This window comes from Aquarana catesbeiana, linkage group LG03, assembly GCF_042186555.1.
Source record: "Aquarana catesbeiana isolate 2022-GZ linkage group LG03, ASM4218655v1, whole genome shotgun sequence".
NCBI classification, from domain to species: Eukaryota; Metazoa; Chordata; class Amphibia; order Anura; family Ranidae; genus Aquarana; species Aquarana catesbeiana.
The window spans coordinates 687,106,359-687,177,893 of NC_133326.1; the positions used below are offsets into that span (position 1 = coordinate 687,106,359).

Consider the following 71,535-nt stretch of genomic DNA (forward strand, 5'->3'; position numbering starts at 1 on the left):
AGAAGGATAAGTTTCTTTGAGGAGAAGAGTTTTCAGGGATCGCCTAAAGATGGATAGATTAGGGAACAGTCGGACAGATTGGGGTAGGGAGTTCCAAAGGATGGGAGAAGCTCTAGAGAAATCCTGGAGGCGAGCATGGGAGGAGGTGACAAGGAAGCTAGAGAGCAGGTGGTCTTGGGATGACCGAAGAGAGCGGCTTGGTTGGTATTTTGCTATTAGGTTAGTGATGTAGCTGGGGGCAGAGTTATGGATGGCTTTGTAAATTATTGTTAGTACTTTGAATTTTATTTGTTGGGTGAGTGGAAGACAGTGGAGGGATTGGCAGAGAGGGGTGGGGGACACTGAATGGTTGGTAAGGTGGATGAGTCTTGCAGCGGCATTCATTATGGACTGAAGGGGGGATAGTCTATGTAAAGGTAATCCAGTGAGGAGGGAGTTGCAGTAGTCGAGGCGAGAGATAACCAGAGACTGAATTAGAAGCTTGCTGGTGTCATTAGTTAAAAAGGGGTGTATTCTGGAAATGTTGCGGAGGCATGTGGGGACGGACTGATAGATGTGTCATTGATCTTGACAGAGAAGTCAGGGGAGGGGGCACGTGGGGGAGGAAATATTAAGAGCTACGTTTTAGATTCAGATTTAGATTCAGTTTGAGGAAGTGGTTTGACATCCAGGCTGATATGTCTGTTAGTAAATCAGTGATGCGTGAGGAGATTGATGGGGTGAGCTGAGTGTTTGAGTGTCATCAGCATATAAATGGCAGCTGGCCCAGGGAGGATGTGTAGATTGAGAATGGTAGAGGTCCAAGGACAGAACCTTGGGGGACCCCAACGATAAGAGGAGTTGGAGAAGAGGAAGTGGAGTTGTAAGTGACACTGAAGGTGCGATGAGATAGGTAAGATTGGAACCAACAGAGAGTGCAGCAATGGAGACCAAGCAAATTGCGTATTTTGGAGAGGAGGGGGTGGTCAACTGTATCAAAGGCAGCGGAAAGGTCCAAGAGTAAGAGTACGGAATAGTGACCGTTGGTTTTGGCTGTTAGTAGGTCGCTTGTGAGTTTTAGGAGGGCAGTTTCTGTGGAGTGCTGTGGGCAAAATCCAGACTGAAGGGGATCAAGAAGGTTATTTTCAATTAGGTGGTCGCTCAATCGGGTGTAGACTAAACGTTCAAGGAAAAGGAATATTGGAGAGGTTGTGTGGAGTGCATAGGTAGGAGAATATGAGGTCAAGGCAGTTGCCAACAGAGTGAGTAGAAGCACTTGTCCATTGTTTTAGGTCAAAGCAGCAGGTTAGGCTCAGCAGCTTAGAAGTAACGGAAGTGTTAAGATTAACAGGGATGTTGAAGTCACCAAGAATGATTGTTGGGATTTCAGAAGAGAGAAAGTAGGGTAGAAAGGTAGAGAAGTCATCAAGGAAGTTTGATACCGGTCCAGGGGGCCGATAGATCACAGCAATACTCAATGAAACTGGAGAAAATAGACGAATACAGTAAGTTTCAAATGAGGAGAGGGACAGAGAGGGGGGTGGATGAAGAACCTGAAAAGTGCTTTGAGGGGACAGGAGGATTCCAACACCACCTCCTTTCTGTCCACTAGGCCTGGGAGAGTGAGTCCACAGGAGGCCACCATAGGAGAGAGAAGCAGGAGAAGGAAGGTCAAATTCTTGAATCCAGGTCTAATATATATTGAATATATATAAGCTGTGGGGTGGAGAAGATGGGTGAAGAAGTGAGAATTTAAGGAGAGAGGATGCAACTGTGAGAAGGAAAAGTAAGGAGTTTATGATACAGAGTGGTGAAATTGAGAGGAAGCCTGAATGAGAGATGAAAAAGTTTGATGGAGAATCAGGTCACCTGTAGACTGTTTAGTGTTCTGCAGAAGTCTGTTGTGTATTTTCGCTTTGTGCATTCGCTGAAGTGCTGAGCGGAATACTTAATTCAATATAAATACTTCATCCAAGATGATAGTTGCCAATGCAATCCCAGCCTGTGCATCCCCTAGGTAAGGCCTAAATTTATACTGAGTTTGGGTGGGGGTATTGCCAATTACTTAGTCAGTATTGGATAGGAGGAACACATGGCTAACAGAATGAACTTCTCACACCAAGGCTCACTACAAGACACAGCAAGAGAGCAGAAAGGTCACAGCCTTAAAGATAGCTCATAATTTAGGTATAGACAATAAGAAAGTAAAATAAACATCACTGTGATATGGACAGAGGTAAAGAATTTGAAGGCAGCATAGATCACCAAAAGTACATACACAGAATTTATCAAGCAGATCCCAGTTTCAATTAAAGGTGGAAGATGTGATTGAGCTGACACATACCTGTAGGAGGGGTAGAGAAGAGTTGTGTTAGATAGTGCTGAGTGGAAGTGTAATACTTAATCCAATATGAATACTTTATTCAAGCTGATAGTTGCCAATGCAATCCCAGCCTGTGCAAACTCCTGCCTGTGCATCCCCTATATAAGGCCTAAATTTATACTGAGTTTGGGTGGGGGTATTGCCAATTAATTAGTCAGGATTGCATAGGAGGAACACATGGCTAACAGAATGAACTTCTCACACCAAGGCTCACTACAAGACACAGCAAGAGAACAGAAAGGTCACAGCCATAAAGATAGGAACAACTCATAATTTAGGTATAGACAATAAGAAAGTAAAATAAACATCACAGTGATATGGACAGAGGTAAAGAATTTGAAGGCAGCATAGATCACCAAAGGCACATACACAGAATTTAGCAAGCAGATCCCAGTTTCAAATAAAGGTCGAAGATGTGGTTGAGCTGACACATACCTGTAGGAGGGGTAGAGAAGAGTTGTGTTAGATAGTGCTGTGCGGAAGTGTAATACTTGATCCAATATGAATACTTTATCCAAGATGATAGTTGCCAATGCAATCCCAGCCTGTTCAAACCCCTGCCTAAACAGTCCTTTTTAAGTGACCAGTCCTTTTACAGCAAAAACAGGCTCCGTTTTCTTTGTTGTGCTTTGTGCCTTTGTACATCTGGTGTCTCTACCACAGACTTTGGATTATTACTTCTGTAACGGGTTCGGGAAAATAGTTCTTTGGGTGTCGGTGGCACCTTCACACCGTAACCCTATAGAGGTACCCTTGATGAAAGCAAGAATTGGCCTTGCTGTTAAAAATTGTAATGATATGCACCTGTCAAACAGGTGAGGAAAAATTGTTCTTTGGGTGTCCGTTGTGCCTTCACACCATAACCCAATAGAGGTACTCTTGATGAAAGCAAGAATTGGCCTTGCTGTCAAAAATTGTAATGATATGCACCCGTCAAACAGGTTGCAGAAAAAAATTTATTTAGGCGTTGGTGGCACCTTCATACCGTTACCCTATAGAGCAAGGATATGCAATTAGCGAACCTCCAGCTGTTGCAAAACTACAAAAAGGCCCACCATGCCTCTGCCTCTGGGGTCATGCTTGTGGCTGTCAGAGTCTTGCTATGCCTCATGGGACTTGTAGTTCTGCAACAGCTGGAGGTCTGCTAATTGCATATCCCTGCTATAGAGGTACTCTTGATGAAAGCAAGAATTGGCCTTGCTGTCAAAAATTGTAATGATATGCACCTGTCAAACAGGTGCAGAAAAATTGTTCTTTGGGTGTCGGTGGTGCCTTCACAACATAACCCTATAGAGGTACTCTTGATGAAAGCAAGAATTGGCCTTGCTGTCAAAATTGTAATGATATGCACCTGTCAAACAGGTGTGGAAAAGTAGTTATTTGGGTGTCAGTGGCGCCTTCACACCGTAACCCTATAGAGGTACTCTTGATGAAAGCAAGAATTGGCCTTGCTGTCAAACATTGTAATGATATGCACCTGTCAAACAGGTGCAGAAAAATTGGTCTTTGGGTGTGCCCATGAAACATTCTTCCAGATGAAGTCAACACTAGGCAGCCTAGAAGTCCTGCAGAGATTCCACATCCAAAAAATACTTAATCTGCAACATTGGCATCAGGGGCTTCATAGCTGCTGGTAATCGAGGACTGATTAATTTTGATAAAAGTCAGACGGTCCACGGGGTCTGTGGACAGACGCGTTCTATGATCAGTAACAAAACCTCCAGCAGCACTGAATGCCGATTCGCAAAACACGCTGGATGCAGGCAGCCCAGCAGCTCAATAGCATACTGGGCAAGTTCTGGCCAGTGGTCTATTCTCATGACCCAGTAAGCCAGTGGATCGTCGACTGGAAAGCTCTCCATCCCTGTTTTCGCCCCTAGATAATCGTCCACCATGTGATGCAGACGCTACCGATGGGATGTGGAAGCTCACAGCCCTGGGCGGCGAGGACTAAAAAAATTGAGAAATGCATCACTTATGCAGCCGCCTTTTCCACCGCTCCTCTCTTGACCTACAGAAGCCACAAAACGATGTTTTCCACGACACTGTAACTTACCAGAGTCGGGAAGAGCGTTCAATAAACTTCCCTTTAAGGTGTCCTCAAGAGATTTCATCTTCTGCACACTCTGTGTGGACGGGATGAGTTCTGAGACTTTCCCCTTATAACGATGGTCAAGGAGGGTTGCCAACCAACAGTGATCCTTCTCCTTTACAACGCGTATTCTTCAGTCCTTTCGCAGGCTTTGAAGCATGAGGGAGCCCATGCACTGCAAATTTGCGAAGGCATGAGAAGCAGACTCCCAGGGGTCACTGAGGATTAGAGTATCTGGAACTGCCTCCTCCTCCCAGCCCCGTACTAATCCAAAGGGTTCTGCGGATAGAAAACCATCTCTTACTGTTTGACGTATGTCTTCCTCTGCTCCAATGCCTCAGAAACTGCCAGAATCCTCCTCCTCTCTCTTCTCTTGTGTGTTCTGTGGCATAGGAATAATGGTGTCTGCATAAAGTGGGCCTTGAGAGGAAAGGAAGTCCCCCTCTTCCACCCGCTGTACTGCCTCGAGTGCCCTGTCCATAATGTCATGCAGAGTCTGCTCCAGCAGGAACACAACAAGGATTGTGTCACTGATGCATGCATTGTCACGGTCCACCATCCTTGTGGCCTCCTCAAATGGTGACAGTACAGTTCATGCATCCTTTATGAGCAGCCATCGCGTGGGGAATAAAAGTCGAGCTGGCCTGAGCCTGTTGTTGTGCCATACTCACACAGGTACTCGTTGACGGCCCTCTGCTGCATGTGCAGCTGCTGCAGCATTGCCAAAGTCGAGTTCCAACTGGTGGGCATGTCACAAATCAGGCAGTTTATGGGCAGGTGAAATTCCCGCTGAATTTCAACCAACAGAGCACTGGCTGTGTATGACTGCCTAAAATGGCTACACACTCTTCTGGCCTGTTTTAGTAGATCTTCCAACCCTGGGTACCTATTTAGGAAATGCTGCACCACCAAACTGAGGACATGTGCCAAGCAAGGCACATGTGTCAATTTTCCCTGTCTAAGGGCGGACAGGAGGTTTGTGCCATTATCACACACCACCATTCCTTGCTCCTGCTGGCATAGCGTGAACCACCTCTGGGCCTGTCCCTGCAGAGCTGCAAGAATCTTTGCTCCATTGTGGTTCCTGTCCCCTAGACACATCAGCTTAATCCCTGCATGACATCTTTTAGCCTGACTCATTGAATAGCCCTTTGAACGCTTGGGGGTACTTGAGGTTCATAGAACAATTCAGCAGAGGAGGACATGGAGGAGGAGGAGGAGGAGGAGGAGGAGGGGGGTAAAGCTGAAGAATCTGCCATCATCACCAGCTGTATGAAGATGTGGAGGCACAACAAGCTGCAGCACTGAGCGCTGTGCTGCATCCTTCTGAGTTGCAAGCAGAGTTACCCAGTGTGCTGTGAACACAATATATCGTCCCTGCCCATGCTTGCTGGATCACGTGTCAGCAGTAACGTGGACTTTGCAGCTGATTGCATTGCCCATCGATGCCACAACATTGCCTTCCACGAGATGATGGAGAGATGGAATGGTCTTACGTAAAGAAATAGCGACTGGGAACCTGCCATTGTGGTACAGCACATTCTGCAAATTAACAGAAGGGGTCAGAATCCACCAGGCGGAAAGGCAGAAGTTGTAGAGCCAACAGCTTTGACAAGCTTGCATTTAGGTGCTGGGCATGTGGGTGGCAGGGACTGTATTTTTTTTCCCACTGCAGCAGATGGGGCAGAGAAATTTGCTGACTATAGTCTACAGCTGGTGGTGTGCTGCTGGCAGATGTGCTGCAAGGACCTGGGACAACCTGTGCTATACCATCATCCCTGTCAGTGGAGGCTGCTGAGAGGTCATGAGGTATAACAGGGACGGACTGAGGTGAGTAAGGAGGATGGACAGATTTGTGCCCCTTTTGTGTGGCTTTTAGGTGCTCTTGCCAAGGAGCAGAGTGGTGGGAGGTTAAATGCCTTGGCAAGCATGTGGTACCCAAATGGTTGGTGTTTTTGCCACGCTTCATGCGATTGAGACAAAGTTTGCAAATAGCAACAGCGTGATAGGCTGAACATATGCTAAAAAAGTCCCAGACAGCTGAGCTGTGGGAAGTGGGCTGGGAGATACCGGCTCTACAATGTGATGGAATAGGGTGGCTGCTCCCTACTCTTTCATGATGGCTGCCTCGTTGGGGTTGTGCCTCACCCTCACTTTCCTCTTCCGCTCTATCTGGCACCCAAGTCGAGTCAGTGACCTCATCATCATCTCCTCTATCCTCATTACCACTGGAGACAACTTGGCAATATTCTGCGGCTGGGGGAACCTGACTGCCAATTTGTGTACCAGTGTTCTCCCCTCTCTGTAGTCTCATGTTCCTGCCTTCCTTAACCTCAGACTCAGAACCAACATCTGAATTGAGTAATGGCTGTGCATCATCAAGGAGCAAGTGGCTGATGCTGTGTTCAAATAACTCCACTGACTCCTCCATGCCTGATGCTGGCAGGAATAGTTGTGGACAAGGAGGCAGGTTTTGCCACTCTGGCAGCTGCAGGGGACTGCGCACTAGTCTCTGCTTGGGTAACGATGGATGAGGAGGAAGAGGACGGTTTAATAAGCTAGTCCACCACCTCCTCTGCATGCTATGGCTGGATAGCACAGACAACATCACTAAACAGAGGGAATGATGCCCTGCCTGAGGACTGGTAACGTCCACCTTTGCCTGTGGACACATACACTGCTGGCCCCCTTACTGTGCTATGGGAACGTCTGCCTCTCCTTGCTGTCCTCCCAGACATGATGGGGGGAGTGGGGGGTGCTTATTAACAAAATGTAATAAAGATGTGTAAATGTGTATGTGGATGCACTTTAATCAATGGAAAGTGGTGTTTGATGCACTTTAACTTGAGTATTCATGACACAGACGCACTCCATGGATACACTATAAACTAGCAGTAACGCACAGAACTATATGGCGTTAAACTTGCAGTAACACACAGAACTATATGGCATTAAACATGGAGTAATGCAATGAAATACAGTGGGGGCGGAAAGTATTCAGACCCCCTTAAATTTTTCACTCTTTGTTATATTGCAGTCATTTGCTAAAACCATTTAAGTTAATTTTTTTCCTAATTTATGTACACACAGCACCCCATATTGACAGAAAAACACAGAATTGTTGACATTTTTGCAGTTTTATTAAAAAAGAAAAACTGAAATATCACATGGTCCTAAGTATTCAGACCCTTTGCTCAGTATTTAGTAGAAGCACCCTTTTGATTTAATACAGCCATGAGTCTTTTTGGGAAAGATGCAACAAGTTTTTCACATCTGGATTTGGGGATCCTCTGCCATTCCTCCTTGCAGATCCTCTCCAGTTCTGTCAGGTTGGATGGTAAACGTTGGTGGACAGCCATTTTTAGGTCTCTCCAGAGATGCTCAATTGGGTTTAAGTCAGGGCTCTGGCTGGGCCATTCAAGAACAGTCACGGATTTGTTGTGAAGCAACTCCTTCGTTATTTTAGCTGTGTGCTTAGGGTCATTGTCTTGTTGGAAGGTAAACCTTCGGCCCAGTCTGAGGTCCTGAGCATTCTGGAGAAGGTTTTTGTCCAGGATATGCCTGCACTTGGCCGCATTCATCTTTCCCTCGATTGCAACCAGTCGTCCTGTCCCTGTAGCTGAAAAACACCCCAACAGCATGATGCTGCCACCACCATGCTTCACTGTTGGGACTGTATTGGACAGGTGATGAGCAGTGCCTGGTTTTCTCCACACATACCGCTTAGAATTAAGGCCAAAAAGTTCTATCTTGGTCTCATCAGACCAAAGAATCTTATTTCTCACCATCTTGCAGAGAGGGCCACTCTGCCATAAAGCCCCGACTGGTGGAGGGCTGCAGTGATGGTTGACTTTCTACAACTTTCTCCCATCTCTCGACTGCATCTCTGGAGCTCAGTCACAGTGATCTTTGGGTTCTTCTTTACTTCTCTCACCAAGGCTCTTCTCCCCCGATAGCTCAGTTTGGCCAGACGGCCAGCTCTAGGAAGGATTCTGGTTGTCCCAAACGTCTTCCATTTAAGGATTATGGAGGCCACTGTGCTCTTAGGAACCTTAAGTGCTGCAGAACTTTTTTGTAACCTTGGCCAGATCTGTGCCTTGCCACAATTCTGTCTCGGAGCTCTTCGGGCAGTTCCTTTGACCTCATGATTCTCCTTTGCTCTGACATGCACTGTGAGCTGTAAGGTCTTATATAGACAGGTGTGTGGCTTTCCTAATCAAGTCCAATCGGTATAATCAAACACAGCTGGACCCAAATGAAGGTGTAGAACCATCTCGGTATGATCAGAAGAAATGGACAGCATCTGAGTTAAATATATAAGTGTCACAGCAAAGGGTCTGAATACTTAGGACCATGTGATATTTCAGTTTTTCTTTTTTAATAAATCTGCAAAAAATGTCAACAATTCTGTGTTTTTCTGTTAATATGGGGTGCTGAGGAAAAAAAATTACTTTCTGTCCCCTTACTTACAGTAACGCAATGAAATATATGGAGTTAAACTTGCAGTAACGTAATGAAATATATGGTGTTAAACTTGCAGTAACGCACAGAACTATATTGCGTTAAACTTGCAGTAACAAAATTAAATATATGGCTTTAATTTTGCAGTAACACAATTAAATATATGGCGTCAAACTTTCAGTAACGCACAGAACTATACAGCGTTAAACTTGCTGTAATGCACAGAACTATATGGCGTTAAACTTGTAGTAATGCACAGAACTATTGGTGTTAAACTTGCAGTAACGTAATGAAATATATGGCGTTAAACTTGCAGTAACGCACAGAACTATATGGCATTAAACTTGCAGTAACGCACAGAAAAAAACTGTGTTAAACTACACTCACACTGACTGAGCTATCCCTACATTCACATTAATGTAAAGATGAATGGTCACACTACACTCACAATCACTGAACTATCCCTACATTAACACTAATGTAAAGATGAATGGTCGCACTACACTCATACTGAACTATCCCTAGATGCACACTAAACTAATATTCTACTGACAGTAGAATCAGAATAGCACACTATAGCACACTAATGCCCTGTACACACGATAGGACCTTGTTGTAGGGAATTCCGACCGTGTGTAGGCTCCATCACACATTTTCCATAGGAATTTCCGACACACAAAGTTTGAGAGCTTGCTATAAAATTTTCCGACAACAAAATCCGTTGTCGGAAATTCCGATCGTGTGTACACAAATCCGCCGCACAAAGTGCCATGCATGCTCAGAATAAATTAAGAAACGAAAGCTATTGGCTACTGCCCCATTTATAGTCCCAACATATGTGTTTTACGTCACAGCGTTCAGAACGATCGGACTTTCCGACAACTTTGTGTGACCGTGTGTATGCAAGACAAGTTTGAGCCAACATCCGTTGGAAAAAATCAATGGATTTTGTTGTCGGAATATCCGACCGTGTGTACAGGGCATTACTGTCTGTAGCACCCTGGAGTTTAGGCAGGTTTACTTCTCACAAATTTACTTGCCAGGAACTAACTATCCTGATTGATTGTTAGAGATCTATTAATTTCTCCCTAAGTTTGGCCTTGTTGCACTCTTCTCTTTTACCACTAGGTGGCCGGGTACTTGGTGGTACTAGATACGAGAAGGGCAATGTAAGGTCAGCTTATGGGTATATAGGGTATCTCAGACAATGGGCAGGGGTTTTCTTGAATCCCTTGGCCTGCTGGTAGAGCCTACAGGCAGTCCCCGAGTTACGAACGGGTTAGGGACTGCCGGTTTGTTCTTAAGTCGAATATATTCGTAAGTTGGAATCGCATGTGCAGAACGGCAGAGACGTTGTTTTCCGATGTTTTCCAATGTTTTCCGATGTTCTGTCAAGTAGCTGCACATGCGCAGACGTTGTTTTCCAATGTTTTCTGATGTTTTCCGATGTGCCTGCCATCGAAAAGTGCCCGCGCATGCGCATAACGACAGAGACGTCACGCCGCCTCCCGTTCGTAAGTAGGAGTCGTTCGCAAGTCGGATGTTCGTAACTCGGGGACTGCCTGTATATGTTCATGTGAAGTCAGGTGATCTATGTTCTGTGCCACCTGGATGGCTGTCTGGGTGGACGTGTGTTGTAATGCCCAGGCTGCTAGGCCAGATATTGGGCCTATCCCGGGCACATCTGGCTGCTAGGCTGTCTGAGGGCCTATCCAGAAGCAAGAGAGCAGCGCAGGGTTGGGACTACGGCTTGCAGTGCAACTAGAAGTGACGGTTCTGCCGGCCGGAGAACCTGTCGCGGTCGGAGGTAGAGGGGAAGTGGTCGCCAGTAAGGGACTATTCGCCTAATTACCAGGGACCACTGTGAGTAACTGAAGCAAGTACCGAAGCAGTATTCTCACCAACCGGGGACAGTGAAGAATCGGGAAACTTCAGTGAGTAATAAGCCAGGGACCCAGCCAGCGGAAGTGACGCTTGCAGAGCCAAGCCAGGGACCGAGCAGGCCAGCGGGGGTGAAGCTTAAGAGGTATCTAGAGTGCCAAGCTAGGGACCCAGCAGAGAATCAGGGGGTGATGCTTAAGGAAGATACCACCGTGAAGATTGAAGGAACTCAAGGGATTCAGTGGCAGTGAATTAGTGGGTTTAGTGAGAGACTAGGAGCTCAGTGTGCTGACGAACTACAAGGAGCAATTGTAGTGAAAGTGAAGGAATTGTTAAGCTTTGTGTTAGGAACTGTTAAAAACTGTTGCCATAGGAGACAGCATTCCTGCACAGGCAGATGTGGCGTCTTGCTGGATGCCTTTCCCTGCATGACTGTCCTCATATGGAAGTCTTGGAGTCTGCCAATTAATCTTGCAACTACCTAAGGGTGTCCTGGCCCTAACCATCTCTCCCCCAAAAAGTTTAGAGAAAAACTTTCTTTTGCATTCAAGAAGTGTCTGGCGCCCAATAACTTTAACTACTCTACACCCACCATGCCCCACAACCCACTTCATGCTGAAGCATATCAGCTATACCTGGCCTTGGAGGTTCTTATTAGATCAAAGGAGGCCTGGGACCTTGCTACATGTCTAATAGCACTGAACAGAGCCCTGTTCTATCTCTCTCCATGCAACTATCACACTACAAATGACTGCTATAGAAAGAATACTTTTATTGTGTGGGGCGGGATTAAGAGCAATGAACCATGATGGCTCTGACAGTGCTCTGTGCCCTGATTGGGCAAAGCTTTCATTGCTTCAGCCAATCAGGGATTTCAATGCACTGTGCAGCGGCACAGTGCACCGTGGTAGTTCCGCGGGCTGAACAAATGGTTGAACGACCCTATAATTCGGTTGTTTGGAGAACTTACGGACAGCCGATGTTCGGCCCGAGCAACTCATGCTCAGGCCGTACCATTCACCCATCCTTAATCTCTAGCATAGCATTCACGTGGTCACACATTTGCTGGCCTTCTTCTAGTCTCATGTTGTACAACTTTCTTAGTAAAAACAGCTTACTGTTGTGGCTTGAAAGCTCATGCAGTTTTTGTAATGAAGTCCACATACCTTTGGTCGTTTTCTCTGTTCTTATGTGGATAAGCTGGTCATCTTCCACTAATAAGCATATAATCGCTTTTGTTTCTCTATCCTTCTTATCCCTTTCCTCCATCTCTCCGTTTGTGGGTCTGTCTGTATTCAGCACTTGCCACAAGTCATTCTTGCTAAGAAACATTTGTAGTTTAAACTTCCATAGCTGGTATATGGCATTGTTCTGCTTCGCAATAGCAAACTTCACATCTGAACCACTTGCCATGTTTCAGTAGCTTGTATACAGTATTCACTGACTTGCTGTACTCACTGAGTATTATTTCTAGTGCCACTGGGTGCTGCTGGGTGCATGGGATATCCTCTCCAATGCCTTGGTACCTGAGATCCATAACCTATTATGCAGAGTATTGATATAAGCGCTGGAAGCTTCTTGGATGCATTAATACATCTTTACTTTCATGGAGAAATATAAACATGAACAGGAAAAAGGAGGATACAAGTACACTGAGCATAGACAGATCGTAGATCCTGTGACTACATTACCATAGAATAACACACTTTGACACGGCAGTACCTGCTGGATAGAAAGGTATAATGCATATATATAATTCACGTTATAGAAAGCTCCTTGTTGTTGCTTCTTTCAACAATTGGCACCTGATCTGGAACACTAAATTCTAATTTCATAGATTTGAAGTTATGGTAAATGGAGAGGTTGAGTTACTTTTTCCATATGACAAATCTGCAATTTGGTGAAATCAGTGTTCCAGGCAAAAAGACAGCTCGGTCTCAAACAATTGACCACCCCTTTTGTTTTTTGGATATTTTTTTTATTGTCTTTTTGGTACCTTTTCTGCAATTTTTCATTGGGACTTCCATCCTATGTCCTGGTGGTGAGGTACGTCACTTCTGTGATTGCATCCGGCCCTCCTCCTTCCCCCTGCTACCTGTGTGTCGCAGAAGACGACGGGACCATTCAGAAAGCGGCATGTGACTCACGCATGCGCAGTAAGAAACCTGCTGTGAAGCCTGAAGGCTTCAGTGCTGGTTTTCCTTACTTGCAATGCCGGCCTCTGCACCCGAAGCTAATGGAAGGATTGGCTTGGGGTGCCGACATGGTGGGTTGCCTGGACAGGTAAGTGCCCTTATATTACATGTCAGCAGCTACAAGTACTTGTAGCTGCTGACTTTAATTTTTTTTTCCCCAGGCTGGACCTCCGCTTTAATTTAGAAAGACAAAGAAGGTCTAAGGCAGTGATGGCGAACCTTGGCACCCCAGATGTTTTGGAACTACATTTTCCATGATGCTCTACTACACTGCAGAGTGTATGAGCATCATGGGAAATGTAGTTCCAAAGCATTTGGGGTGCCAAGGTTCGCCATCACTGGTCTAAGGGAATGCTGTATACAAAAACAGTTAATTTATTATAAATTCAGAAATATATCAGGTGTAGAATAGAAATTGCCATATAATGGGCGCTCTCCTGGTCTCTGTGCCCCCGCTCCATATGTACAAGGTGAATGACATTCAAATCAATGACTACTGGTTGTTATCTTTTTGTGTCCTGTCTGGAACAGTTCTGATTCTGCTGTAAAAAGGTGAAAAGAGAAAAAGAACAAAATATAAACCTTGTTACCAATACAAGGATGATTGTTGCTTGATCTGGATGATTTGGGGCAGATTACGCTACCACTATGTCTGTGGGCACCTGTGCACAAATTTGGATAAGAGATCTCAGGAAAGAAAGACAGAAAACCCGGTCACTGTACCCATATCTGTATGTCCAATTTACCTGTCCCTGTCTACCAGTTTTGGGTGCTCCTGCCCTCCCCCCCCCACCTTCCTAGAAGACGACGGGACCATTCAGAAAGCGCCATGTGACTCGCGCATGCGCAGTAGGAAACCTACTGTGAAGCCTGAAGGCTTCATTGCCGGTTTCCCTTTCTGCACCCGAAGCCGATGGAAGGATTGGCTTGGGGTGCCGACATGGTGGGTTGCCTGGACAGGTAAGTGCCCTTATAATAAAAGTCAGCAGCTACAAGTATTTGTAGCTGCTTTCTTTAATTTTTTTTTTCCCAGGCTGGACCTCCGCTTTAATTTAGAACAGAGGTCTACAAACCTTTCAGTACAAGGGCCACATTGTGAATTTTACAGATAATTAAAAAAAAATCAGTGTAATCAATTAATACAATTTAAATGAAGGAATAAACACACTTAGAAGTCCCCCATTTCACATCAGTGTCCCCTCCATGTACATCAAAGGTCTTCCTTGCACATCAAAGTGCCTCTTCACATTAGAGTCCATCTTTGCACTTCACAGCACCCCCCATGTACATTGAAGCCCCTCCTTGCACATCAGAGTCAACCTATGTACATTCAAGCCCCTCCTTGAACACCAGAGCTCCTCCATGCACATCAGAGACCTCCTTGCTTACCACCCCTCAAACACACACATACACACAGTCCTCGGTCCCCTTCTTTACCACATTAGCAGCATAGCGCAAGGCTGGAGGCAGAGAAAGTCTGGACAGAGGGCAGGAGGTGGAGCAGGTCCTCTACTGATGGCTAGGGCTGCCTTGGATCAGAACCAGAACCATAGCAATGAATGATGCTGTGTGCCCTGTCTGTTCAGCATTATTGGTTGTGGAAACACATGATGCTGTTTACCTGTTCAAGTTTCCATGGGGCACACTTACTTTTTCCCATTACTTATATACCAGAAGACAAAGAAGGTCTAAGGCAGTGATGTTGAACCTTGGCACCCCAGATGTTTTGGAACTACATTTTTCATGATGCTCAACTACACTGCAGAGTGCATGAGCATCATGGGAAATGTAGTTCCAAAACATTTGGGGTGCCAAGGTTCGCCATCACTGGTCTAAGGGAATGCTGTATACAAAAACAGTTAATTTATTAGAAATTCAGAAATATATCAGGTGTAGAATAGAAATTGCCATATAATGGGCGCTCTCCTGGTCTCTGTGTTCCCGCTCCATATGTACAAGGTGAATGACATTCAGATCAATGACTACTGGTTGTTATCTAAGATTTTGTGTCCTGCCTGGAACAGTTCTGATTCTGCTGTAAAAAGGTGAAAAGAAAAAAAGAAAAAATATAAACCTTGTTACCAATACAAGGATTATTGTTGCTTGATCTGGATGATTTGGGGCGGATTACGCTACCACTATGTCTGTGGGCACCTGTGCACAAATTTGGATAAGAGATCTCAGGAAAGAAAGACAGAAAAGCCAGCCACTTTACCCATATCTGTCTGTCCAAATTACCTGTCCTTGTCTACCAGTTTTAGGTGCTCCTGCCCTGTGAGGGGGGGCGGGGAGGCAACATGGGGGAAAGCCCGGGCAGTAGGGGGAGTCAGCACCACACAGAGTGATTAGGGTGTGCCCAGGCACACCTGACACTCTGCCTGCGCACACCTATGTCTCTATGGATGGAGAGCAAGAGCTGAAGTTATCTTTCACCCATTTAATTCACATTTATGTGACAGACACCATCTGAAATGCAGTCTTTTACATTCATACATTCCCAGCTCCCTTACTAGCTAGCCTGTAATAAAACAGAACGAACCCTGTCTAAGGGGTTTAGTTTGCACACATTTGAAAATATATGTGTAAGGCACAGTGGCCATGCCAAGGCACCCAAGTGTACTGCAGTTAGGGTTGCCACCTCATCACTTTAAACCCGAACACATATTAATTACACAGGTTCTGTGGCTGATTAAGATGGTTATTAAACTCAGTGCGTTATCTGCATTAAATCAGCCTCAGATTTAATTGGCTTTGGCCAATTTTGGTCAGGGGATTTAGTACACGCCCCACACTATATAAGGCAGCCTGCACGGCGGCCCTGTGTAGTGTGTGTTCCGGCGTTAGATAGATAAGGCAGAACAGTCAGTCAGTTAGCTGCACTTACAGTGTATTGTGTATATATATGCATCCCAGGTGTTGCATATATATATATATATATATATATACATTGTATTCAGTTTAGCTAGATCCGTTCCTGTTATCTTCCTACTGACAGGCAGTCTTGTCTTGTTACAGTATATACAGCTACCTGAAGAAAATTGCTGGTGTTCTTTTGATCCTATTAGTACCACAGTCAGGCAGCTAGACTATTTACAGTTAGTGCAGTGCGTCCTGCTCACAGTGTTCAGCTAAACCTACAAGTTAGTGTGGTGCGTCCTGCTCACAGTGTTCAGCTAGATCCTTTCCTGTTATCTTCTTACTGACAGGCAGGCTTGTCTTGTTACAGTATATACAGCTACCTGAAGAAAATTACTGGTGTTCTTTTGATCCTATTAGTCCTGCTCACAGTGTTCAGCTAAACCTACAAGTTAGTGGGGGTGCGTCCTGCTCACAGTGTTCAGCTAAACCTACAAGTTAGTGGGGTGCGTCCTGCTCACAGTGTTCAGCTAAACCTACAAGTTAGTAGGGTGCGTCCTGCTCACAGTGTTCAGCTAGATCCGTTCCTGTTATCTTCTTACTGACAGGCAGGCTTGTCTTGTTACAGTATTTACAGCTACCTGAAGAAAATTACTGGTGTTCTTTTGATCCTATTAGTACCACAGTCAGGCAGCTAGACTATTTACAGTTAGTGCAGTGCGTCCTGCTCACAGTGTTCAGCTAAACCTACAAGTTAGTGGGGTGTGTCCTGCTCACAGTGTTCAGCTAAACCTACAAGTTAGTGTGGTGCGTCCACCTCACAGTGTTCAGCTAAACCTACAAGTTAGTGGGGTGTGTCCTGCTCACAGTGTTCAGCTAAACCTACAAGTTAGTGGGGTGTGTCCTGCTCACAGTGTTCAGCTAAACCTACAAGTTAGTGGGGTGTGTCCTGCTCACAGTGTTCAGCTAAACCTACAAGCTAGTGGGGTGCGTCCACCTCACAGTGTTCAGCTAAACCTACAAGTTAGTGGGGTGCGTCCTGCTCACAGTGTTCAGCTAGATCGGTTCCTGTTATCTTCTTACTGACAGGCAGGCTTGTCTTGTTACAGTATTTACAGCTACCTGAAGAAAATTACTGGTGTTCTTTTGATCCTATTAGTACCACAGTCAGGCAGATAGACTATTTACAGTTAGTGCAGTGCGTCCTGCTCACAGTGTTCAGCTAAACCTACAAGTTAGTGGGGTGCGTCCTGCTCACAGTGTTCAGCTAAACCTACAGGTTAGTGGGGTGCGTCCTGCTCACAGTGTTCAGCTAAACCTACAAGTTAGTGTGGTGCGTCCACCTCACAGTGTTCAGCTAAACCTACAAGTTAGTGGGGTGCGTCCTGCTCACAGTGTTCAGCTAAACCTACAAGTTAGTGGGGTGCGTCCACCTCACAGTGTTCAGCTAAACCTACAAGTTAGTGGGGTGCGTCCTGCTCACAGTGTTCAGCTAGATCCGTTCCTGTTATCTTCTTACTGACAGGCAGGCTGGTCTTGTTACAGTATTTACAGCTACCTGAAGAAAATTGCTGGTGTTCTTTTGATCCTATTAGTACCACAGTCAGGCAGCTAGACTATTTACAGTTAGTGCAGTGCGTCCTGCTCTCAGTGTTCAGCAAAACCTACAAGTTAGTGGGGTGCGTCCACCTCACAGTGTTCAGCTAAAGCTACCTGTAGAAGGTTGGTGGTGTTCTCATACTACAGGCATTAAACAAGTAAAAAAGGCGCAATGCCGGTATACCTCAGATAACTGTTCCTAAATAGTCCAATGGCAAGATGGGTATATATATAAAAATATATATAAGGAGAAGTCAGTCAGAGCTGCCACCAAAAAAGACCAGAAGCAAGGTCCAATAAGCTAGGAGAGATAAAACAAGAAAAAGGGGCGCCTCTGAGTATATATCAACAATCATTTATTCAACAAACAATATCCACTCACATGGAAGACTGTAATGTTGCGTTCCAATACATCTCTGGGTAGGGGAGAAGATGGAGGACTACAAGTCACAGCAAGTCCATACAGTGCTGACCCCACATCGGATCCTGGCGAGGATGGGGTGGGATAACTGGGCACAGCAGGGTCTCCCTCAGATGTCCAGATGGCGCTTCAAGATTAGAATAAGTTCGGGATGACACAGTCCATCTGTCTGCGGGTTCCAGGGATAAGGCTGTAAGGACGCCACAGCTGGTCACCGGGCGTGCTGCGGTGTGTAGTAAGGCTCGTACGGCTCCATGAGATGGGATAGCTACGGCCGTGCAGGGAGCCAAAACGAGGCCTGGAGGAGCGGCACTCCTTTCTCAAGCATACTACAGGCAGGCAGTTGATTTTGCTAGCTGCAGTATCAGTATATGTATATGTATATATATATATATATATATATATATATATATATATATATATATATCCCAGCTTAGTGCAGCTACAGGCCATTAGTATGTCTGGAAGGCCAAGAAGGAGAGGCAGACAGTCACAAGCCAATAAGAGAGGGCAAGCAGGCTCTGTGTCTAGTGCTGGTCGTGGAAAAGGTGCATCCTCATCAGCACGTGGCCGTGGGACACGCTTGGCCTTTTTTTCGGCAGCTGGCCGTGTTGAGCCGCAACATGCGGAAGATTTGGTCGAGTGGATGACCAAGCCGTCCTCATCCTCCTCATCCTCTCTCACCCATGCCCAGGGTACTTTGGCAAAGCAGCGGCCTCTTCCCTCGGCTCAATGTCATCAGTGACTCCTTCCCTAGCCCCACCATGTCCTCCTGAGGAGTCCCTCAAACTGTTTGACCACAGTGTTGGGTACATGCTCCAGGAGGATGCCCAGCGTTTGGAAGGCTCTGATGATGATACTGAGCTCGATGAAGGCAGTAACATGAGCACGGACAGAGGGGGTGCCCAAGAAGGACAGCAATCTGGCAGTCATGCTCCCCCTGCTGCAGCATACTGCCAGGTTTGCTCCAGTGATGAGGAGGGAGGGGATGATGAGGTCACTGACTCAACCTGGGTGCCTGATAGGAGAGAGGAGGAGGAGGAGGAGGCGGCACATCACCAATGAGGCAGGATGCCCTCCAGGGGCCAGCCTAAGGGCAGCACACTGACTGCATCACACCCCAAAGCTCCACATGTGCAGGGCGCTGCAGTCTCTGCGCGTTATTCAAAAAGTTCTTTGGTGTGGGCCTTTTTTGAGATGAGTGCATCAGATCACACCACTGCTATTTGCAACATATGTCTCAAGCGTATCTCGTGTGGCCAAAACATCTCCCGCTTGGGTACCACATGCTTGACCAGACATATGTTGGCCTGCCATGCAGTTCATTGGCAAGCCTATCTAAAAGACCCATACCAAAGAACAAAGAGGACCTCTCCTTGCTCCTCATCAGCTGAGATTTCCAACCCCACTATACCTTCAGTCCTCTCTGAGACCTGCACTGAGGAATGAAGGTGTAGAATTAGGTGTGTCACAGCCAAGTACTTGTGGGCAATCTGCTTTTGGTACACCGACGTCAGATTGTACCAGGCAAATTTCCCTGCCCCAGCTGCTGCACCGCCGAAAGAAGTTTGCTCCCAGCCATCCACATGCCCAGCGGTTGAATGCTAGCTTGGCAAAATTGCTAGCACTTCAACTGCTGCCTTTTCAGTTGGTAGACTCTGCCCCCTTCCGTGAGTTTGTGGAATGTGCGGTTCCTCAGTGGCAGGTACCCAAACGCCACTTTTTCTCACGGAAGGCGATTCCTGCTCTCTACCCGCATGTGGAAGGCAATGTCCATGCCTCGCTGGACAGGGCAGTCAGCGGTAAGGTGCATATTACCGCTGACTCATGGTCCAGCAGGCATGGACAGGGACGTTACCTAAGTTTCACGGTGCATTGGGTGACTCTGCTGGCAGCTGGGAAGGATGCAGGACAAGGTGCAGTAGTGTTGGAGGTTGTTCTGCCACCACGCCTCCAAAATGCTAATGATTGTGACACACCTCTCTCCTCCACCCCCTCCTCTTCTTCTTCCTCCATGGCCTCTTCCTGTGCTTTGTCCTCGGAACCAGCGGTGCTCCGTAGCCGTTCAAGGGGCTACGCAAGTACGCAGGCCAAAAAATGCCATGCGGTGCTTGAGCTGGTGTGCTTGGGGGACAGGAGCCACACTGGGGCAGAGGTTCTGTCAGCTCTGCAGGGGCAGGTTCAGAGGTGGTTGATGCCATGCCAACTTAAGGTAGGAATGGTGGTTTGCGACAATGGCACCAACCTCCTCTCTGCCCTCCGACAGGGACAAATGACCCATGTGCCCTGTTTGGCTCACGTCCTTAACTTGGTGGTGCAGCGGTTCTTAGGCAGGTACCCGGGCTTACAGCATGTCCTGAGGCAGGCCAGGAAAGTCTGTGTGCATTTCCGCCCGTCATATAATGCCAGTGCTCGGCTGATGGACCTCCAAAAGGAGTTTAACCTGCACAAGAACCGCCTAATCTGTGACATGCCCACCAGGTGGAACTCAACGTTGGCCATGCTGCAGCGGCTGCACATGCAGCAGAGGGCCATCAATGAGTACCTGTGCGACTATGGCACCAGGACAGGGTCAGGGGAGCTTGTTTTTTTTTCCCCACACCAGTGGGCCATGATCAGGGATGCATGCACTGTCCTGTCACCATTTGAGGAAGCAACGAGGATGGTTAGCAGTGACAGTGCATGCATCAGTGACACTGCCCCCCTTGTCCACCTGTTGGAGCACACGCTGCGTGGAATAATGGACAGGGCACTTGAGGCAGAACAGAGGCAGGAAGAGGAGGACTTCCTTAGCTCTCAAGGCCCCCTTTATCCAGACAGTGTTCCTGCGTGCCCGCCGATCACACAGGAAGAGGAGGAGGAGGAAGATTGTGTCAGTATGGAGGTGGAGCCTGGCACTCAGCATCAGCAGCAGTCTTTAAGGGATCAGTCCCAAGAAACACATGGACTTGTACGTGGCTGGGAGGAGGTGGCTGCGGACCATGTCGTCCTTAGTGACCCAGAGGACTCCGGACCGAATGCCTCAGCAAACCTACGCTGCATGGCCTCCCTGATCCTGCAAAGCCTGCGTAAGGATCCTCGTATTCGTGGTATCAAGGAGAAGGACCAATACTGGCTGGCAACCCTCCTTAATCCACGTTACAAGGGTAAGGTTGCGGACCTTATCTTGCCATCGCAGAGGGAGCAGAGGATGAAACATCTTCGGGAGGCCTTGCAGAAAGGTCTGTGCAACGCGTTCCCAGAGACTGGGAGGTTACAAACTCCTGTTTCTGGACAACGTGTTGCTGAGGCTTCGGTCAGTCAAAGAAGGAGCGGTGGAGAAGGTGGCCGTCTGACAGATGCGTTCAGACAATTTTTTGGTCCGCAGCCCCAAGGTATGATCGGTTCCATCAACCATCGCCAGTGTCTGTTTTACATGGTGCAGGAATACCTAGGGGCAAGATCAGACTTGGACACCTTTCCCACCGAAAATCCTCTGGGTTACTGGGTCTTGAGGATGGATCACTGGCCAGAGCTTGCACAGTATGCAATTGAGCTACTGGCCTGTCCTGCATCCAGCGTTCTTTCGGAACGCACATTCAGTGCTGCTGGAGGCGTGGTAACCGATCACAGGGTGCGTCTGTCCACCGACTCGGTCGATCGACTGACCTTCATTAAAATGAATCAGTCTTGGATCACCTCCAGCTACCAAGCACCTGATGCTGATGTAACGAATAATTTTTTTTGAAATCTCAGATCCCTTCAAAGACTGCCTATGCTGATGCTGAGTGACTATCCCTGAGTAATTATCCTCTTCCTCCTCAATGATCATGCTGATAGCTTGTAAGAACATTTTTGGTTCTGGGCGCCACCACCAGTGCCTAAGGCACAATTTTTCAGCCCCTGTTTAACAGGGGTGTATAATTACAATTTTTGATGCAATACTTTGCAGCAGGGCTCATTTCAGCATTCCAACTAGAGTATCTGTGAGGGGTTGCAGTGTTGTGGCACCAGCACCAGTGCCTAAGGCCCAATTTTTCTGCCCCTGTTTAACAGGTGCATGTAATTACAATTTTTGATGCAATACTTTGCAGCACGGCTCGTTCCTGCGTTCCAACTAGAGTGTCTGTGAGGGGTTGCAGTGTTGTGGCACCAGCACCAGTGCCTAAGGCCTAATTTTTCAGCCCCTGTTCAACAGGGGCATGTAATTACAATTCTTGATCTAATATTTCACAGCAGGGCCCATTTCTGCACCCACCAAGAGCGAGTGAGGACTTACAGTGTTGTGGCACCAGCACCACCACCACCACCACCAAAGGCCCAGTTTTTCTGCCCCTGTTCAACAGGGGCATGTAATTACAATTCTTGATCTAATATTTCACAGCAGGGCCCTGTGAGGGCTTACAGTGTTGTGGCCACAACAACACCTTAGGCCCAAATTTCTGCTGAGTATATAGGGCAGGCCCCTACTTTCAAACATCTAACTTACAAACGACTCTCTCCTGTAAGAGTTAATATGGGAAAAACATTTCTCCTTTCCACTGATGCTTTCCAATCCTTGTTCCACAAAAAACCCCAAATTTTCAAAAAACATTTCTCATTGGGACAAAAAGTGAGGTGAAATCTTCTGAAGAGGAGGAAAGACAGCAAAACAAATGTCACAGGGGTGATAACCCTTCCCTATGTTTTCCAAAAAGCTTAAAAAAGATTTTTTGGCTGGAGCTAAACACGTTAAAAATGTACCCGTTCAAAATTACAAACAGATTCTACTTAACAACAAACCTACAGTCCCTGTCTTGTTTGCACCGCCTGTATACTGCTGTTCAGAGTATATAGGGCCTGGTGGCCCCACACCTTTCCTTATTTTAATTTGGGTGCGGGGTTCCCCTTAATATCCATACAAGACCCAAAGGGCCTGGTAAGGGACTGGAGGGTACCCATGCTGTTTGTCTCACTGATTTTCATCCATATTGCCAGGACCCGACATTACATTAAACCCGCAAGCAGTTTTAAATGAGATTTTTTCCTTTAAAAATGACATTTGGTGCAGGGACTGTTCTAAACACGGGAAACACGCGCCACTACTACATACTATAGACACCCCCCAGGTACTATATTTAAAGGAATATTTCACTTTTTTTTTTTACTTTAAGCATCATTAAAATCACTGCTCCCGAAAAAACGGACGTTTTTAAAAGTTTTTTTTGCATTGATACTTGTCCCCTGGGGTAGGAACCCGGGTCCCCAAACCCTTTTTAGGACAATACCATGCAAATTAGCCTTTAAAATGAGCACCTTTGATTTCGAACGTTCGAGTCCCATAGACGTCAATGGGGTTCTAACGTTCGTGTGAATTTTTGGTCCGTTCGCAGGTTCTGGTGCGAACCGAACCGGGGGGTGTTCGGCTCATCCCTAGTCATCAGCTGTCCCCTCTGACAGCTGAAAGAAAAAAAATGCTGGTAAAATAAAAAGAACAAAGCGGCATGGGGTCCCTCCCCTTCTATATCAGACCCTTTGGGTCTGGTATGGATTTTAAGGGGAACCATACACCTAAATTAAAAAAAAAAACGATGTAGGGTCCCCCCAAAATCCAAACCAGACACTTATCCGAGCATGCAGGAAAGGGGGGGGATAAACAAGCACCTCCCCCCCCTGAATCAGACCAGGCTACATGTCCTGAACATGGGGGGTAGATGCTTTGGGGCGGGGGAGCTCTGCCCACCCCAAAGCACCTTGTCCCCATGTTGATGAGGACAAATGCTCTTCCCGACAACCCTGGGCAGTGATTGTGGCAGTGACGGCTCGTCCATACGGGGGCAAGAGGCACCGCCTTCCTAACCCATGTGCCCGAGCCTCTAATCTACATGCAGGGCGCCCTGGATGCATGGATTCCAATGGGTTTTTTTTTTTTTTAGAAGCACATGCCTGAGGCTCTAATAGGCTTCAAAAAAGAGTGGGCTCGGGGCTGTGGGTGCATTGTTTGCCGCCACTGGGTTCTCTATTAAAAAAATGTAAGATAATAAAAAACAATGTCCCCCAATGTAGATCCATCATCAATCACGATGCTCACCACACCGCCGGACCCGCAAAATAAAAAAAAAATAAAGCTCTGCTGACAACAAAGGCTGACTGCCGAATGCCTCCTCTGCCAGATGACAGCTCTTAAATAGGTAAGGGGGAGGCCCACCTGGTGATGTCACCTGGTGGCCCCGTCCCCTTGTGATATCACAAACTGGTGCATGCTGGGTCGGTGACGCCACAAGGGGCGGGGGCACCTCTTTACCTATTTAAGAACTGTCCCCTGGTGGAGGAGGCATTTGGTGGTCAGATGTCAACGAGTGCAGAGCATTTTTTTTTCGGGTCTGGTGGTGGATCTACATCGGGGGACATTGTTTTTGTTTTTTTTGTTTTTTAATAAAAGACTTTTAAAAACTTGTCTAGTTTTTTAATTTATTTTTGACAGTTTTTTTGGTGAATAATTAGGGGTACAATGCACCCCATACTCTTTCACATAGTGGGGTGGGATCTAGGGGTCCCCTTGTTAAAAGGGGCTTCCAGATTCCGATAAGCCCCCTTGCCCACAGACCCTCACAACCACCAGCCAGGGTTGTGGGGAAGAGGCCTTCGTCCCCATCAACATGGGGACAAGATGCTTTGGGGTGAGGGGGCAGAGTCCTCCCTGCCCCAAAGCACTCACCCCATGTTGTGGGCATGTGGCCTGGTATGGTTCAGGAGGGAGGGGACCACTCGCCCGCCCCCCCTTACCTGCATGCTCAGATAAGGGTCTGGTATGGATTTTAGGGGGGACACCATGCCGCTTTTGCAGCTGGTGGCAATTGCAACCACGAGTCAATTCAAATGTGATTTTACTCATTTTTTTCCCTTCTTTAGAAATGCCAGTTTTTCTACAGCAGGTTCTATGCATGCTACAGATGCGCCACTTTACAGGCAGACTAAGGGGGCCCCCAGGCACTATGTTTAAAGGAATTTTCCATTTTTATTGTTTCACTTTACGCATCACGCAATCACTGCTACTTTAAAAATGATCGTTTTTTTTTTTGCTACTTGTCCCTCAGGGCAGTACACGGACCCCCATACCCTTTTTATGGCCAACAACTTGCATATAAGCCTTCAAAATGGGGACTTTTCATTTGTCATGTTCAGCTTCTATAGACTTCAATGGAGTTTGCGGTTCAGGGCCAAACTGTTTTCCGGTCCGGGAGCTCTGGTGCAAACCGAACATGGGGGTGTACTACTTGTGTATATAGACTGTATATAGGAAGATGTCCCTGAAGTTATTGTTTAAGTTTTACTAAAGTCAAGTGGGCAACCCATAACTTCCCTATCCAAGTTATTAACCCTGTAGTAAATAACAAAAAAACAAAGTCACAGACTGTTCTCTGACTCTGGGGGCTTGTGAAAATTCTGTGTGCCTGGCTGTGCAGGAGTGGGAGAGCCAAGTTCATCTGCGACTCCTGCGGGGGGGCACTACACTAGTTAGAGAACTCCTCAGCCCCAAAAGGCCACCAGAAGGGGCTCCCCACCTTCTTGGTGCATTTAGTAACTTAAGATGTGGGACTGCGCCTAGGAGAAGGTGGACCCAGACGGACTCGGACTCAGCAGGCAGGCACTTATCGCAGCATCATGGTCTTGCGGGTGTAGATCTTGAGGACAAAAAGGAGAACGTGGGAGGTTGCTCTTGCTTTCCTTTTATAGATTTAAACAGGACCTGTGGGTGGATACAGGGGCAGAGCTATATCACATGTATGCTGCCATGTTGGCATCAGGAAAAACCTTTTCCTGGTACTAACATGACAGCATATATGTTGTAGTATTTTACCATGGATCAGCGCCAAGAAAGAAAAATTATGGTAAGTATTTGATACAATTTGTCATTTCCCTGGCACCAACAAGGCAGCATAATACCACATGTATGGAGCCATGTATTGGCCCCAAATTTTACGTTTCTTGATACCATTTTCATTTTTTTTTTCTTTTATATACTTCAGTATTTGGTAGTTTTCAGTATTTGTAGTTCATTGTTTTTAGTTTGCATTAATTTAAATTGTCTTTTTCGGGAACTAATACTTTGGACTATCGAGAGTTTAAGTCATATAAAATCATACAGTCTCGTCAAGACTTTTCTGCATAATTTCAAATGATATGCTGATGATTGAGATGCTTTATATTTGTATACATTATATAATTGTGGACCATGCATTTATCCTTTTATTTTTATTTTAACGCCCTTATATTTGTATATCATATTGTAGCCTCAATGGAGGGGTCAAAGTGTGACCCCCCCAAAAAACACATTGGTCTTTTAAGTTTGGAATAAAACCACTTTTTGAATTTCAACATTTTGGTGTGGCATTCTCGAGGTTTCCATGTACGGTGTATGGAAGCAAACCACATATCATCTAAATTGCTCCATTGGGATATTATCAGTTTAGTTTTGATAAGATCAATTGCATATACCAAGCACAATTTACCTAAGGTTCCAGCACCATCATATTCACTAGCTCAATCCCTCTCCACTCTATCCAAAATTAAAATAAATAAATAAATAAAAAGTTTTACCTTTAGTTATACCTAATTATACCTTAAATGGATATGACTTGGGGAAAGGTCCATGTATTTTTTTTTTATTTTGCCTATATATATAATCTCAGACAGTAAATCTTTAGCTAACAGTCCCCAGCTTTTCTTTACATTTACAGTTATACTGTACCTGTGTTTCTATTTGCTCTTGGCCATGAAACATTTTAGTAAACCTTTAACAATTTCAGTAAGTACCCACCCAATGTCCTTTGGCTGACATTGTATTGGTGCTATAAATATGGGAATTCAGTAGAATAGACCCAGAATATCTGGTCTACTCTGAGGAACCATGGTGAGGAAGATGCTGCTGAGCTGGACTGTCACCTTGATCCTCCTCCACACCACGCTGACCCATGGCAAAGACATTTATGTAAACAACGGTGGTTATTGGGGTGACTGGGGATGGATGGATATGTGCCCACCTGGAACAGTAGCAACAGGCTTTGATTTGAAGGTAAGCGATCCCAAAATTTTGCATTTGACTGAAAGAGAATCCTGCCCCAAAATCTGAAAGTCCAACTTTAAAAGAGATGTTTGTTTGTTTTTTTTGTTTTTTTTCTGGAATCATACTGTGTATAATTTCTATATAATTTTTTTGGTTTACACTTTGTTTGGTGTTGTGCTGGCTGCTATTTGATTATCTTGTTAGCGCAAAATATACTGAATTCTCCATGCACACTGAAGCAATGGCTCTTTCATGCAGTTGCTTCAGCTAGTGTGCAGTTACTGCGTGCATGCGCGGGAGTGATGTCAATCACAGCGCCAGAGCCCGCGATAACCGGAAGTCGCCGGCTGGAGCTGTGTACTGGGATCACTGCGCGGGCGTCGATCTAAGGTAAGTAATACATACTGAGCTAGTATGCTATGCATACTAGCTCATTATGCCTTTGTCTTGCAGGTGTTTTTTTTTTCTTTTGTGGGTTTTCAACCACTTTAACCACTACCATCTTTTAGCTGTAGAGGCAGCAGCTGGGCATGTTCACATGCTGCGGCTGCAATTATACCCCTGTTGCTTTCAGGACTGGGCTCAGCCCTTTCATCTTAAAGCTGGCCGCTCAGCTGTCGGCTAATTGCCAACTCCTATCTCTCCACAGTGACCCACCTGTTGATAATATCCTGCTCGTCAGTCCTGCCTACTTAATCCGTCCACCCCAGATGATCTCTGCCTTCACCTTGGTCACATCTCTAGACACGCTCTCTTGTGTTCCTGTTAAAGACTTGCTTGGCTGACATTCCTTCTGGCTCCAGATCCTGCTTGCTGTTCTACTATGCTTATCTCTGGTTCTCTGACGTTTTGGCTTATCTCTGACTATCCGTTCTGGTTCCTGAACTCTGGCTATGTTTTGACTATGTTTACTCTGTTTACCTTTTTATTATTATTATTATTATTATTATTAAACAAATGAGATTTAACTGTACTTCTGTCTGAGTCTGATTCATGGTTTCTGACAGTAGGCGAAGGCCATGAATTCAGAAGATACAGTCAATCCACTTGTTGGTAATATTTTTTCCAGATTGGATGACCAGGATCACCCTATGGATCAGTTTGCCCTGGCATTACAAATGCTCAGGTTGCAGGCTGTCCCTGCTGCTGCGCAGGCACCCGCCTTGAGTATTACCTCTATAAGAGGTATGTCTGGTTCCGCTCCGCTTCCCCAGCGATTTGGGAATGATCCAGTCCAGAAGGTTTCTCAACCAGGTTGAGATATACTTTGAGATGCTTCCCCAGGCGATTCCCACGGACAGAAGCAAAGTAGGTTTCATGATATCTTTGATTTCTGAGAGAGCCTTGGCCTGGGCAAACCCTCTATGGGAGATGCAAAAAGCTGTTGTCTTGAGTTACCCTGAATTTGTGGCTTCTTTTAAAAGGGTATTTGACGTTCCCGAATGCTCCGCTTCTGCTGCCAAGTGCCTCATGTCCATCAAACAGAGTACGAGAACTGTTGCCGACTATGCCATTGAATTACATACTCTGGCAGCAGAGGTTGCTTGGAACAATTATGCCCTCGTGGCTGCTTTTTCTAAATAACTTTTTATTATAACTTGTTTGTGTTTTAAGCTAAAGTCCGTTGAATCTTATAATTTGATTGTGGAATATAAATTTATGACACCCCATTCTGGTCTTCATTTTTTGGGGGGGTGGCAAACAACCCCCGCCTCCACCAGCCCCTCTGCCAGCCCCGCTCACCAGCCCCGCTCGCAAGACCGCCAGCCCCGCACTTACCCCACCCAGGTCCCGGGCGACTTTGGTGGCTTCCCCAGCTTCTCCTACCGGCCAATCCTGTCTCAGGACTCGCTTCCGGTCCTGATTGGCCGGAAGGAGAAGCAGGAAGACGATAGCGAATGTTGATTCGCTATCGTCATAAGTAGATGGGCTTGAGCCCAACCTTTTTGAAGCCAATTAGAGCCTCCAGCTCTAATCATGTGCTTCACAAAAAAAAAATAAAACCGTAGAACTCTATGCGTTCTGAAACCCTGTATGGAGATTAGGGGCCAGGCGCATAGAGATTAGAGGGGTGGCGCCCCTGCGCCCCTTATGTACGGGCTGCCGCTGCTCAGACCTTATTATCTTCACACATTAATGTCTAATCCAGTAGCAAAAACATGGAAGAGTAGGCACATAAGGGAAATGTCCCCTTATCTTTCTAAATAAACTCACGCTCTAAACACGCCATATTTTCATGTTCATTGCAAAGTCTATATCATTAAAAATAATTCTCCAAGAAGTAAACAAAAAGATATTTTCCTAAAACTTTTGTGTCTGTTTAAGGTGGAGCCACCTCAAGGAGATGGAGATGACACGGCGCTAAATGCAATCAAACTGTTTTGTACAAAATCTGGGGAGAGTTATGCAGAAATAACATCGACCACTGGAAGGTATGTCCATACACTTAACCCATTAATAAAACAAGTCCATCTAAAACTGACATTTCCTCAGTCAGGCAATCTGAGACTCACAAATTCCCTGCAGTTCTCAGATTGATATACAGTACTAGATCCAAATATACAAAGAAGAAAGGGCTTGCATCCTTCACTGATTAACCACTTCAATACCGGGCATTTTCACCCCCTTCCTGCCCAAGCCAATTTTCAGTTTTTAGCTCTGTCGCATTTTGAATAACAATTGCGCGGTCATACAACACTGGACCCAAATGAAATTGTTATAATTTTTTCCCCACAAATAGAGCTTTCTTTTGGTGGTATTTGATCACCTCTGCGGTTTTTATTTTTTACGCTATAAACAAAAGAAGAGCGACAAGTTTGAAAAAAAACACAATATTTTTTACTTTTTGCCTTAATAAATATCCCAATTTAAAAAAAAAAAAAAAATTCCTCAGTTTAGGCCGATATGTATTCTTCTACATATTTTTGGTAAAAAAAAAATCGCAATAAGCGTATATTTATTGTTTTTCGCAAAAGTTATAGTGTCTACAAAATAGGGGATAGTTTTATGGCATCTTTATTATTTTTTTTTTTTTTTCTTACTAGTAATGGTGGCGATCTGTGATTTTTATCGTGACTGTGACATTGCGGTGGACAGATCGAACACTTTCGACACCATTGGCATTTATACAGTGATCAGTGCTATACAAATGCATTGATTACTGTATAAATGTCACTGGCAGGGAAGGGGTTAACACTAGGGGGCGATCAAAGGGTTAACTGTGTGTCCTAGGGAGTGAATCTAACTGTAGGGGGAGGGGACTCACAAGGGGAGGAGACCGATCGGTGTTCCTCTGTACTGGGAACACATGGTCAGTCTCCTCTCACCTGACAGGATGTGGATCTGTGTGTTTACGTTAGACCCACAGTCCTGGTCGGTTAACGGGCAATCACGGGTGCCCGGCGGACATCGCGGCCGCCGGGCACGCACATCAGGTCCGGAGGGACACAGAGGGGGCGCGCGCACGCCCCCCACATGGCTGGGAAGCCCAGGACGTCATATGACGCCCGCCCTGTGGACGTCATATGACTATATGCGGGATGTGAAGTGGTTAAGATATGTTTTTAATATCCTAAAAATACTTAAAAAAGTGCAGAAAGGATCACAACATATTCCAACAGCTGGTTCACATACATGTGTGATTTTCTGAGATAGTAAAGCTGATTACACGTTACACAATCTGATTGTACAATTTCCTTTAACTCTGGAGTACAAAGGCCTGTCTGGTTGGAAATAAATTGAATAGATTATACAGTAAAACCTTGGATTGCAAGCATATTTGGTTCCAGAAACATGCTTGTAATCCAAAGCACTTGTATATCAAAGCAAATTTCCACATAAGAAATAATGGAAACTCAAATGGTTCGTTCCACAACCATTTATTCATAGCTCCTTCAGTTTATAGTCCATATAAAAAGATTATAGCAATGTGACCAGGTTGTGTAACCACAAAATGTCCATCCACAAATGGAAGCCTCCACAAGGGGATTAGAAGCTAAATCCAGCAGGAGATACAGAGTATAAAAGAGAAGAGAGGTGCCTCTAAGTGCAGCAATATGTGGCTAAATGTTGTACCTTCAATAAATGTAACCACATTGCTAAACATAGAGGAGCCTCTCTTCTCTTTTATACTCACTTGTGATATGACACAACCTGTAAATCAAGTCGAAATTTATTTAAAAGTTTTCCTTGTCTTGAAAAACGCTCTCAAACCAAGTTGCTCTCAAATCAAGATTTTACTGTATAGGTAAACCCTCAGATTTTTGTTAACTCTAAAAGAGATTGTACGGAGGTTGTACAACCATATTGAAAAGTATACGGCTAGCCTAACTACTTGCAGCCTGCCCACAGTAGATTCACTGCGGACAGGTGGCACAGGCAGGCCGGACAATGTACCTATATGAGCACGCCGCCTGCCAAACCGTGCTGTGATTGGACACAGCATGAGCTTGACAACAGAATTTAGCCAATGATTTTGGCTGAAATCAGCTGATCGGCTGTGTCCAATCACACCCAGAGTTCTGAAGAAAATGTGAAGGAGTTTACAATCCCCTCCCGCCTGCGCACCCTGGAAATATATATACAGTGCACATATAATTTGAAATAAATATATTAAATATATATATATTATCAGCAGGTAGTAAAGCTCAAAGCCTCAAATGTGTAAAGAAAACAATAGTGATTCCATACCGCGCTAACACATAACTATGATGAATGTGAAATTATACAATATTATTTCAGTATTAAAAGTCCAATATCCACCACCAAATTGTTCCCACAAAGTGCTAGTGCAGTCTGCTGATCATCAAACAAATTTGATTGTGATATCTTCAAATGTGCAAATCCTTCCACCGACGTTTAGGTAAGTATCCTACTCACCAGATGGGATTGACACCCATTACAGGTAGTCAACAACAGCAAACAGATTCTCTCCAGATAACAGCAGCTCAGGAATAACACGACCGCCAGATGAGTGGTATGTATATATCAGGAAGAAAGAATAAAACTCCTCATGGTGTAGTATCGTTAAAAGATTTATTATTAAACTACAGAATTACTCTTGCAAGACAGAAGATAAGATCGCGCTCATAAACAAAGCAGGGACGCCACCTGAGTTCCAAACAGTGGCGGAAGTGACGTGGCACGTATCACAGGATCCTACACGTTTCGTCAGCAGCGTCTGATGTTTTCAGGGATCATGTGATAGAGCCCTCCTCCTTATATACATATACATAAAAATGAATAACCAATCTGTTGTAATCCTCACAGCCGGTAAGCATTCCGGACTCAGAGTAATTTACATTTATAAGAAGACTCCCTAAACTAACGGATATGTTTATTATCAGTTGGAAAAAGTTTATCAAAAAATATATGAATAAATAAAATTCAAAATAAAATAGTAATTTCAATGGGTGTTAAGAAATAACTCCCCCTGGAGGCCAATAATTATATTGCCATTAGGAAACTGGCCTCCACAATGCCATCTAGTGCAGTGGTCATCAACCCTGTCCTCAGGGCCCACTAACAGGCCAGGTTTGCAAGATAACTGAAATACATCACAGGTGATATCATTTTCTGCTCAGTGATTGCAGTATTCTAGTCTCCATCTCCCCAAAGTAAAACATAAAACCTGGCCTGTTAGTGGGCCCTGAGGACATGTTGATGACCACTGATCTAGTGGAATAAATTTATATTGCAAACCATTATTGATAAAAAATATATACTGTTTTTATTGGCATATAACATGCACTTTTTCACCCTGAAAATCGGGTGCAAAAAGCATGTACGTGTTGTACGCCAATACTTCAATTTTAGCTGCCTCAGAGGGGACAGGGAGGGGGACGGGACAAGTGACATCAGATTACATACAGTGAAAATCTCCTGTTTACTTGGCGGCCTCTGTAATAGGAAGTCCCGTCTCCTGGGCCGCCATTGGACCACTGTTCTGTCTATCATAGGAGATTCTCACTGTATGTAATCTGTCTGCACTCGTCCCGCCCCCCCCCCGTCCCCTCTAGGCTGCAGATGGGCATCGATCAGGCTGCACTGATGGCAATGGTGAGGCTGCTGCATTGATGGCACCTGTGAGGCTGCATTGATGGCACTTATGAGGCTGCAGATGGGCATTGATCAGGCTGCATTGATGGCAATGGTGAGGCTGCAGATGGGCACTGACCCATATTTTGTTTCAAAGTTCCTTATTTAAAATTTAAGTTTTTTTCCCGAAACTTCCCTCTTAAAATGAATGTGTGTGTTATACACCTGTGCGTGTTATACCCCGATAAATACAGTAATTGATCTAAAATCAAAATATATACTAACAATAAGACCACTAAAATAATAGGATAAAAAATAATAGAATACAAAAGGATTGTAACACCATCACAATCAACATTTAATAGTTAGAAATTAAACAATTTAACTCAATATCAATGTTCATACCTAGAACATTGATTCATATATTTTTTCAAATAAACGTTTTCTAGCTAATAACACAGAGTTCTGTGTTTACAAACACACATACTGTAACTCTGTGTGCATAGGAACGGCAATCCGGCTGTTTCTTCACCCTGAAAAGCAGGGAAATAAAATAGATCAGAAAGTAAAAGCAGCACACATTACACATTGTTAGGCACACAGTTAACTCCTTCATGATTATCCCTAGATGTTAACTTCTTCCCAGCCAGTGTCATTAGTACAGTATCAGTGTACAGTATTATCACTAATCACTGTTATTAGTGTCACTATCAATGCCAGTGTCAGTTAGTGACCCTTCCAAATAGTGTCTGTTAGAGCCAGATTGCCCGCCACCCTATCATAATCCCACTATAAGTAGCTGATTACCACCATTAGTGTATAGCGTCTATAGCTGTGTAAATTCCAATATAAATCCCATAGTTTGTAGAGACTATAACTTTTGCATAAACCAAATAACGTACACTTATTGGGAAGACATGTAGCAGAATACATTTTGGCCTAAATTTCTATTCCGTTCTCTTCTATCAGTTACCAGTAGCAACTGCTGCAATTTTCGTACAGGAAAACCTCAGATGAGCCCCCAAATGTAGCACTAACCCCGTAGGTGCCACTAAGTAGATGCCAGGATCCCTTTTATCAGAAGTTTCCTTGCAGCCAAGAACACAATTCTGATCACTCTTCAAACTCATTAACCATTCTAGGGATAGGCTTTTTCTGAGGCTTTAATGAGAACTTGGATAGGCAGCGGGTAATGGTAGGATACTCCAGTAACCACTAGTAACTATTTGAGGATACTAACATTTCTTTGTAGAACTGTGAGCTAAGTCCTTGCACAAGTAGATGATGGCAACTTGCTCTTCCTCTTTGGGCATCCAATCAAATTTCTTTCAATGAGTATTATATAGACTGAGCTCTTCAGGACTCCAGACACAATGTCCCCTTTTAAACACGCTGACTCTAGCATAAGAGGGATGGCAAGAGCACACGGTCTCTAGGACCTCTCTCACCAGTCTGTGCCCACTAATGTTTTGGAAAATTAGTTGCTTCCTTCCAATAATCTCCAGAAACTCTCAACCTATTGTACCAGACTGGATCCTCAGCTTCAGCAAACTCTCAGCAAAGCTAGCTCCACTGAGGCCTCGATCAGAGGTGGCTCTAGGCTTTGTGAGGCCTTAGGCGAAACTTGCACATGAGGCCCCACTCATGCCCATAATGGGAAAAAAAAATTCAAGTAATAAAAATTGCTGTAGAAAGATGCACGGATCTAGCACACAGTTCATCAGCACCACTTCCAGGGCACCCTACCCACCCATCAGACATATGCAGCCAATAAAACATCTGGGAACCAGCAAGGTGGCAACCCACCCCTCTAAGAATTTCCCATGCCTTGGGAGGAAGGAGAGTGGGGGGATCCCAGCACAGTGCAGAGAGAGAGGGAGGAGGGAGGGAGGGGGGAGAGAGGGAGTGAGCGGTGCACAAGGAGGGGCCGGAGAACAGTGGCAGAGTATTGGAGCGCAAGGAGGGGCGGAGAGCATGGAGGGAAGCCAGGGAGCACAAGGAGAGGCCGAAGAACAGGGGGCAGAGCATAGGAGCACAAGAAGGGGGCTGAGAACAGGGGGCAGAGCATGGGAGCACAAGGAGGGGCCAGAGAGCATGGGGGAAGCCAGGGAGCACAAGGAGGGGGCTGAGAACAGGGGGCAGAGCATGGGAGCACAAGGAGGGGGTGGAGAGCACGGGGAAGCCAGGGAGCACAAGGAGGGGCCAGAGAACCGGGGAGCGGAGCATGGGAGTACAAGGAGGGGCCATAGAACAGGGGGCGGAGCATGGGAGCACAAGGAGGGGCCAGAGAGCATTGGGGGAAGCCAGGGAGCACAAGGACGGCCCGGAGTACAGGAGACAGAGCATGGGAGCACAAGGAGGGGGCCGAGAGCATGGGGGGCAGAGAAAAAGTTAGATAGGAGGAGCGGTGGGCGCTTGCATATAGAGGAAGTGATTTTTCCATATTCCTCCTGCAGCCACTGAATGCTGCAGGAGGAATATGGAAAAATCACTTCTCCTCCTCTCCCTCATGCAGACAATCAGCGGTTGCAGGAGGAATATAATTCAATTCAAGTTACAGTGGGGACGGAAAGTATTCGGAAAATAGAGGGGTGTACTCACTTTTGTGAGATACTGCATATATCAAATACACCGCCTGAAGTAGATTAGAAATAGTACACCACGGAATGCACTGTAGAATGTAGATCTCTAGGCTACACTGACTGGATGCAGAGTATATATATATATTTCACTCTTTGTTATATTGTAGCCATTTGCTAAAATCATTTAAGTTCATTTTCTTTCCTCATTAATGTACACACAGCACCCCATATTGACAGAAAAACACAGAATTGTTGACAATTTTGCAGATTTATTAAAAAAGAAAAACTGAAATATCACATGGTCCTCAGTATTCAGACCCTTTGCTGACTCTTTGCTGTCCAAAAAGTTCTATCTTGGTCTCATCAGACCAGAGAATCTTATTTCTCACCATCTTGGAGTCCTTCAGATGTTTTTTTTAGCAAACTCCATGTGGGCTTTCATGTGTCTTGCACTGAGGAGAGGCTTCCGTCTGGTCACTCTGCCATAAAGCCCCGACTGGTGGAGGGCTGCAGTGATGGTTGACTTTCTACAACTTTCTCCCATCTCCCGACTGCATCTCTGGAGCTCAGCCACAGTGATCTTTGGGTTCTTCTTTACCTCTCTCACCAAGGCTCTTCTCCCCCGATAGCTCAGTTTGGCCGGGCGCCAGCTCTAGGAAGGGTTCTGGTCGTCCCAAACGTCTTCCATTTAAGGATTATGGAGGCCACTGTGCTCTTAGGAACCTTAAGTGCAGCAGAAATTTTTTTGTAACCTTGGCCAGATCTGTGCCTTGCCACAATTTTGTCTCTGAGCTCTTCAGGCAGTTCCTTTGACCTCATGATTCTCATTTGCTCTGACATGCACTGTGAGCTGTAAGGTCTTATATAGACAGGTGTGTGGCTTTCCTAATCAAGTCCAATCAGTATAATCAAACACAGCTGTACTCAAATGAAGGTGTAGAACCATCTCAAGGATGATCAGAAGAAATGGACAGCACCTGAGTTAAATATATGAGTGTCACAGCAAAGGGTCTGAATACTTAGGACCATGTGATATTTTAGTTTTTCTTTTTTAATAAATCTGCAAAAATGTCAACAATTCTGTGTTTTTCGGTCAATATGGGGTGCTGTGTGTACATCAATGAGGAAAAAAAATTAACTTAAATGATTTTAGCAAATGGCTGCAATATAACAAAGAGTGAAAAATTTAAGGGGGTCTAAATACTTTCATCCCCACTGTATATGTATTTTTATATATATATATATATATATATATATATACTCTGCATCCAGTCAGTGTAGCCTAGAGATCTACATTCTACAGTGCATTTTGTGGTGTACTATTTCTAATCTACTTCAGACGGTGTATTTGATATACAGTATCTCACAAAAGTGAGCACACCCCTCACATTTTTGTGAATATTTTATTATATCTTTTCATGTGACAACACTGAAGAAATGACACTTTGCTACAATGTAAAGTAGTGAGTGTACAGCTTGTATAACAGTGTAAATTTTCTGTCCCCTCAAAATAACTGAACACACAGCCATTAATGTCTAAACTGCTGGCAACAAAAGTGAGTACACCCCTAAGTGAAAATGTCCAAATTGGGCCCAATTAGCCATTTTCCCTCCCCGGTGTCATGTGACTCATTACTGTTACAATGTCTCAGGTGTGAATGAGGAGCAGGTGTGTTAAATTTGGTGTTATCGCTCTCACGCTCTTATACTGGTCACTAGAAGTTCAACATGGCACCTCATGGCAAAGAACTCTCTGAGGATCTGAAAAAAATAATCGTTGCTCTATATAAAGATGGCCTACGCTATAAAAAGATTGCCAAGACCCTGAAACTGAGCTGCAGCATGGTGGCCAAGATCATACAGCCTTTTAATAGGACAGGTTCCACTCAGAAGAGGCCTCACCATGGTCAACAAAAAAAGTTGAGTGCACATGCTCAGCATCATATCCAGAGGGAGGCTTTGGGAAATAGACATATGAGTGATGCCGACATTGCTGCAGAGGTTGAAGGGGTGGGGGGTCAGCCAGTCAGTGCTCGGACCATACGCCACATACTGCATCAAATTGGTCTGCATGTCTGTCGTCCCAGAAGGAAGCCTCTTCTAAAGATGATGCACAAGAAAGCCTGCAAACAGTTGGCTAAAGACAAGCAGGCTAAGAACATGGATTACTGGAACCATGTCCTGTGGTCTGATGAGGCCAAGATGAACGTATTTGGTTCAGATGGTGTCAAGCGTGTGTGGCGGCAACCAGGTGAGGAGTACAAAGACAAGTGTGTCTTGTCTACAGTCAAGCATGGTGGTGGGAGTGTCATGGTCTGGGGCTGCATGAATGCTGCTGGTACTAGGGAGTAGGGATGAGCTTCGAGTTTGAGTCGAACTCATGTTCGACTCGAACATCGGCTGTTCGCCAGTTCACCGAACAGCGAACAATTTTGGGTGTTCACGGCAAATTCAAAAGTTGCGGAACACCCTTTTAAAAGTCTATGGGAGAAATCAAAAGTGCTAATTTTAAAGGCTTATATGCAAGGTATTGTCATAAAAAGTGTTTGGGGACCCGGGTCCTGCCCCAGGGGACATGGATCAATGCAAAAAAAAGTTTTAAAAACGTCCGTTTTTTCAAGAGCACTGATTTTAATAATGCTTAAAGTGAAACAATAAAAGTGTAATATTCCTTTAAATTTCATACCTGGGGGGTGTCTATAGTATGCCTGTAAAGGGACGCATGTTTCCCGTGTTTAGAACAGTCTGACAGCAAAATTACATTTCAAAGGAAAAAAAGTCATTTAAAACTACTCACGGCTATTAATGAATTGCCGGTCCGACAATACACATAAAAGTTCATTGATAAAAACAGCATGGGAATTCCCCACAGGGGAACCCCGAACCAAAATGAAAAAAAAAAAAAATGACGTGGGGGTCCCCCTAAATTCCATACCAGGCCCTTCAGGTCTGGTATGGATTTTAAGGGGAACCCCGTGCCAAAATTAAAAAAAAATGGCATGGGGTCCCCCCAAAAATCAATACCAGACCCTTATCCGAGCATGCAACCTGGCAGGCTGCAGGAAAAGAGGGGGGACAAGAGAGCGCCCCCCCTCCTGAACCATACCAGGACACATGCCCTCAACATTGGGAGGGTGCTTTGGGGTAGACCACCAAAGCACCTTGTCCCCATGTTGATGGGGACAAGGGCCTTATCCCCACAACCCTTGTCCGGTGGTTGTGGGGGTCTGCGGGTGGGGGGCTTATCGGAATCTGGAAGCCAACTTTAACAAGGGGACCCCCAGGTCCCGGCCCTCCCCCTGTGTGAAATGGTAAGGGGGTACAAAAGTACCCCTACCACTTCACAAAAAACTGTCAAAAATGTTAAAAATGACAAGAGACAGTTTTTGACAATTCCTTTATTTAAATGCTTCTTCTTTCTTCTATCTTCATTCTGGAAGGTGGAGTAGCGCTAGGTCTCTAACATCCATCAGCTCCGTGATATCATCATGGAGGAGTGGAAGAGGACTCCAGTGGGAACCTGTGAAGCTCTGGTGAACCCCATGCCCGAGAGGGTTAAGGCACTACTGGAAAATAATGGTGGCCACAGAAAATATTGACACTTTGGGCCCAATTTGGACATTTTCACTTAGGGGTGTACTCACTTTTGTTGCCAGTGGTTTAGACATTAATGGCTGTGCGTTGAGTTATTTAGAGGGGACATCAAATTTACACTGTTATACAAGCTGTACACTCACTACTTTACATTGTAGCAAAGTGTCATTTCTTCAGTATTGTCACATGAAAAGATATAAAATATTTACAAAAATGTGAGGGGTGTACTCACTTTTGTGAGATACTCTATATACAGACAGTCTAGTATGTATTTATATATATATACACTCTGCAGCATCCAGTGTACCATATATCTACAGTGCAACCATAGTGCAGTTGCTACTACTTTTCTGGTGGTGTACACAGCACACAATACAGTGCAGATGTAGTGCAGTTGCTACTACTTTTCTGGTGGTGTACACAGCACACAATACAGTGCAACCGTAGTGCAGTTGCTACTCCTTTTCTAGTGGTGTACACATTACACAATACAGTGCAACCGTAGTGCAGTTGCTACTACTTTTCTGGTGTTGTACTCATTACACAATACAGTGCAACCGTAGTACAGTTGCTACTACTTTTCTGGTGGTGTGCACAGCACACAAAACAGTGCAGATGTAGTGCAGTTGCTACTATCTTTCTGGTGGTATACACATTACAAAATACAGTGCAGCCATAGTGCAGTTGCTAGTACTTTTCTGGTGGTGTACACAGCACACAATACAGTGCAACCATAGTGCAGTTGCTACTACTTTTCTGGTGGTGTACACATTACACAATACAGTGCAGCCGTAGTGCAGTTGCTACTACTTTTCTGGTGGTGTGCACAGCACACAAAACAGTGCAGATGTAGTGCAGTTGCTACTATTTTTCTGGTGGTGTACACATTACAAAATACAGTGCAACTGTAGTACAGTTGCTACTACTTTTCTGGTGGTGTACACATTACACAATAGAGTGCAACCGTAGTGCAGTTGCTACTACTTTTCTGGTGGTGTACTCCTCACACAATACAGTGCAACCGTAGTGCAGTTGCTACTACTTTTCTGGTGGTGTACACATCACACAATACAGTGCAACCGTAGTGCAGTTGCTACTACTTTTCTGGTGTTGTACTCATTACACAATACAGTGCAACCGTAGTACAGTTGCTACTACTTTTCTGGTGGTGTGCACAGCACACAAAACAGTGCAGTTGCTACTATTTTTCTGGTGGTATACACATTACAAAATACAGTGCAGCCATAGTGCAGTTGCTAGTACTTTTCTGGTGGTGTACACAGCACACAATACAGTGCAACCATAGTGCAGTTGCTACTACTTTTCTGGTGGTGTACACATTACACAATACAGTGCAGCCGTAGTGCAGTTGCTACTACTTTTCTGGTGGTGTGCACAGCACACAAAACAGTGCAGATGTAGTGCAGTTGCTACTATTTTTCTGGTGGTGTACACATTACAAAATACAGTGCAACTGTAGTACAGTTGCTACTACTTTTCTGGTGGTGTACACATTACACAATACAGTGCAACCGTAGTGCAGTTGCTACTACTTTTCTGGTGGTGTACTCCTCACACAATACAGTGGAACCGTAGTGCAGTTGCTACTACTTTTCTGGTGGTGTACACATCACACAATACAGTGCAACCGTAGTGCAGTTGCTGCTACTTTTCTGGTGGTGTACACAGCACACAATACAGTGCAACCGTAGTGCAGTTGCTACTACTTTTCTGGTGGTGTACACATTACGAAATACAGTGCAACCGTAGTGCAGTTGCTAGTACTTTTCTGGTGGTATACACATTACAAAATACAGTGCAACTGTAGTGCAGTTGCTACTTCTTTTTTGGTGGTGTACACATTACACAATACAGTGCAACTGTAGTGCAGTTGCTACTACTTTTCTGGTGGTGTACACAGCACACAATACAGTGCAACCGTAGTGCAATTGCTACTACTTTTCTGGTGGTGTACACATTACACAATACAGTGCAACCGTAGTGCAGTTGCTACTACTTTTCTGGTGGTGTGCACAGCACACAAAACAGTGCAGATGTAGTGCAGTTGCTACTATTTTTCTGGTGGTATATACATTACAAAATACAGTGCAGCCATAGTGCAGTTGCTAGTACTTTTCTGGTGGTGTACACAGCACACAATACAGTGCAGCCGTAGTGCAGTTGCTACTACTTTTCTGGTGGTGTACACAGCACACAAAACAGTGCAGACGTAGTGCAGTTGCTACTACTTTTCTGGTGGTGTACACATTACACAATACAGGGCAACCATAGTGGAGTTGCTACTACTTTTCTGGTGGTGTACACAGCACACAATACAGTGCAACCGTAGTGCAGTTGCTACGACTTTTCTGGTGGTGTACACAGCACACAAAACAGTGCAGATGTAGTGCAGTTGCTACTACTTTTCTGGTGGTATACACATTACACAATACAGTGCAGCCATAGGGCAGTTGCTAGTACTTTTCTGGTGGTGTACACAGCACACAATACAGTGTAGCCATAGTGCAGTTGCTACTACTTTTCTGGTGGTGTGCACAGCACACAAAACAGTGCAGATGTAGTGCAGTTGCTACTATTTTTCTGGTGGAGTACACATTACAGTGCAAAAGTAGCGCAGTTGCTACTACTTTTCTGGTGGTGTACACATTACAAAATACAGTGCAGATGTAGTGCAGTTGCTACTACTTTTCTGGTGGTATACACATCACACAATACAATGCAACCGTAGTGCAGTTGCTACTACTTTTCTGGTGGTGTACACAGTACACAATACAGTGCAACCATAGAGTGGTTGCTACTACTTTTCTGGTGGTGTACACATTACACAATACAGTGCAGCCGTAGTGCAGTTGCTACTACTTTTCTGGTGGTGTACACATTACACAAAACAGTGCAACCGTAGTGCAGTTGCTACTCCTTTTCTGGTGGTGTACACAGCACACAAAACAGTGCAACCATAGTGCAGTTGCTACTACTTTTCTGGTGGTGTACACATCACACAATACAGTGCAACCGTAGTGCAGTTGCTACGACTTTTCTGGTGGTGTACACAGCACACAAAACAGTGCAGATGTAGTGCAGTTGCTACTACTTTTCTGGTGGTATACACATTACACAATACAGTGCAGCCATAGTGCAGTTGCTAGTACTTTTCTGGTGGTGTACACAGCACACAATACAGTGTAGCCATAGTGCAGTTGCTACTACTTTTCTGGTGGTGTGCACAGCACACAAAACAGTGCAGATGTAGTGCAGTTGCTACTATTTTTCTGGTGGAGTACACATTACAGTGCAAAAGTAGCGCAGTTGCTACTACTTTTCTGGTGGTGTACACATTACAAAATACAGTGCAGATGTAGTGCAGTTGCTACTACTTTTCTGGTGGTATACACATCACACAATACAGTGCAACCGTAGTGCAGTTGCTACTACTTTTCTGGTGGTGTACACAGTACACAATACAGTGCAACCATAGAGTGGTTGCTACTACTTTTCTGGTGGTGTACACAGCACACAAAACAGTGCAACCATAGTGCAGTTGCTACTACTTTTCTGGTGGTGTACACAGCACACAATACAGTGCAACCGTAGTGCAGTTGCTACTCCTTTTCTGGTGGTGTACACAGCACACAATTCAGTACAACCATAGTGCAGTTGCTACTACTTTTCTGGTGGTGTACACATTACAAAATACAGTGCAACCGTAGTGCAGTTGCTACTACTTTTCTGGTGGTGTACACAGCACACAATACAGTGCAACCGTAGTGCAGTTGCACCTCCTTTTCTGGTGGTGTACACATTACACAATACAGTGCAACTGTAGTGCAGTTGCTACTACTTTTCTGGTGGTGTACACATCACACAATACAGTGCAGCCGTAGTGCAGTTGCTACTACTTTTCTGGTGGTGTACACAGCACACAAAACGGTGCAGACGTAGTGCAGTTGCTACTACTTTTCTGCTGGTGTACATATTACACAATACAGGGCAACCATAGTGGAGTTGCTACTACTTTTCTGGTGATGTACACAGCACACAATACAGTGAAACCGTAGTGCAGTTGCTACTACTTTTCTGGTGGTGTACACATTACAAAATACAGTGCAACCGTAGTGCAGTTGCTACTACTTTTCTGGTGGTGTACACATTACACAATACAGTGCAGCCATAGTGCAGTTGCTACTACTTTTCTGGTGGTGTACACAGCACACAATACAGTGCAACCATAGTGCAGTTGCTAATACTTTTCTGGTGGTGTACACATCACACAATACAGTGCAACCGTAGTGTAGTTGCTACTACTTTTCTGGTGGTGTACACAGCACACAAAACAGTGTGTCAGGTCTCTCACTTACCAGACCGGAGAGTCCACTTGGGCAGAGGGTAGGCTCCCTTACGTATCCGACTTTGCGGCCCCTGGTAGAGCAGACAGGAAGCACACAAGTGCGGAGTGGTATGAGAGCCTGTGCAGGAGTCCATATTTCGGAAGCTAGCAGTCTTCAGACAGCAGGTGATGGTTAGAGGCACAGGCAATGGATGCTGGGCAGGAGCTAAAGACAGGTCAATGCACAGGCTGGGTTTGGCAACAGGCGGGCAGCAGAGGTACAGGAGGAGCAGGCAGAAGCAAGGTCAAAACAAGGGTCAGATGCAGGCGGAGGTCAGAAGAATCCAAAGGCAAGCCGGGTCGTCAACAGATCAGGAACTCAGGAACTCAGGAACACAGGAACTAGTAACCGGAAACAGGAAACAGGAACTAGGCACAGAGCTGTTGATCAGGCAGCACTGATCAGAGATAACAGCAGACCTAAATAGGCTGATTGGCGCCAAACGCCGCGCTCGTTCACGTGCCGATACGCACAGACGCCCGCACGCGCCCGAGCGCGCCCCCGGACACCGGCGCGCACACCAGCACCACCATGCACAATGCGGCCAGCCAGTTTAGACGCGCCAGTGCCCCCAAAAGCACGTGCCCCAGCACGCACAGGAACGCGCGCACCAACGCGCCCCGGCGCGCACCGACGCCCAACCAGGTAACCTCTCTGACAGTGCCCCCTCCTCAAGGGCAGACTCCGGATGCCCAGCTGGGCCAACTTTGTGGCATGAGAAACTTTGAATGACTGCAAGAGCTCTCTGGCATGCAAGTTGCTTTCCGGCTCCCATTAGTTGTCTTCAGGCCCATAGCCCTTCCACTTTACGAGGTATTGGGTTTGGTTGCGTCTTCTTCTGCAATCTAAAATTGCCTCCACCTCAAACTCCTCTTCGCCGTCAACTGGTGGACCGATACTACGGCCAACAAAGGAATTGGGAGTAACCGGTTTCAAAAGAGACACGTGGAAGACTGGATGTATCTTCAGGGAGTTAGGCAGGTCAAGTTCATAGGCCACGTTGTTAATCTTCCTCTTAACCAAAAAAGGACCCAAGTACTTAGGGCCTAGTTTTCTGAACGGACAGGCCAACTTCAGGTTAGCGGTGGATAACCAAACTGGGTTGCCGGGTTCCAAGACAAGCTCTCCACGCCTCTTCCTGTCGAACATCCTCTTGTAGTATTCCTGAGCCTTGGCCATGGTGTCCTGTAGTAGTTTATTGTTTGTTGAAAAGAAATCCAAAGTTTCAGACACTGCAGGGACAGAGCACTCGGGTATTGACCCAGGCAAAAAGGACATGTGGAAGCCGTAATTAGCATAGAATGGTGTTTGATTGGTAGCTGAGTGCAATGAATTATTGTAAGAGAACTCTGCGATAGGGAGCAGGGAGGCCCAATCGTCCTGGGAGAATGCAGAAAAACAGCGGAGATATTGCTCCAAGGTCTGATTCGTCCTTTCAGTTTGCCCATTTGACTGCCGAGGAGAATGCTAATTCAATTTCCAAGGAGCCGCAGAGGGCTTTCCAGAATCTGGAGGTGAACTGGGCACCACGGTCAGAAACTATGTTCGTTGGTACTCCATGTAATCTGATAATTTCTCTGATAAAGATAGTAGCTGTTTCCATAGCCGAGGGGGTACCCTTCATGGGAAGGAAATGGGCCATCTTAGACAGGCTATCTACCACAACAAAGATGGAAGAAAACCCTTCTGATGGGGGGAGTTCAACAATGAAGTCCATTGAAATCATGGTCCACGGCCTCTCTGGGACCGGTAAAGGTTTTAACAGACCCCACGTCCTTGCCCGGCTATTCTTGCTTCTGGCACAGGTATTACAAGAATCAACATACTCCTTGCAATCTTTAACAAGATGAGGCCACCAGAAGGTACGTTGTACTAGATCGATTGTTTTTCGTGAGCCAAAGTGTCCAGCCAACTTGTGATCATGGCAAAGTTCTAACACCTGTACTTTTAGCTCCTCAGGGACCACAATTTTGTTTTCATACCAAAACAGCCCATCTTTGGCACGAGCTTCAGCAGGTGGTGTCATTCCCATAGAGGCCCGTCTAATTTGAGAGACAAGATCTTCTTGAAGCAGCAGGAAATTCCCAGAAGGGAGGATGGTGTCTGGAGGTAGGGCTTTTTCTGAGTCGTGGAACATGCGAGAGAGTGCGTCAGACTTGACATTCTTGGATCCGGGTCTGTAGGTAATGTGGAATTGGAATCGCAAAAAAAAAAGTGCCCATCTGGCCTGCCGAGGTTTTAGTCTCTTAGCCGTTCTCAGGTATTCTAAATTTTTATGGTCTGTGTAGACCAAAATGGGGTGAGCAGCACCCTCCAGAAGATAACGCCATTCTTCTAAAGCTGCTTTGATGGCTAGAAGTTCCCGATCTCCCACGTCGTAATTCTTTTCTGAAGATGAAAGTTTACGTGAGAAAAACCCCACAGGGTACAGGAGAGTTTTGGCGCCTTGTCTTTGCGAGAGCACAGCTCCTACCGCAATTTCGGATGCGTCAACTTCCAATACGAAAGGTAGGGCTGGATTGGGATGTTTAAGAATGGTGGCTGAGGTAAACAAAGCCTTGAGTTCTTCAAAGGCCAGCTGCGCCTTAGGAGTCCAGCAAAACCGGGTCCCTTGTCTGATGAGTTCAGTGATGGGGGTTATTATCGAAGAAAATCCTTTGATGAACTTCCTATAGAAATTGGCGAAGCCAATAAAGCGCTATACTCCTTTCTTATCTACAGGTGCAGGCCAATCCAGGATAGTGGATACTTTTTGAGGGTCCATCTTGATACCCTCGGGAGAGATCACCAGGCCTAGAAACTGAATAGATTGGAGCTCAAACTCACATTTTTCGAGTTTGGCATAAAGCCCATATTGCCTGAGTCGGGTAAGTACGTTTCGTACATGTCTGCGGTGGTCGATCAGGGAAGCGGAAAAAAACAGAATATCGTCCAGATAGACTATGACGTACAGGTCCAGAAAGTCACGGAAGACATCATTAACGAAGTGTTGGAAGGTGGCTGGTGCGTTACACAGGCCAAAGGGCATGACGAGGTACTCAAAGTGCCCGAATCGAGTACGAAAAGCCGTCTTCCACTCGTCCCCCTCTCTTATGCGGATCAAATTGTAGGCTCCGCGGAGATCCAACTTGGTGAAAACTGTAGCGGACCCCAATCTTTGAAACAGTTCAGGTACTAAGGGTAGCGGATATCTGTTTTTTATGGTAATTTTATTTAATTCCCAGTAGTCGATGCAGGGACGTAGGGAGTGATCCTTCTTCTCAACGAAGAAGATGCCCGCACCTGCAGGAGATGTGGAGGGGCGAATGAATCCCTTCTTTAGGTTTTCATCTATATAGGTTTTCAGGGTGCCCAGCTCCTGCTCAGTTAAAGGAAAAATCCTTCCGAAGGGAACTTCAGTTCCGGGTAAGAGTTCTATTGGGCAGTCATAGGGCCTGTGTACCGGGAGAGTCTCTGCCCCCTTCTTGCTGAACACATCCAGGAAATCCCGGTAGGGCTTGGGAAGGGATTGGTAAAGCTTGGTATCGGAGTCTAAGCAAAGGCACTGAGATGGTGTAATGGGTGTTCCCAGTAGACTGTGTTGTTTGCAGTAATTGGAGAGAAACTGAATCTTTCCTGTGGACCAGTCGATGCTGGGATTGTGAGCTTGCAGCCAAGGCATTCCTAGGATAATTGGAAAGAGGGGAGAGGAGATGACATCCAGGCGTAAGAGTTCCTGATGTTCCGGGCCAATAGTGGCCAGTAAGGGAACGGTCTCCTGGGTAACTGGTCCGGAGCTGAGGGTGGAACCGTCTGCTAAGAATACTGCAAGTCCCTGGGCCTTGGGTTGGAGAGGAATACTATGGTTATCAACAAAGGTTCGGTCAATGAAGCCGCTGCATGCTCCTGAGTCAATAATGACCGGTACTGGGATGTTCCTTCCAGGAAGCTGTAACATAACAGAAAGTGTCAAATGGTTACCAGATCTGGGTAAGACTGGTGCACATAAAGAAGAGGACGGCAGGCACTTACGTCTCTTGTTGGGGCAGGCCCTCACAAAATGTCCTTGTTCTCCGCAGTACAGACAAAAATTGAGCGTACGTCTGCGCGTCTTTTCTTCTAGGGTCAGGGATGGACGGAGCAGACTGAGCTGCATGGGTTCTGGAGCTTCTGTGGCTGGAGCAGAAGAGGCGGGAGGAACTTGATTCGGAGCACTAGGAACCCTGGGCAACATCCAAGTGGGACATGGGTGGCTAACGGACCTCTTTGAACGTCTCTCTCTCAGACGGCGGTCGATCTAGATTGACAAGTTTATGAGCTCATCCAACGTCTGAGGTATCCCAACACGTGCCAGTTCATCTTTGAGGGGATCAGATAACCCCAACCGATATTGGTGACGCAAGGCCGCGTCATTCCACTCTGTATCAGAGCTCCAACGTCTGAACTCTACGGCGTAGTCTTCGGCCGCTCTGCGACCTTGCTGCAGGGAGTGCATGGTGGCTTCAGCAGTAGCCGTTAGTTGGGGGTCCTCGTATAGCTGAGACATTGCTAGGAAGAGGTCATCCAAGGAATCCAGAGATCTGGATTTTTGCTCCAGTAAACGGTGAGCCCAAGTTTGAGGCTCGCCGGTCAGTAGTGATATGACGAACCCCACCTTTGTGGCTTCCAGAGAAAACGTGCGGGGTTGTAAGGCAAAATACAGCTCACATGCGTTGCGGAATGCCCGGTACTTGCAACGTTCTCCAAAGAACTTTTCGGGTGTGGGTACCCTGGGCACCGGGGGGAGCATTACTACAGAGAGTGCTGCGGAAGGGCCAGCAGACGCTGCTCCTTGAGGAGATGCTGAGAGGGCCTGGACTTGTCCCTCTAATCTGGTATAGCCTTCTTGTAGGCTTTTGACTGCCTGGGTGAGGCCCGCTAGGTGCCTACAGAGTTCATCTATGGGGGAGGCCCCCTGCCCGGACTCGGTCATGGCTGCCTGATACTGTCAGGTCTCTCACTTACCAGACCGGAGAGTCGACTTGGGCAGAGGGTAGGCTCCCTTACGTATCCGATTTGCGGCCCCTGGTAGAGCAGACAGGAAGCACACAAGTGCGGAGTGGTATGAGAGCCTGTGCAGGAGTCTGTATTTCGGAAGCTAGCAGTCTTCAGTCAGCAGGTGATGGTTAGAGGCACAGGCAACGGATGCTGGGCAGGAGCTAAAGACAGGTCAATGCACAGGCTGGGTTTGGCAACAGGCGGGCAGCAGAGGTACAGGAGGAGCAGGCAGAAGCAAGGTCAAAACAAGCCGGGGTCAGATGCAGGCGGAGGTCAGAAGAATCCAAAGGCAAGCTGGGTCGTCAACAGATCAGGAACTCAGGAACTCAGGAACACAGGAACTAGGAAGAGGAAACAGGAAACAGGAACTAGGCACAGAGCTGTTGATCAGGCAGCACTGATCAGAGATAACAGCAGACCTAAATAGGCTGATTGGCGCCAAACGCACAGACGCCCGCACACCCGCACGTGCCCGAGCGCGCCCCCGGACACCGGCGCGCACACCAGCACCACCATGCACAACGCGGCCAGCCAGTTTAGATGCGCCAGTGCCCCCAGAAGCACGCGCCCCAGCACGCACAGGAACGCGCGCACCAACGGGCCCCGGCGCGCACCGACGCCCAACCAGGTAACCTCTCTGACACAGTGCAGATATAGTGCAATTGCTACTATTTTTCTGGTGGTGTACACATTACACAATACAGTGCAACCGTAGTGCAGTTGCTACTACTTTTCTGGTGGTGTACACATTACACAATACAGTGCAACCGTAGTGTAGTTGCTACTACTTTTCTGGTGGTGTACACAGCACACAATACAGTGCAGCCATAGTGCAGTTGCCACTACTTTTCTGGTGGTGTGCACAGCACACAAAACAGTGCAGATGTAGTGCAGTTGCTACTATTTTTCTGGTGGTGTATACATTACACAATACAGTGCAACCGTAGTGCAGTTGCTACTACTTTTCTGGTGGTGTACACAGCACACAATACAGTGCAACCGTAGAGTAGTTGCTACTACTTTTCTGGTGGTGTACACATCACACAATACAGTGCAGCCATAGTGCAGTTGCCACTACTTTTCTGGTGGTGTGCACGGCACACAAAACAGTGCAGATGTAGTGCAGTTGCTACTATTTTTCTGGTGGTGTATACATTACACAATACAGTGCAACCGTAGTGCAGTTGCTACTACTTTTCTGGTGCTGTACACATTACACAATACAGTGCAACCGTAGTGCAGTTGCTACTACTTTTCTGGTGGTGTACACATTACACAATACAGTGCAGCCGTAGTGTAGTTGCTACTACTTTTCTGGTGGTGTACACATTACAAAATACAGTGCAGCCGTAGTGCAGTTGCTACTACTTTTCTGGTGGTGTACACATTACAAAATACAGTGCAGCCATAGTGCAGTTGCTACTACTTTTCTGGTGGTGTATACAGCACACAATACAGTGCAACCGTAGTGCAGTTGCTACTCCTTTTCTGGTGGTGTACACATTACACAATACAGTGCAATGGTAGTGTAGTTGCTACTACTTTTCTGGTGGTGTTCACAGCACACAAAACAGTGCAACCGTAGTGCAGTTGCTACTCCTTTTCTTGTGGTGTACAAAGCACACAAAACAGTGCAGATATAGTGCAGTTGCTACTATTTTTCTGGTGGTGTGCACAGCACACAAAACAGTGCAGATGTAGTGCAGTTGCTACTATTTTTCTGGTGGTGTATACATTACACAATACAGTGCAACTGTAGTGCAGTTGCTACTACTTTTCTGGTGGTGTACACATTAAACAATACAGTGCAACTGTAGTGTAGTTGCTACTACTTTTTGGTGGTGTACACATCACACAATACAGTGCAGCCGTAGTGCAGTTGCTCCTACTTTTCTGATGGTGTACACATTACACAATACAGTGCAGCCGTAGTGCAGTTGCTACTACTTTTCTGGTGGTGTACACATTAAACAATACAGTGCAACTGTAGTGTAGTTGCTACTACTTTTTGGTGGTGTACACATCACACAATACAGTGCAGCCGTAGTGCAGTTGCTCCTACTTTTCTGATGGTGTACACATTACACAATACAGTGCAGCCGTAGTGCAGTTGCTACTACTTTTCTGGTGGTGTTCACATTACACAATACAGTGCAGCCGTAGTGCAGTTGCTACTACTTTTCTGGTGGTGTACGCATCACACAATACAGTGCAGCCGTAGTGCAGTTGCTACTACTTTTCTGGTGGTGTACACAGCACACAAAACAGTGCAGCCGTAGTGCAGTTGCTCCTACTTTTCTGGTGGTGTACACATTACACAAAACAGTGCAACCATAGTGCAGTTGCTCCTACTTTTCTGGTGGTGTACGCATCACACAATACAGTGCAGCCATAGTGCAGTTGCTACTACTTGTCTGGTGGTGTACACAGCACACAAAACAGTGCAGCCGTAGTGCAGTTGCTTCTACTTTTCTGGTGGTGTACATATTACACAATACAGTGCAACCATAGTGCAGTTGCTACTACTTTTCTGGTGGTGTACACAGCACACAAAACAGTGCAGCCGTAATGCAGTTGCTACTACTTTTCTGGTGGTGTACACATTACACAATACAGTGCAACCGTAGTGCAGTGGCTACTACTTTTCTGGTGGTGTACACAGCACACAATACAGTGCAGTGTGGTGTTGCCAAACAAAACATACATCATGTCCGGAAGGCCACCAAGAAGAGGTAGGCGCTCAGAGGCCACTAAAAGAGGGCAAGCAGGCTCTGTGTCTACAGTCAACAGTGCTGGTCGCGGACATGGTGCATCTTCTGCAGGTGGTTGTGGGGCACACTTGTCCTTTTTTTCTGCTGCTGGGCATGTTATTGAGCCAGAACATGCAGAAGAGTTGGGGGAGTGGATAACAAAGCCGTCCTCATCCTCCTCATCCTCTGTCACCCAGGCTCAGAGTAGTTTGCCTACCAATGCAGCTGCCAAAGTGGCCTATTCCACTGGCTCCTTGTCCACAGTCACTCCTTCCCTAGCCCCAGCATCATGCACAGAGGAGTCCCCCGAACTATTTGACCAGAGTCGGGTACATGCTGATGGAGGATGCGCAGCGATTGGAAGGTTCTGATGTTGTTTCCCAGGTTGAGAAAAGGAGTAAAATGAGCCTAGAGAGAGGGGGTGCCCAAGAAGGACTAGAAACTGGCAGTCATGTTCCCCCAGCCGCAGCATACTTCCAAGTTTGCTCCAGTGACGAGGAGAGAGGGGATGATGAGGTCACTAACTCTACTTGGGTGCCTGATAGAAGAGAGGAGGTGGAGGAGGCACAACTCCAACGAGGCAGGATGTCCTCTAGGGGGCAGATTAAGGGCAGCCACCCTTCTGCATCACACCGCAGAGCTCCGCAGGTGCAGGACGCTGCTGACTCCCCGCTGATTTTGAAAAGTTCCTTGGTGTGGGCCTTTTTTGACACGTGTGCAGCAGATTGCACCACATGCTTGACCAGACAGAAACATAGGTTGCTGTTTGCAACCTATGTCTGAAGCAGGTCAAGCGTGGCCAGAACAGCAGCTGCTTGGGCACCACATGCTTGACCAGACATATGACGATCTCCCATTCAGTCCGTTGGCAACAGCACTTGAAAGACCCACATCAAAGAAAAAGGCGGGCTTCTCCGTGCTCCTCATCTGGGATCCCCAAACCCACTATACCTCCAGTTCTCTCAAAAACCTGCACTGAGAGAAATGAAGGTATAGCAATAGGTGTCCCAAGCACTTTCAGCCAATATGCTATCAGTACACCTCCATCTGATTTTAGCAGGCAAATTTTCCTACCCTAGTTGCTAAACCGTAAAAAGAAATTCGGTCCCAGCCATCCACATGATCAGCGTCTGAATGCTAGCTTGGCCAAATTGCTAGCACTGCAACTGCTGCCTTTTCAGCTGGTAGACTCTGCCCCCTTCCGTGAATTTGTGGAATGTGCTGTACCTCAGTGGCAGGATCCAAGATGCCATTTCTTTTCAGGGAAGGCCATTCCGGCTCTCTACCGGCATGTGGAAGGCAATGTTTTGGCCTCGTTGGACAGGGCGGTCAGCAGTAAGGTGCATATTACCGCTGACTCATGGTCCAGCAGGCATGGGCAGGGACATTACCTTTCATATATATATATATATATATATATATATATATATATATATATATATATAGTTTTCCCAATGAACTGCCATAAAAGAAAAATCCAAATGAATGGGATGGTCAGACCCTTGAAGAAGGCTGGATTTGTCTTCTTCTCCACCATTTAGATTTCAGAGAAATTCCTCCATCGCAACTCTTAGGTGAGAAGTGGATTGTGATACAAGCCTAGTTAATTGCTGTGCTAACACCAACCACAATCAGAATTCATTTTAATTACAGTGTCCGGTGAAGTTGTCCTTTAACCCTTTCCCACTGATGATACACAGATATGCTGCCTCACTATCCGGGAGGCCGCATATCTGCGTACATGTCTTTGTGTTGAGAGCATGCCGCACATCGGGCTCCCAGAACGGAGGCCAGGCTCTCACCAGGAGCCCCAGGTCCTGTAATAACGATCAGGACCTTGAACTCCTGGTTCCCGGTCACCTGATTGCTGTGATAGCCTCTGATTGGCTATCACAGTGATCAGTCACTGGGCAGTCCACCCATGGGTTTACTTTTTTTCTGAATGGAGAGAAAGATACATTGTATCTTCCTCACCTTGCAGGAGATGAAGATGTAAATATACACAAGTGTGTACAAAAAGAAAAAAAAACGAAATCAAGGTTTGATCTAGGTCAGTGCCAGGGTTAGTTAGGGTCAAGGTAAGGGTCAACAGTCGCGATCAGTATATTTTGGGTAGAATTTTTTTTTTCTTTTAAAACATTGTTTAAATTAGTATCAGTTAGACCCCTTTCACACTGAGGCGCTTTGTAGGCGATATAGCGTTAAAAATAGCGCCTGCAAAGTGACCTGAAACAGCGGCTCCATTCACACTGGAGCGGTGCGCTGGCAGGGCGTCAGAAAAAGTCCCGCAAGCAGCTTCTTTGGAGCGCATTAGGAGTGGTGAACTTCTAAAGCGCACCTGTCCTTTGAAATCAATGGGCAGTGCCGCTGAACCGCTGTAGCAGCGATTTGCGGGCGGTTTTAACCCTTTTTTCGGCCGCTAGTGGGGGTTAAAAGCGACCCCACTAGCGGCTGCGCCGCAAAAACGACAGTAAAGCGCCACTAAAAATAGTGGCATTTTACCGCTGATGCCCGGGGCAGCTCAGTGTGAAAGGGCCCTTAGTGTCAGTGTGTTTTAAGCCTTGTACACACAATAAGAATTTCAGTCGAATGATCGTCTGTTTTTTTTTTTTTTGCATTTTATTCTCATCATGAAAATGAAGTGGTTACTAAATTTACAAAAATTCTCATATGACAAAATACAACTTTGGAAGTGATGTAATGTGTTGTGTCATATTGTAATGTATTCTTTCATTTCCGAACATGCACGGTCTTGCTCTTCCGATTTTTTTCGGACGAAAACTGTACTAATTAAATGAAAATAGTTTGTTTTGGTGTCGTACGAGAACATTTTTTGTCTTTTGATTATTTTCGATGAACTGTCGTGATCAGCTCTCAAAAGCTGTGTACTAATTATCAGATTATTATTATTATTATACAGGATTTATATAGGGCCGACAGTTTACGTAGCGCTTTACAACTTGAGCGTAGACAGCAGTGGTGGCCCGTCCATTAGGGGCACACAGACGCAGCCCTATCCATGTGTCCGGCCCAGCCAGAGGTTCTAATAGGCTTCAAAAAAGAGTGGGCTCGGGGCGCAGAGTACTGTGCCTGAAGCCCACCCAGTTGTATGACAATAGCGACGGCTATTATACCCGGCAACAATAGTGTCGGCGGGTGGATCATTTGCCGCACCCCCACCAGCTGCCACTGGTAGACAGTACAAATACAATACACTTTAATACAGTAGGATTCAGAGGGCCCTGCTCCTTAGAGCTTACAATCTAAAAATATCATACAATTGCTTCTAAAGTGGTATTTTTGGTCCGATTTTCTGATCATGTGTCCTAGGTTTTAGGAAACATAAAAAAAAAGCAAAACGTGCACCATTATTTCTGGGCTCTACTACGGGTGCAAACAACAAATAACATACAAGTGTGCAGTATCGCTGCGATCGTCAGGAGAAGGAAAATTTATTTTGGGTTATTCTTTGGTGGAAAATTATGGTAATAGCAAACATTATACAGTACAGCTAAATTTAAAAAAATAAGGATTGTTTTACTATTTTGGGCCAGTTTTCCTTTGATCCTTTGATCAGTGGTGGCTGGCCCCCCAGTCGCTCGATCGATCGGCACTTCATTTACCCGTCACTGGCAGCCGTCTGCCAGCCCTGAAATTACTAAATCCAGGTCATCGCTTCGGAGGCTTCCCCCTGCATCTCCTCCCGAGTCCCGGCGGTCGCTTCTCCTCCCAGGCAAACTGGTCTTAGAAATCCCGACCAATCGGGTTTCAGGACCCGCTTCCTGATTGGCTGGGAGGAGAAGCAGGAAGACATTAGCGAATACTAATTTGCTAATGTCACACAAGTGGGTGGGCATGGTGTGCAGTGCTCTGCGCCCCGAGCCCACCCTTTTTGAAGCCAATTAGAACCTCAGGCTCTAATCATGTGCTTCAAAAAAAAAAAAAACATTGAAATCCATGCATCCGGCACCCTGCATGGAGATTAGGGGTCGGGCGCATAGATTAGGGGGGTAGCTTCCCTGAGCCCCTTATGAGCGGCTGCCACTAGCTTTGATTATAAAAAAATTCAGGAGACATCCATAACAATATACCGCACAAAGAAAGCCCAATTTTTCCTGAAAAAAAAAAAAAACATTGTATAATCCACCTGCATACACAAAGCAGTTGTGAATTGAAGATATATACAGTTTTACTAACACATGTCAAAGCTGATAAATTGTGCTCAGGCGTTAGGATTTGTTTTACCCTCAGTCACTCAGGGGGTTAATAAATTCCCTCACCCCATTGAGTGCAGCTTACCCAATACCGTGCTTACCTTCAGCCTTAATCTAGTAATTTTTGCTGTATAGTCCTGACCGGCATCATACAGCCTCCAGAAAGAATACCAGCTGGCTCCTATTCACACTGTGCATGTGACCACAACCTCATTCATTCCTATGGGTTAGCTGTATTGATGGTGGCCTCCAGTGTTTCTGTAGAGCACAACTGCCCCATAAGAGTGAATAGAGGCGCAGTGCTCATGCTTAGTATGAAGAAAAGACAGTCATAGGCTTTCTATTTGAAGAATGTTTGGCACCAGAGTTGTCCACACAGCGAACATGGCTGGATTAGAGCTGAAGGCTTGTATATTGAGCTACTCTCAAGTGAGTGGGAGCATTGATTAAAGGACAACTTCACCGAAGGTCTGGTTGTCTTTAAAAGCCAACTTGTGATTTTCCTATGCAAGACAGTCCTTAGATTGGCTTTTCAGAACAGTGAAAGGGGCGGTGTGTATAAGCAGTGGCTGTAAGCTTCTAGGTGCATGGTCAAAGTTCAAATGTAACTTGAATGTAAAGCCAATTGCCTAGTATTGCTGCAGTGCAAAATAAGCAGATCTCCATAGACCAGCAATGAAATTATTTTTGTTTTTCACTACAGATGGGGAAGTTGGACTGGTGCTCGGTGGTGTCCCTCTGGTGTACTCATCAGTTTTGCTCTGCAAGTTGAGCGGCCCCTTGGAAATGGCGATGATACTGCAGCCAACAATATCATGTTCCAATGCTCTAATAATAATATCCTGACAGGTTATGGTGGACGATGGGGAACATTTAGTGACTGGAGTGACTTCTGCCAATCTGGAATTTGTGGCATCAGAACCAGAGTGGAGCCTGCCCAAGGAGGTGGAGATGACACGGCCCTGAATGATGTCAAGTTCAGATGCTGTTAAAATCAGGATCACAATTAAAAACAAAAAATAAGAGTAATACGAAGATTTACTTGAAATAAAATTATTTATTTTATTGTTTTAAATAAATAATACTTTAATAAATAAATCAGATGAGATGGTCAATGTGTTGTGTTGTGTTTAAATATGATAAAGTATCAAATAGCAAAAAGAGAACTTAAAGGATATAAATAAAAGTTTAATCTAAATATGACATTGGGTATGGAATATCCTTACTGATATAATGCATAAGTTCTAATTTAATTTTGCCATGTGTCACTGGTGGATTTTGTTTCCAATTTTGAATGCAGAGCATTCTCCAGTACTGACATCATAAGTCCAGCACACATGTTGGTTCTTCCCCAGTGAGATCCCCCTTCACACACACATTAGTCTTTGACCAGTCAGATCCCCCTTCACACACACATTGGTCCTTCCACAGTGAGATCCCCTTCACACACACATTGGTCCTTCCCCAGTGAGATCCCCTTCACACACACACATTAGTCTTTGACCATTGAGTTCCCCCTTTACACACACATTAGTTCTTCCGTAGTGAGATTCCCCTTTACACACACATTAGTCTTTGACCAGTCAGATCCCCCTTCACACACACATTTGTCCTTCCGTAGTGAGATTCCCCTTCACACACACATTGGTCTTTGACCAGTGAGATCCCCGTTCACACACACATTGGTCCTTCCCCAGTGAGATACCCGTTCACACACACATTGGTCCTTCCCCAGTGAGATCTCTGTTCACACACACACACATTGGTCTTTGACTAGTGAGATCCCCTTCACACACACATTGGTCCTTCCCCAGTGAGATCCCCATTCACACACACATTGGTCCTTCCCCAGTGAGATCCCCCTTCACACACACATTGGTCTTTGACCAGTGAGATCCCCCTTCACACACACACACACACACACACACACGTTGGTCCTTCCGTAGTGAGATCCCCCTTCACATACACATTGGTCTTTGACCAGTGAGATCCCCCTTCACACATACATTGGTGTTTGACCAGTGAGGTCCCCCTTCACACACACATTGGTCTTTGACCAGCAAGATCCCCCATGCACAGACTGGTCTTTCCCCAGTGAGATGCCTCCCCCAGTATGTACATGGCATGCAGTACCCACAAACCACCACATAAATATAATATTGAACAGTGCCCAGAATACACATTGGTTTTTCCCAGCTGAGATTCCACTCACGTACAAAGATTGGTCTTTTCCCAGTGAGATCCAATCTCTGCAACACAGATTTATCTTTTCTGAGTGAGATTCCTCCCTCTGAACACAGATTAGTTCTTCCCCCAATTAGATCCCATTCCTAGCATGCACATTGCTTGCAGTAACCACAATCCATCAAACAAATTGTACAGTATATAGTTGGTGTTCAGCATACACACTGGTCATTCCACAGTGAGGTCCTACCCCTCGAACACAGATTGGTCATTCCCCAGTAAGATCCTATCCCTGGAACACAGATCAGTCTTTCCCTGGAGAGAGTTGCCACCTCCAGCACACACATCGGTCTTTCTTAGGCCGGCTATAGACAGTTTGAATCTCGGCTGAATCAGCAGGAACCGGCTGAGATTTGAACCACGTGTGGGCAGGCTGAAAGTACCAAGTTGACTGATCAATCAACTTGGGTAAAACCAGCCTGCCAGATTTTACATGCAACTATTGCTAGCGGCTAGTATGGCCACTAGCAATAATCACTGTCTTTTCCTGGTGGGGACTGCTTCCCCTGCTCCCCCTTTCCTGCCAGCACAATAGAATGGCTTGGCGGCAGGGATTCCCCTGCCAATACTGTCTGTGTTGATGCAACCGTGGTTGCAGGAAAGAAATTTGCTCTGTTTGGCCTGCATTAGTGAGATCCTATCCCCAGCACACATTGGTCAATTGAATATTGAGTGGTGGTAAGCAAACAAAATGGCCATTCCCTGGTGAGATCCCTACCCCAGCTCACACGCACATTGTTCTTTTCTCAGTGAAATCCCACCTCCAGCACACAGATCTTTCTCGATGTTAAATCCCATTCCCACCCCTTGAACACAGACTGGTCTTTCCCACACTGCATCTGGTGGCAAGCGACGGTGGCAAGTGGCACTCTGTATCTGGTGGCAGGCAACGGTGGTACTCTGCATCTGGTGGCAGGCAACAATGGCACTCTGCTTCTGGTGGCAGGTGATGGTGGCAAGTGACAAGCTGTATCTGGTGGCAGGCGACGGTGGCAAGTGACAAGCTGCATCTGGTGGCAGGCGATGGTGGCACTCTGCCTCTGGTGGCAGGTGATGGTGGCAAGTGACATGCTGCATCTGGTGGCAGGCAACAATGACACTCTGCCTCTGGTGGCAGGTGATGGTGGCAAGTGACATGCTGCATCTGGTGGCAGGCGATGGTGGCAAGCGGCACTATGCATCTAGTGACAGGCAACGGTGGCACTCTGGATCTGGTGGCAGGCGATGGTGGCAAGTGGCACTCTGCATCTGGGGCAGGTGACGGTGGCACTCTGCATCTGGTGGCAGGCAATGGTGGCAAGTGACATGCTGCATCTGGTGGCAGGTGATGGTGGCAAGTGGCACTATGCATCTGGTGGCAGGCGATGGTGGCACTCTGCATCTGGGGCAGTGGACGGTGGCACTCTGCATCTGGTGGCAGTGGACGGTGGCAATCTGCCTCTGGTGGCAGGTGATGGTGGCAAGTGACATGCTGCATCTGGTGGCAGGGGACGGTGGCAAGTGGCACTATGCATCTAGTGACAGGCAATGGTGGCACTCTGGATCTGGTGGCAGGCGATGGTGACAAGTGGCACTCTGCATCTGGGGGCAGGTGACGGTGGCACTCTGCATCTGGTGGCAGGCAATGGTGGCAAGTGACATGCTGCATCTGGTGGCAGGTGATGGTGGCAAGTGGCACTCTGCATCTGGTGGCAGGCGACGGTGGCACTCTGCATCTGGTGGCAGTGGACGGTGGCACTCTGCAACTGGTGGCAGGTGATAGTGGCAAGTGAGAAGCTGCATCTGTTGGCAGGCGACAGTGGCAAGTGACACACTGCATCTGGTGGCAGGCAATGGTGGCAAGGGGCACTCTGCATCTAGTGGCAGCCAACGGTGGCAAGTGGCACTCTGCATCTGGTGGCAGGCAATGGTGAAACTCTGCATCTGCTGGCAGGTGATGGTGGCACTCTGCATCTGCTGGCAGGCGATGGTGAAAAGTGACAAGCTGCATCTGGTGGCAGGCAACAGTGGCAAGTGACACACTGCATCTGGTGGCAGGCGATGGTGGCACTCTGCATCTGGTGGCAGGTGACGGTGGCACTCTGCATATGGTGGCAGGTGATGGTGGCAAGTGACATGCTGAATCTGGTGGCAGGCGATGGTGGCAAGTGGCACTATGCATCTAGTGACAGGCAACGGTGGCACTCTGGATCTGGTGGCAGGCGATGGTGGCAAGTGGCACTCTGCATCTGGGGGCAGGTGACGGTGGCACTCTGCATCTGGTGGCAGGCAATGGTGGCAAGTGACATGCTGCATCTGGTGGTAGGTGATGGTGGCAAGTGGCACTATGCATCTGGTGGCAGGCGACGGTGGCACTCTGCATCTGGTGGCAGTGGATGGTGGCACTCTGCATCTGGTGGCAGGTGATGGTGGCAAGTGAGAAGCTGCATCTGTTGGCAGGCGACAGTGGCAAGTGACACACTGCACCTGGTGGCAGGCAATGGTGGCAAGGGGCACTCTGCATCTGGTGGCAGCCAATGGTGGCAAGTGGCACTCTGCATCTGGTGGCAGGCGACAGTGGCACTCTGCATCTGGTGGCAGGCGATGGTGGCACTCTGCATCTGGTGGCAGGCGATGGTGGCACTCTGCATCTGGTGGCAGGCGACAGTGGCACTCTGCATATGGTGGCAGGCGATGGTGAAAAGTGACACTATGCATCTGGTGGCAGGCGACAGTGGCAAGGGGCACTCTGCATCTGGTGGCAGGCAATGGTGGCAAGTGGCACTTTGCATCTGGTGGCAGCCAACAGTGGCAAGTGGCACTCTGTATCTAGTGGCAGGTGACAGTGGCACTCTGCATCTGGTGGCAGGCGATGGTGGCACTCTGCATCTGGTGGCAGGTGACGGTGGCACTCTGCATCTGCTGGCAGGTGATGGTGAAAAGAGACAAGCTGCATCTGGTGGCAGGCGACAGTGGCAAGTGAAACTGTTAGGTACCTGGTAGTTGAGCCCGACTGGTAGAAGGAGACCTCTCTTAAGCCCTGGTTCAGGAGCCACTGGCAGTGGGAACAGTGGTCTCTTGAGCACAGTGGGTAGGAGGGCCTGATGCAGGTTCTTGCGGTAGCAAACACAGGAACTGGAAAGACGTCCCTCCGGGATGGCTGAGCTGCGGATGCAGGTAGGCTGAAGCGGATCAGGAGGCAGACAGGTGGATGATATGGCAGCAGCAGAACCTGGAGCTTGGCAGAGCAGACTAGAAGCAGCATCACAGGACACAGGCAAAGCAGAGTCAGACAGTCCGTTTGGCAGGAGATCAGGCAAGTATATGGCAGGAGGGATAACCAAAGAATAGTCAGGCAGGCAGGAGTTCGGCAACAGGTCACAAGATATGAGCGAGGTCAGGCAGGCCGGGTCGGATTGGAGACAGGAGAATGGTCAGACGGAGCCGGGTCACTAGCAAATACAACAACAGGCAGGATACAGGAACTCAGGTGCAGAGCTGCAGACGAACAGCACCTGATGGAAGCATCTGACAGTCTTTTAAAGGGCACTTGGCGCCAAACAGCGCACGCGCGAACGGGAGCGCGCGGGAGCGCTCCGGCACCCCCTAGTGGGGATTTCAGCAGAACTGCCCTGGGAAAGCCCCTCGTGCACCTGCGCTCACGCATGTTCGCCCGACGGCCACTGATATGTCCCTGACATTGCCCCCTCCCAACTGGCAGCCTCCGGATGCCCAGATAACTCTTCTTTTCAGGATGAGCAGAGAAATAGGCATGGATCAAACGTTAACATGAATATTACTGTCAGGTTCCCATGAGTTATTTTCCGGACCATACCCCTTCCATTTAATCAAAAACTGTACCTGCCCAGATCTCTTTCTGCAATCAAGGATGGCCTCCACTTCATATTCCTCATTTCCGTCCACCAAGATAGGTTCAGGGACCCTGGTGCCCCTATCAGGAAAGGGATCATCTACAGCAGGCTTCAAAAGCGACACATGAAACACAGGGTGGATTTTAAGTGAATCAGGTAAAACACAGTTCATAAGATACCTCGTTGATTTTCCTTTTCACAGGGAAGGGCCCAATAAATTTAGGAGCAAGCTTTTTCGAAGGACAAGTCTACCTAATATTATTGGTAGACAGCCATACCTTATCACCAAGCTGAAGGTTTAGATCTCCTCTTCTTTTCTGATCGAAGATCCTTTTGCTGTCTGCTTGCGCCTTGAATACCGCTTCTTGTAACATCTGGTTATTATGACTGAGGAACTGTACTGTGTCCTGGACCGCTGGAACTTAGGACTCTGGAAGAAAATCTGGTAAAAAAGATACATGAAAACCATAATTGGCAAAGAAAGGAGATTGACCAGTGGCAGAGTGACTAGCATTATTATAAGCGAATTCCGCTAGGGGCAGCAGGTACACCCAATCATCTTGTACAAAAGATGTGAAACACCTAATGTATTGCTCCAGCGTCTGGTTTGTCCTTTCAGTTTGCCCGTTCGTTTGGGGATGGTATGCTGAGGACAGGGCTAGTTCAATTTTCAAGATCTCACATAGGGCTTTCCAGAAGCGTGAAGTAAATTGCACCCCCCTATCGGACACTATATTTGCTGGGACTCCGTGTAGCCTAACAATCTCCTTGATGAACACACCGGCCGTTTCTACAGCAGAAGGCGTTCCCTTTAGGGGCACAAAATGGGCCATTTTAGACAGCCGGTCGACGACCACAAAGATCGCCGAACATCCTTCAGAGCATGGTAGTTCAACTATAAAGTCCACTGCTATCATCCTCCAGGGTCTATCTGGTACAGGCAACGGTCTCAACAGTCCCCAAGCTCTGTTCCTGGAAGTTTTATTCTGAATGCAAACAGAACAAGAGTTAACGTACTTCCTGCAAAATTCTTTCAGGTTAGGCCACCAGAACGTGCGTTGCACGAGCTCAAGGGTCTTGCGAACCCCAAAATGTCCTGCAAGTGGATGGTCATGCAATAATGTCAGTACCTTGACTCGGGCGCTCTCCGGTACGAATATTTGACTTCCTCTCCACAATAATCCATCTCGGGTTGTTAAAGAGGATCCCTGGAGACTTGAAGGTTCTGGTGATGCTTCTCTGATCGTGGACAGGAGATCCGTTTGAAGAAGTAGGAAGCTATTTGCCGGCAGAATGGTGTCAGGTACTGAAAGGTCTTTAGGGTTGTCAAACATGTGCGACAGCGCGTCTGGTTTTACGTTTTTAGTTCCCGGACGGTAAGTAATGTGGAAACAGAAACGTGTAAAGAATAGAGCCCACCGGGCCTGTCGGGGTTTCTGTCTCTTAGCAGATCTTAAGTATTGGAGATTCTTGTGGTCAGTATATATCAGCACCGGATGGACTGCACCCTCTAACAAGTACCTCCATTCTTCTAAAGCTGTCTTGATAGCAAGTAGTTCCCGGTCTCCCACATCGTAATTCCGCTAAGCCAGCGAGAGCTTCCTAGAAAAGAATCCTACGGGGTGCATCAGATCCTTGTTGCCCTGCCGTTGAGAAATGACAGCACCCACGGCCACTTCGGAAGCATCAACCTCCAGGATAAAGGGTAAGGATGGGTCAGAATGGCTAAAGATCGGAGCTGAGGTGAAACATCTCTTTAATTCTTCAAAGGCCCCCTGAGCCTCCGAGCTCCAGTGGAAACGGGAGTTCTGCTTGGTTAGCTGCGTGATGGGGGAGATAATGGCAGAAAACCCCCTAATGAACTTCCTATAAAAATTTGCAAATCCAATGAAGCGTTGTACGCCCTTTTTGTCCAGAGGGGCTGGCCAATCTAGTACAGCGGACACCTTCTGAGGGTCCATTTTGATGCCGGTTGGGGAGATCACTAGCCCCAGAAACTGAATATCTTCTTGTTCAAATTCGCACTTCTCTGCTTTAGCATACAGTCCGTGCAAATGAAGACGGCCCAGGACCCTACAGACATGTTCCCAATGTTGATGAAGTGAACTGGAGAAGATTAAGATGTCATCCAAGTAGACGATTACAAAGATGTCCAGGAAATCTCTGAACACGTCGTTGACCAGATGCTGGAAAGTGGCAGGAGCATTGCAAAGGCCGAAGGGCATGACCAGATACTCATAGTGTCCGAAACGGGTCCGGAAAGCCTTAATCCATTCATCTCCGGCCCAAATGCGGACCAGATTGTAGGCCCCTCTTAGATCCAGCTTGGTGAAGATGATGGCAGACCTCAATTTCTGGCACAGTTCAGGTATCAGAGGCAACGGGTAGCGATTTTTGACCGTAACCTTGTTTAACTCCCGATAGTCCACACATGGACAAAGAGTCTGATCTTTCTTGGAGACGAAAAATATTCCGGCAACAGCTGGGGAGGTAGAAGGTTGAATAAAGCCCTTTTCGAGATTTTCATTTATGTTTATATTAAGTGCCTCTTGTTCTTTTTCAGACAGCGGGAAGATGCGCCCGAAAGGAATCTCAGCCCCAGGGAGCAGCTCAATTGGGCAATCATAGGGACGATGGGGTGGCAGGGAGTCCGCTCCCTTCTTGCTGAATACATCCGCAAATTCTTGATAGGCCTCTGGTATGGTTTGAAGCAGGTCTTGGTCAATGTCCATACAAAGTAAGGTAGCAGCAGGCTTAAAGGGTTCAGGTAAGCAATGTTTTTGGCAGTAGGGTGACCGAAACAAGATTTCACCCGTAGACCAGTTAACGTGAGGGTTATGGGCCTGGAGCCAGGGCATGCCCAAAATGATCGGAAACAGTGGAGATGAGATAACGTCCAGAGTCAGGATCTCTTTATGTTGAGATAAACAGGTGGCAGATAGAGGAAGGGTTTCTTGAGAGACTTGTCCCGATTTTATGTGGGACCCATCGGCCAGAAAAACTGAGAGTTTATGTGTCTTGTCTTTTAGGGGAAGATTTTGTTGAGTAGCAAAAGCAGAGTCAATAAAGCAGCTACATGCCCCGGAGTCAATAATGGCGTTGACCTGGATTGTTCTTCCCTGGAGCTGTAATGAGAGAGGGAGAGCAAGTTGAGTTGCATTGGCGGTTAAGGCGGATAAACTGGCTGGTGTAGAAGAATAACACTTACGAGTCTTGACCGGACAGTTGTTCACGGTGGCCCGCCCCACCACAGTAGAGGCAGAGGTTTAGCTGGTGTCTGCACGCCCGATCTTCTGGGGGTAAGGTAGAATGCATAAGTCCCAGTTGCATTGGTTCGGGAGCATCAGGTGTTTGGGTAACCGGACTTGGGCAGGCAGAAGGTAAATATCGGGAGGCAGGAACCAGAACTCTGGCAGTCATCCACATAGGGCGCGTTTGCTGAGAAGAGCATTCAGACCGGCGCTCACGAAGGCGTCGATCAATTTGGATGGTTGGAGCAATGAGTTCTTCAAGGGTATCGGGCATTCCTACCCGAGCAAGCTCATCTTTCAGATTCTCAGATAACCCCATGCGGAATTGATTACGTAAGGCTGCATTGTTCCATCGAGTGTCCGCGCTCCAGCGTCTGAAGTCCGTAACAGTCCTCGGCCGGCCTGCGGCCTTGCTGGAGCGCGAACAAAGCTGACTCAGCGGTGGCAGTCCGCTGAGGATCCTCGTACAACTGGGCCATGGCTTCGAAAAAAGCGGGCAAAGACTGGATCTGTACAGAGTTTGTTTCAAGCAGGCGGTGGGCCCAGGTCTGGGGTTCCCCTTGTAGAAGGGATATGACGAATCCCACTTTGGTGGCCTCTAGGGAGAAAGTCCGTGGCTGCAGGGCAAAATAGAGTTGACAGGCGCTGCGGAACACCAGAAACTTGGTTCGGTCACCAGAAAACCTCTCAGGGATGGGGACCCTTGGTTCAGGTGGAAGAATGACCACAGAGGGTGGTGCAGCAGCCTGTGCTGGAGCAGCTGCTGAGGCAGAGGCCACACCTCCAGGACCACTAAGGTTCAGAACTTGACCCTCCAGTCTGTTGTAGCTGTCTTGTAAAGTCTTTACTGCCTGGGTGAGTGCCGCTAAGTGCGTACAGATCTCCTTGATGGGAGAGGTCTCTCCTGCGGGCTCAGTCATGGCTGTTCGTACTGTTAGGTACCTGGTAATTGCCCGACTGGTAGAAGGAGACCTCTCTTAAAGCGGAGTTCCACACAAAAATGGAACTTCCGCTTTTCGGAACCCTCCCCCCCTCCGGTGTCACATTTGGCACCTTTCAGGGGGGAGGGGGGTGCAGATACCTGTCTAAGACAGGTATTTACACCCACTTCCGGCATAGACTCCCATGGGAGTCTATGCCTCTTCCCATCCCGACCGCGCTGTCTGCTGGGAACACACAGCTCCCAGGAGAGAGCGGCGACCACTAGGGACACGCAGCGCGACTCGCGCATGCGCAGTAGGGAACCGGGAAGTGAAGCCGCAACGCTTCATTTCCTGATTCCCTCACCTAGGATGGCGGCGGCAGCTGCCGGGAACCGAGCGGGTTCTCGGCATCCCCTGCCGACATCGCTGGACCCTGGGACAGGTAAGTGGCCATGTATTAAAAGTCAGCAGCTGCAGTATTTGTAGCTGCTGGCTTTTAATATTTATTTTTTTTGGCGGTGTGGGTGAACCCCCGCTTTAAGCGCTGGTTCAGGAGCCACTGGAAGTGGGAACAGTGGTCTCTTGAGCACAGTGGGTAGGAGGGCCTGATGCAGGTTCTTGCGGTAGCAAACACAGGAACTGGAAAGACGTCCCTCCAGGATGGCACGCGCGAGCGGGAGCGCGCGGGAGTGCTCCGGCACCCCCTAGTGGGGATTTCAGCAGAACTGCCCTGGGAAAGCCCCTCGTGCACCTGCGCGCACGCATGTTCGCCCGACGGCCACTGATATGTCCCTGACAGAAACAGTGCATCTGGTGGCAGGCGATGGTGGCACTCTGCATCTGCTGGCAGGTGATGGTGGCACTCTGCATCTGGTGGCAGGTGATGGTGAAAAGTGACAAGCTGCATCTGGTGGCAGGCGACAGTGGCAAGTGACACACTGCATCTGGTGGCAGGCGATGGTGGCAAGTGGCACTCTGCATCTGGTGTCAGGCAACGGTGGCACTCTGCATCTGGTGGCAGGCAACGGTCGCACTCTGCAACTGGTGGCAGGCAACGGTCGCACTCTGCAACTGGTGGCAGGCAATGGTGGCACTCTGCAACTGGTGGCAGGCAACGGTGGCACTCTGCATCTGGTGGCAGGCGACGATGGCACTCTGCATCTGGTGGCAGGCGACGATGGCACTCTGCATCTGGTGGCAGGCGACGATGGCACTCTGCATCTGGTGGCAGGCGACGATGGCACTCTGCATCTGGTGGCAGGCGACGATGGCACTCTGCATCTGGTGGCAGGCGATGGTGGCAAGTGACACGCTGCATTAGGTGGCAGACGACAGTGGCAAAAATATATATAAAACACAAAGCGCTGTGATGCTAAATAGCTGATAATTACACATAAAACCAAGTGAGGCTGCTATCAAAAGAGAGTTTTCAGAGTCACTTAAAAAGAATAAATAATGATATTTGAAGCGCTTCACAATGTGCATGAAAATGAATATATAAGAATAAATATAAATAGTCAAATAAATCCAGCGGTGAGTAAAAATTCCTAAAAAATCCAGCAATCAAAATAGTGTAAAATTATAAAAAATTAGTGACACCAAATGTGTAAAAAAATTCACATAAAAAATCCACATAAAAATAAATATATAGGGATGTATTCAGAAGGTTCAATTATACAGGTGTAGAATCCTGATTGGTATAGAGCTTTTGATCACTAGCAAAGCTGTTTAAAAACACTTGCTTAATCAAGGTGCTCATTGACCTTCATAGTAACAATGTGCTTTTTGCTTCTATTCACAACCAATGTGAGAATCATAAACAGGCAGATAAGAGAAAAAACCAATCATTGTGCAATAGTTAGGATACCAAGGTACACAGGCAAACTTCAATCCACTCATGTGTGCCTTATAATGATAAGGCATATGCAGGTTTTACTATAGCAGTCAGCCGCCTTAGACAGGAGCAGATTCAGTGCAGTACACTGTGTGATACTGCTGATCTGCACAGAGCGTTCTTGGCTCCTCCCACGCGTTACATCACAGTCACGTGACTTTTTCAAGGCTAATACAAGCTCTGAAGGACTCAGCTTTATAGCACAACAGCAGAGTGGTTGCCATGGCTACAGCATGAGTTTAACATCATCCTGCTTCCTGCATAATCTTCAATCCTGTTAAAACCTACTTTTATTAGACATGTAATTCATAGGAATATCGTTGGTTTATCAAAACCACGATTCCATGTGTAAAAAACGCAGTGTGTAAAAAGTAAAAAATATATATATTGATATCTCTAATCACGTTTACGTTTTCAACTCCCTCCAGTGGTCACAATTGGTATAACATCTCACAGAGGGACTATATGGCAAAGCGTTGTCTCTAATGGTTTTGATAATTGACCAGTGCCCCATGATATCACAAAAATGGGGTATCCACATGCTCTGCTCATAAATGTATGGAAAACGGAGTAAACAAGATGACAGGATATATATATATATATATATATAAAATATACATATATACAATTAAAATAAGATATGATATAAGAAATAGGGAAATAATATTAAAATGTAAAATTAAAATCTAAAAATTCCATGATAGAATATTGCAAAAATGGATGATGACCATTATTTATATGCTAGAACTGAACCAAATATTGCCACTCAGAAAAAACTGGTATTGGACAAATAACGAGAATATTGGACCAAAAAATAAATAAAAATAAAAAATAAAATATAAAAAATAAAATTAAAATATATACCATAAAAATATATATATAAATCTGACAAACCTCTAAAAATCAGAAATAAAACAATTCAGGTCGAATTCAATGTTCAAACCATGGGGTTCTAATGTACCCATCTGGAATATCCATTTGGATTCATTCTTGCTGAGTTCCCTCACTTTATGGGAACCCCTCCAATGAGCCTTATACTTTTGAATAGCCCAGAATTGGAGACCCCTAGGGTCTCTGCAGGGGCGGACTGACAACTCATGGGGCCCCCGGGCAATAGGAGATTATGGGGCCCCCAGGCAATCAGAGATTATGGGGCCACATAGTATACACACACACAGTATACACATATATGTACACACACAGTGTACACAGACATGTTTCTATTGGCTGTCCCAGGTCCATACTGTCTATTGGCTGTCCCTGGTCCATACTGTCCCTGGTTTTACTGAGGCTGGCAACCCTGATGGGGCCCCCTAGTGGCCCAGGGCCCTCGGGCAGTGCCCGAGTGGCTCAATGGTCAGTCCGCCCCTGGGTCTCTGTTATGATACCTATCAAAATGTTTTGAAACACTGTGTTTTGGATAGCCTTTTCTAATGTTCTGGATATGCTCTCTTATTCTCTTCCACATTGGTCGCTTCGTTCTGCCAATGTATTGGAGGGAGCAGGAGCACTGTAAAGCATATACCACCCCCTCAGTCCTGCAAGATATAAAATCCTTTATTTCAAGTTCTTGTCCAGTATTTGTTGAAGAAAATTTCTGACATTTGTATCCATTTTGATTAGTATTTATGCAGGCATAACACCTTTTACAGGGATAGAATCCTTTACCCTGAAAAAAGGTCAAATCAGTTATTCTCTTGGGTGGGTTGGGTACATTTTTAGCTATGATGTCCCTTAGAGTTGGAGCTCGTCTATAAATGAATCTCGGTTTTTCTGGGAGTATATTTGCCAAAGTAGTGTCAGTTTTTAAAATAGACCAATGTCTTTTTATAATCCTCTCCATCCTCCTGTGTTGTATACTGAAGTCCATTATCAGAGGTATGTCATCTGTTTTGTCATTTACCTTGATTTTATCTTGGATCAGCGCTTCCCTTGAGGTTTGATTGACTTCTGTTATTTTTTCTTCTATAAAGCATTTATTGTACCCTTTTTCTTCAAACCTCTTACCTATCCACTGAGCTTGTTTAAGATAGTCATTATTTTCTGAACAATTTCTCCGTAAGCGAATAAACTGGCCCTTCGGAATGTTGATTAACCATGGCTCATAGTGGCAACTCGTTACTGGTATATAGCTGTTCCTTTCCACCGGTTTGAAGAAAGTTTTTGTGCTGATGATATTGGCTGTTAGTTCTATTTCAAGATCAAGGAACTGGATTTTAGTCTCACTAATTTGATGTTCAAGTTTAATATTTTTTTGGTTCATATTCAAACGTTGGAAAAAGGATCTTAAACTCAGTTCATCACCCTTCCAAATAATAATACAATCGTCTATGAATCTTTTATATAGAACCAGTTCCTTCGGAGTATTTAAAAAGATGGCATCCTCCTCCCATTTTGCCATGAATATGTTGGCTACACTTGGGGCACATTTAGCTCCCATCCCAATACCCGTTAGTTGTCGAAAATAATTGTCATTATACCAGAAGTAGTTATGTTGAATACCAAAGGCCAGGCTTCTAAGAAGAAATCTTTTCTGTTTAGAAATGAGATGGCTGAATGAATCCATAGCCCATTTAGATGCTTCTATTGCATCGCTATGTTCAATTATTGTGTACAGTGAAGCAACATCAGCAGTTGCTAACAGATATCTTCCATTAGGCTCCAGGGTCAGAGATTTTAATATTTGTAATAAATGTTTGGTATCACGTAGATAAGCTTTAGTGTTAGGTACTAGGGGTTGCAAGAATTTGTCCACATATTCCCCTAGTCTTGCATTGATCGATTGAATCCCATTTATGATGGGTCTTCCTGGTGGAGCCTCAGCATTCTTATGGATCTTCGGGATGGTGTAAATGATTGGAACTCTACATGTATCCGGTACTAAATATCTAGATTCTTTTTTGGATCGAATATTTTTGTTGATTCCTTTTTGAATCAAAGAGGACAGATCTCGTTTGTATTCTCTAGTAGGATTGCTACTGAGTTTCAGATATGTGTTATTATCGTTAAGTTGTCCCATCAGTTCCTGGTGGTAGTATTCCTTAGTTAGTACTACAATGGCGCCCCCTTTGTCGGCCGGTCTAATTATAATATCTTTATTTGCTTCCAATTGTTTTATACCTCGTTGTATATGCTGGGATTCCGAGATTCTACTGAACTTGAGTTGTTCCAGGTCTTTGATCACCATTTTTTTAAACACCTCAATATGTTCATTATTTGTAGAGGGTGGATTGAATAGTGACTTATTTCTTAAATCACTATGCTGTACTCCTCTGCCAAGTTCCACTCCTTTGTTCAATGTAGATGGTGGTCTGGATAATAAGTATTTCTTGATATTCAATTTCCTGGTGTATTTTTGTATGTCAATATACATCTGGAATTTGTCCAGATTCTTTTTTGGTGCATATTTAAGGCCTTTGTCCAGTGTGATTAATTCCGCTCGTGTGAGCTCTTTGCCGCTGAGGTTGTAGATGCCTTCCCCTAGTACTCTCTTTTTCTTTTGGGTTTGCCATCCTGCTCTGCATCCCCTTTTATGGTGTTTGGACTTCTTTCTCTGTTTGTATATTCCTGTAGGGGTGGGGTATCTTCGTTTCTGTGGAAATCTAAAAAAGATCTTGACTGTTCTTCCTCTATGTAATTTCTAAGAGGCTCGTATCTATTGGTGGTAGGCAATGGGCTCCTCCTATCAGGATATCTGTATTGGTCGTATTCTCTGGTCCCATTCCTATTACCATTGGACTGGTGGTCTCGAGATTCACCATTGCTCTGTTGATAGTCCCTATGATCTCTCCTATCCTGATCATACCGATAATCCCTTGGCTGATCCCTATGAGGTTGTTGGTAGGAGTTTCTGGGGTCATTTCTGGAATTATATTGATTTTC

At 46.2% G+C, this 71,535-nt stretch overlaps 1 protein-coding gene across 1 annotated transcript; it reads left to right on the plus strand.

Annotated features, from left to right (window-relative positions):
- The first annotated feature begins 26,673 nt into the window (after nt 1-26,673).
- On the plus strand, nt 26,674-56,497 carry LOC141133563 (vitelline membrane outer layer protein 1 homolog). Its single transcript, XM_073623023.1, has 3 exons — nt 26,674-26,901; nt 29,218-29,324; nt 56,194-56,497. The coding sequence occupies exons 1-3, from the start codon at nt 26,737-26,739 to the stop codon at nt 56,480-56,482; spliced, it is 561 nt and encodes a 186-aa protein (XP_073479124.1). The 5' UTR covers nt 26,674-26,736; the 3' UTR covers nt 56,483-56,497.
- The last annotated feature ends 15,038 nt before the right edge of the window (nt 56,498-71,535 follow it).

What these genes read in the sequence shown, in the direction of transcription:
- LOC141133563 (XM_073623023.1), top strand. Translation starts at nt 26,737, where the DNA reads ATGGTGAGGAAGATGCTGCTGAGCTGGACTGTCACCTTGATCCTCCTC. An exon ending in CAACAGGCTTTGATTTGAAG is followed by an intron (nt 26,902 to 29,217) that starts GTAAGCGATCCC and finishes TGTCTGTTTAAG; the next exon opens with GTGGAGCCACCTCAAGGAGA. An exon ending in ATAACATCGACCACTGGAAG is followed by an intron (nt 29,325 to 56,193) that starts GTATGTCCATAC and finishes TTTTCACTACAG; the next exon opens with ATGGGGAAGTTGGACTGGTG.